This window comes from Patagioenas fasciata, chromosome 2 (assembly GCF_037038585.1).
Source record: "Patagioenas fasciata isolate bPatFas1 chromosome 2, bPatFas1.hap1, whole genome shotgun sequence".
NCBI classification, from domain to species: Eukaryota; Metazoa; Chordata; class Aves; order Columbiformes; family Columbidae; genus Patagioenas; species Patagioenas fasciata.
In genome coordinates, this window is record NC_092521.1 from 108,158,893 (window position 1) to 108,230,981 (window position 72,089).

Genomic DNA, 72,089 nt, shown 5'->3' on the forward strand with positions numbered 1-72,089 from the left:
AATTAACAAAAATGAGACTTGTGGTGAGGACAGTAGCATTTTGCTTTGTAGCATGTGGAAAACATACACACTGCACATGTATATACCAAACACAACCTTGTGAGACAAACGGGAGTAAGCCTGGCCAATGAATAGATGTGTAATAACACTCAGAAATAGTAATTCCCATCACAGATTGCACTTCATGGGAATTAATCTTTAGGAACACACACAATTTTCTGTTCCAGTCAAAGAAATGGGCAGCCTAAACCTTGTTTATTTAGGGTAGCATTAAGGCAAGTATGATGCATTTTATAGCATACTGAACACTATTAAAAATAGCTCCAATTTCAAGTGGCCAAGTATTGCCACATATATTCTAAGTATTTTCTGTTCTGTATATATCTATGAAATCATCACAACTTTCTTTTCAAAACACAGACATTTCCTCTTAAAAAGGAAATAACATGCACTTTGAATGATGGTTGACAATTTCTTCAGAAAACAAAACGTGCTTTAAATCACTAGAAAACAGGGAAAAGGAGGAAAAGCAAAACCAATTTCTATAGCTTTCATAACCATTATACCTTTTATTTACATTTAGAAAGATAAGTCATGAAACTTAAAACAATAAAACCAAATGCAACTTGTACAGAAATCTTTTAATTTTTTTTATTTATCACACATTAAAAAATGAAACACACTATACAAATGGTTTTTCATAGCAGATTACACATGGGTCCATTCAGACTTGCTCTCAAAGTGCTGCCAACATTTATAAGTGCTGCCTGTGATGGCAGCTGTTTATCATATAGCCAATGTATTGATTTAAATGCAGTAGCATGCAACCCTTTAAGGAGAAGGGTTTGATTCCTTTCTGTTATTAAATTAGGTTAAATGGCATTGGTGTCCATATTTACATACTTGAAATGTATCAATCCTGAGCAGTTCTGATGTAAATCTGAGACTGGCTGATGGGAGTCCTGGTCTCAGTTATTAAAAAGGGAGGTCCAAATGGCAGCAGGGTGGCTGCTATGAAGTTCTGTTGCTTTCATTCATTCCATCACATACCTATTTGCTGAGTGTCACACAGTCAAGTAATTGCTAATAAAAACGTTAAGCCAAGTAACTGTAGGTGTCCTTCTCGCCATCTACACGTTCCAAGTACTCCTTCTCAATCAGGATGTCGATGCATTTCTGTGGGAAAAACAAGCATAAGTGGTAGGACACCGGCAGAAAAAAGCCCTCTGTGCTTGCTACAAAGTTTGAACAATTTTGGCCACTGAGTTTCATGCCAAGTAGAGGATGGGAGTAGGCAAAGGGCACAAACCATGGCAATCCAATCTCCCATTTCTGATCACATCCAAATAGAAGACTTCGCTAATCAACTAAACTGAATTACACTTACTTGATGCCATTCCAGGGTAGTGACTGGGAGACATCAGTAGGCTGAGCAACTTCATAGTAAGACAGCAAATAAAGAGTTAAACCAAGATGCAGAGCACTTATTGTACTGTTACTAAAAGCAGGAGTTGCAGTAAGGAGCTGTTTCACAGCTTGACTGGCTGCAGCTTTCAGCATTGGTGCCAGTTAATTATGCAGTTGCTCTCCACTGCCTGTTTTCTGCCCCATCCATCCCCTTTGCTGTGGATATAATAATCATTGGTCGGACCTCTAAACAAATGGATGACAACGAACAAATATAATGACCCTCATTCCCCAGCATTTTTATTCTAGAATACATCAGGAAACTCTTCTCTTGGGCCAGCCCACAAGCATTGGTTCTCTCACAACTGGGAGAGCAGGAACAAGAGGTAAGGCTGGAGCAGAGGCTGCTGTAAGCTGGCAGTGATATGAAAAGATGCAATCAAGCTACTGTTTTACCACAGCCAACAATACAAAACACGCATGTCACCGTAAGAGACCTACAGTATTTTTGGTTAAAATATTTCCTACTTATTTACAACCCCAAAAATCTCTCCTTATGCATCCCATCTCCTTGGTTTCCCTTTTTAATTCAGAAGCATGCATTTTATTGACATACACCCTCCTCACCTCCTGGAATGCAGGTTCAGAGATGCAGTTCTTACATACCTTAATTACTGGAACTCGTGGCTTGAACCTTGAGGACAGCTGTGTTAGCACTTCTCCGAGCAGCTGCTGGTGTTTCAAAACCTTCCTCATTTTCATGATTCTCACAATAGCAGCCTGCAAAGTCAGAAACGTGTGCTTAGGAGTAAACTACTTCTCTTTCTGGATCAAGTCATTTTACTTCCCTAGCAGATCACATCTGCTGGCACAGAAGCACTGTCACAGCAAACCTGAGCAGTAAGTGGGGAGACGCACACCTACAAACGTCGACTACTCACGCAGACTCACGCAGAAGTGGTTTTGACACATGACTTAAGAACTACTCAGCTTATTGTCGCTCACAACCATAGAACCAACTGGTACCAAGAGCAACCTGAACCTACTTACATAACAAAAAGCCTTACTTACATACCTAACCTTACTGTGATACTCTTTAAGTAGTATATTTGTATTTCCTTCCCCTGCCCCTTCACTTCTCAAGTAGATTCCAAAGAAAGTGATAAGAAAAACACAAGTTCATACTACCTAGGTATTACTAGTTTTCACCCAGGACAGAGGCCTGGTGAGTGTGTACAGCCTTGGAAACCAAACACTCAGCAACACGTTAGAAGAAATGTTAAGAACACCATCCTATCACACCCTTCTATGTTTTCTATTACAGACTCCAATCGCCTTTAGGAGTATGGTAAATATATTTTTCGCTCCAACAGAGTGCACTGCAATGGCATGTTGTCTTATCATAAAAATTAAGAAAATGCCACAGTAAGCTTCATTAAAGGATTACAAAGTTGTAATTCACAGCAAGGCAGCATTTCTGTAATACAAGTCACCTGAATCAGCAGTTTCCTATCTTCCTCTATATTTTTGTGTGTAGTTTCTTGCTCCTGCTTCTGTTCAGTCTTCATTGGCACATTGATGTTTACCCTTAACTTTTTACTGTAAAGAAAACCAGGAATAAAACAACTGGCCTGTTTAAAAGACAATCAAACAAACAGAAAACAAACAAAAAAAATTGCAAACAAAACCCAGCTCCAAAATAAAAAACACACCACCACAATTACTTTACAACAAAAGGGGACTTTGGCACTTCTGAAAATTTTAGACAACCCCAAATCCCACAACCAAGTGACCCCAACCAATTTGTTCATGTACTTCATGACTTATTGAATAAAACTTAGCGATCTGTTAAGTCAAATCAGTGCTGTATAATTACACTATATTTGAAAGATTTCTATGTTTAGTAAGAAACTTCCAGTCAGCAAATGGAACAAAGTCAGTCAGTGGAAAGACAATCACCCTTCTGATGTACAGACTGGATTCTGACCATAATGTGGAAAAATCCATTTGTTCTGTAAAACAGAATTCTGCCTTTCATTTCACAGGCTCCCCACTATCACACGTGGCCACTGTCAAGACAAGCTGACATGTCACGAGTGGGGCAGGAGCTCCAGATGCTTCCCTAGAGAGGGGATCTGTTATTTATTTAGCATAGTCTTGTGTAGCATAAATTGGGAACTACTGAGCCACACAGTGCAGCAATGCCGAGCTGTTTCCATCACCGCATTAATGTAACTGACCATGAATTCTCAAACCTTTAATTACTGGTCAAGGAGGGAAGGAAGCAGATAAAGCATGAAGCACAAGGAAAGGTTTCAACACGCTGCTTTCACTTTATGTCTTATTTTCAGGCAGTACTAAACTCTTCACTGAGTTTATGTGTGTTTACTTCTATACTCTGGTAAGTGTGATAAACACTCACTACAGTACTATGAACAGCTTCAAATATACAAACATTAAAAGCAACACTAGTTAAAGTAGATAATAAAAACTACTGAAAATCATGTTTATTAAGTTTTCAAATCACTGTACGCTCTGAGGTTCTAAAATGAGCCTGCTAATCTTCTCACGCTATCTCCAGTGGATGAGACTTTGACCTTTGCTGGTCACCACACACTACTGTAACCTTGTAAAATATAATGTACTTGCTGACTGCAAGCATAAAAACAGCACAATTTCTTACCAGAAATAAATGTTACAAGAATTAGACAAGAAACAAGGAACAAAAAAGATATGAAAATATGTTCAGGCCTTGACAGACTTTACAATAAAAGTTTAAGTCAGAGAGCTGGCATCTTCCCTTATCCTCCCTACTAGCCAACTCTCTCCTTTAAAGTTGCTATGTTGGATCTGTATTTGAATTGGCACTTCAACCCTGGAGCTTTCATCCCAGGAGTATTAGGTTTTACCCAAATTTTGAAAGCGGAGAAGGAGCATTATACACAAGTGATGTATGCTGCTGTAGTTTTCTCTTACTTTTTATAACCCAGATACAGTTTTATTAAGGTGTCTGGTTTTAACTCCACCTCATCAACATTTGCATTTTCATCTTCCAAAACCTGCAAGAAATGAATAAAATAAATACATAAATATTCACTAATACATTTTGTTGAATGATGAGCAGGCCATAAAAAAAGAATACTTACAAGCAATTTTGATTTTAACAGTATCTGTAGAACTTGTGCCAAGATATCCTACAAAATTACAGAAAATGTTATCAGCACAGAGACACAGCATCTTTCTCTAACTTAAAGAATACACAGGTTTATACTGAGAACTAGCAAGTGCAAACCACTGCAAAATGAGTGAAAACAAAACGTAGTAAAAATACAGTTCACAGAAATAAAACGTAATACAGCCCTTTTTGGGTGTTAAGCCATATACCCTTTGCAGTCAGCCAAATAACATCAAATTCTTTACAAAGACTAATTCCAAACAAGAGATCTTTGTGGTTGCTGGGCTTTTTTCAAGCCGATTTTTAATTTATTTTTTTTTTCCACTCCACTGAACCATAGATACCATGGCAGACTTAACCCTCAGAAAGCAAGCACCCTCTGCCTTCTGATTAACATATGTTTGTTTCCTTGCTTACACCAAGGATCTGTTCTGATTACTATCACTGGCCAGTCACCCAGAAGGCTACACTACTGGCAGCATTCTGTGCAGGCTTTCAAAGCTGCTATTTTCCCACAGTAGAAGTCTTCTGGGTTCCATGCAGTTAGTTTTCAGCTGTATAAAGAGTTTTATCCTGGTCTGATCATAGATTGGGTCAAATATTTATTTTACATGAATAAATATATATATATATGTCTGCAAACAAGCATCTATAATAAGTGGCAACCTCATAAGGCTTCTAAGGTTACTGTAAAACATCATCAGCAGTAACTTTCTAGATATGCATTTCTAAAAGTAAAGGTCTCACTGACCAGGCATTGCTTAACTTTCCAGAAGTCACAGATGACTTGTTTCAAACCTACTAGTAAAGGATACAAATACCAAATAAACTGGGCCATTAAATCTACTTGGAAAGAAAAGGAGGGAACCTTTTCCACAAGAGAGAGACAACAAAACTGCAAATTTTACTATGTTCATGTATATGAACCCTGAGATGTAAAGAATGGAGGCACATATCAACCAATTAAGGAAAAAACAATACTGGTTTTCCTAGAATGTTGTCTTTTAATATTAAAATGTAAGTAGCAAAACACTGAAAACTTACTACCAGAGCTCAGCAGGAAGCAAGGCAATTCACTCTAGTCATGAACAGGAGAATATACACACTAAAATTCATCAGAAGACTAGGCAGTTTTAACTACCAGGAAGTAAACCAGGAAAGTAACTTGACCAAAAATAGAGCACATCTGCCTAATTTCAGGACAGAAACCAACTCTGTCTTCAAGCACATCTAATTCCAATTTCTTACGATAGCAGGAAGAACCCTGAAGACCAAAATACTTGTTCACAAGAGCGTAGTAAAATGTGCAAAGTCACTACCATTTTTATTTGAGTACTGTCTGTCAGCTGCTGCACGGTATAGGCATCTTCTGTGTTGTATTGCAGTAAAATCGCCATCTGGAATGTGGATGCCTAACAGATCCAAAAAAGAGAATGAAGGGAAAGGGGGGGAAAATTAGAAAATGAGAATGAATAAACACACTTTCTGAATTTGAACAGCCTGAAATTCACTAGTTTAATGCATATACTGGAATATTTGGACAACAGAGAATACCAAACTAGTGCTTATCATTACACAACACAGGAAAATTTGATGTTACTTATACAACCAGAACTCTACCTTCTAGTGTTATCTGAACAGAAACTCAGAGATTATGATCATTTAACCAGCTGCAGACACTTCATTGGATCTTCTATTATGGTGTCAAAGCCTTATCTTTCTACATGCTAATGTAACTTTTAGTTCCTTTCCTCTGTAACTGAGATGGTTACTCATTTGATCTTCATTAAAACCCACAGACTACTGAAGTCATACTCACAACCCTTCCAGCTCCAGTAGAATAATGAAGCCAAATTTATAAACAAGGCAGCTATCAGTGGCTTATTCAAGTCTATCGCTACAGGGTTAACATGTTGGTGACAAGTTCACAGTCTGAGATTATCTTGTTTCTTTTCACTCTTGTGAACTCCTCCCCTCTGCCTACTTTTTGAGGAAAAGCAGACATGGAAGTATAAGCACCATGAGATCTTACACAAAGAGGTTGCAGTTGTCTCACACAACTCAGTTCAACACCTGTTTAAAACCACAAGTCCGATATTCTCTTCCCTAATTAATTTTCTTTTAAACATAGATCCTAAGTATCATTAAAGTAAATAAACGTATAATGAAGGTTCTGTTAATCATAACACCAGCAGACATCTGGAGAGGGCTAGTATTTATGTTCACTTCAGTAATACACAGATCTGCAGCCATCAGGTCTTACATCTGTGCTTTGCTTTATTTCAAGACAGCACCATTATTCGCAGGAGTTAATGAAAGCATTTGAGCATCATAAATAGTGGCTAAGCACATATATGTATATGTATATGTATGAACATGTACAGACCCCCAAATTAAGGAACTGAATGATTTAAAATACTTGCCATAGATCATTACATCCTGTTAACGAGTATTTTGACATAAAAATAAAATACAGCTCAGTTCACAGGGAACTGGGGCTGTTCAGCCTGGCAAAGAGGAGGCTGAGGGGAGACCTTATCACTGTCTACAACTATGTGAAAGGAGGCTGTAGCTCGGAGGGTGTTGGTCTCTTCTCCCAAGTAGCAAGGGATAGGACAGGAGGAAATGGCCTCAAGTTGCATCAGGGGAGGCTCAGATTGGATATTGGGAAAGGTTTCTTCACTGAAAGGGTTGCCAGGCATTGGAACAGGCTGCCCAGGGAAGTGGTTGAGTCACCATTCCTGGAGGTCTTTAAAAGACACATAGATAAGGTTCTCAGGGACATGGTTTAGTGTCAGTGTTAGGTGAACAGTTGGAGTCAAAGATCTTGAAGGTCTCTTCCAACCAAAATGATTCTATGATTACCTATTAAAATTATTCTAGATGCAGGCACAGGTATTCACATGAACTCCACTACTTCATCATCTACACAGTTCACCATTTTAAACGTGTTCACCTGCACCGTGGTCCTTTAAAGTAAGGAAAAGCAATTATCTCCAAATGATGAAAGAAGATGCTGAGCAGCTCATTCAGATAGCATAAGAGCAGCAAAACAGAGAGTGTGAACACATGTCTGTTAAATGATCAGCTGCATCCAGATCTCTGAATGCAACCATTGCCAAGTACTTCTGTTGGCATGGCGTTATCCTTACCTGTAAGGTGTATCTATTTTTGAAACAATTGGTAACCAGTTCCCCTTTGGACAGCTGATACAACCATGTTAATTTTCTTCCACTATGACGACTGGCATAAAATGCAGTAAATCTCTGATAGCTCCTTTCTAACTGTTAAAAAAAAAAAAAAAACACCACACAACAATAATAAATAAGTAAAAAAAAAAGTATATTTTTTACCTTCATTTACCCTCACTAGATCATACTCTTGAACCAGCAAAGGAGAAACAAATCAGATCACTCTCAACTGCCATGTTGTCTGATTAAGACAAACAGAAATCCAGAACATTCAAATTCTTCAGACTGGTTGAAAATTTCCCCTTGTTATGAGTTTCTCCTTTAAGTGTCATTAACAACACAAACCCAAACAAGCATTTAAGTTCAATTCTTCCATTTATTATAGATTAAGCTAGGCTAGAAAGGCAGTCTCTTTTATCCACCTTCATCCTTCAAGTAACAGCAGTTACTTATTTCTTATGTTAAGTATTTGTGTCTTGTCTATTCTAGTTAAGGACTCAACAGAAAACTAATAATACCTAAATTTTTTACTGTACAGAACCAAAGCAATGGCAAGAAAAAGATTCTTAAATAAAAGTATACAAAGAAAAATATGCCAAAGATTTGCTTCAGTTACTGTTAGATGTTTTGAAGTAAGATTCATTAACCAGGGTCTTTCCACAGGAAAAAACATTTATATATTTCACACAACTCTCTCCTACTACCTTGCTCACTTATCTTTGTTCCAAATATCCTCCAGCCAAATAAGGATAAGTTAAAAGCTCAGAGACCTGGGTCATCTTAGCATGAAGAAAAGACTGAGACGGGATCTTATCAATGCTTATAAAATGTCTTAAGGGTGGGTGTCAAGAGGATGGGACCAGACTCTTTCCAGTGGTGCCAAATGATAGAATGAGGGGCAACAGCACAGGTTGAAGCATGGGAGGTTCCACCTGAGTATGAGGAGAAACTTCCTCACTTTGAGGGTGCCAGAACACTGGAACAGGCTGTTCAGGGAGGTTGTGGAGTCTCCTTCTCTGGAGACATTCAAAACCCACCTGGACACATTCCTGTGTGATCTGCTCTAGGTGAACCTGCTTTAGCAGATGGGTTGGACCAGATGATCTCCAGAGGTCCCATCCAACCCCAACCATTCTGTGATTCTGTGAAACAGGCAACCACCACAGAGACACCTCCAGTCCTCTCTGACACACAGCAAAACCAGGAGACATCAGCCATGTAAAACAAATTTCTCACATGAGCATTCCACACTCCAATGACCCAAGTGCAAGAACCTCACCTCAGAGGGCAGAGCAAACGTGCAGGACTGCTGGAATGGCCACGATCCAGAACTCAGCACCTGGATGCTGAAATCCACTGGAAGAGAGGTAAAGAGGCTGAGCTGCATTATTCCCCTTGCTCCCACTGCCTCTTCAAACATACAGTGCCAGTTTTAACACAAACAAGACATAGTTCTGCCTTGCTCAGACTAACATGGTAAAAAAAATCATTAAGCAACATATTTCTTTTTATTCTGACCATAAACCAAAGGAATTCACATAAGATGTCGCTGCAGTTGCACAGGTTTAGATTTACTGTGACAGTCCCTCAATTTTCTCTCATTCGTAGAAGTTATTACCCCAATTCTATCCCTACAACAGATTTGAATGCAAGTGTAAAAATAGTAAGCGTTCACTTTTATGCCTACCTAAAACTCATCACTTCACAGTACACAACTGCAAGAATAAACATTTCACATTTATACTTGCAAGGCATTTTGGGCAAGTCAGTGAGAACATCTAAACTAAGTAAAACTTAAGCTTGACAATACACAGCTCCAAATGTAATCCAACAAATCATTATCAGTTCTTTAAAGCACTTGTTTCAATGTGCTTCAATGAAAATAATATTTCTTTATAAAAAAAGTGACAAGGCTGTCTAACAGCCTAAACCAGAACATTCTTTTTTCCTTAATACTTTAACATAAGTATGAACTTAAGCCAACTTGTGCTCAAAATCAAAACTACTTAAAGAAAACCAGACAGGATTCAACTTAAATTAATTACATATTAGGTTGGTGCAAAAGGCATTACAGTTTTTGCATTGCTGAAATTTGCCATTTGATACTGGAATACATTTGTAAATAAATGTGGTTATGTTATACATAATTTTCTCACTTTGTTTTTTTGCTACTGACTTACTACTTGCTGTTTATTTTAGACTATGGAAATGCTGTTAGACAAAGAGCAAATTCGAGCTATTTTCTTATTTGAGTTCAAGCAGAGGGGACAACTTGCAACATCAGCAATGCATTTACGGCCCAAGAACTGCCAATGAACATACAGCACAGTGGTGGTTCAAGAAGTTTTCCAAAGGAGATGAGAGCCTTGAAGTTGACAAGTGTAGTGGCCGGCCATCAGAAGTTGACAACGATCAATTCAGAATAATCATCAAAGCTGATCCTCTTACAACTACATGAGAAGTTGCTGAAGAACTCAACGTCGACCATGCCATGGTTGTTCGGCATTTGAAGCAAGTTGGAAAGGTGAAAAGGCACGATGAATGAGTGCCTCAGGAGATGAACGAAAATAATAATTATTTTAAAAAATGTCTTTTTAAAGTATCGCCTTCACTTATGCCAGGCAAGGAAGATGAACCATTTCTTGATCAGATTGTGACGTGCGACAAAAAGTGAATTTCATATGACAACCAGCGATGACCAGCTCAGTGGCTGAACCAAGAACAACCTCCAAGGCATTTCCCAAAGCCAAACTTGCACCAAAAAAGGCCACTGTCTGGTGCTGTGCTGCCGGTCTGATCCACTGCGGCTTTCTGAATCCCAGCAAAACCATTACATCTGAGAAGTCTGCCCAGCACATCAATGAGATGCACCAAAAACTGCAGCACTTGCAATCAGCACTGGTCAACAAAAAGGGCCCGATTCCTCTCCACAACAAACGCCTGACTGCACGTTGCACGACCCACTCTTCAAAAGTTGAAGAAATTGGGCTACAAAGTTTTGCTTCACCCACAACATTCACCTGACGTCTCGCCAACCAACTACCACTTCTTCAAGCATCTTGACAACCTTTTGCAGGGAAAATGCTTCCACAACTCACAGAATGCAGAAAACGCTTTCCAAGAGTTCGCTGAATCCTGAGGCACAGATTTTTATGTTACAGTAATAAACAAACTTGCTTCTCATTGGCAAAAGTGTGTTGACTGTAATGGTTCCTATTTTGATTAATAAAGATGTGTTTGAGCCTAGTTATAATGATTTAAAATTCGAGTTCCAAAACCGCAATTACTTTTGCGCCAACCTAATACCTAAACACGAGCTGCAAAATTAGGAAGAGGCTACCCATAACAGAAGATATGAAGTGCTATTAGACAACAAAGTACAGACCTATAAGACTAGTTTAAAAATCCTAATTAGCTTGGTCAAAATAATATTAATTCTAATTTCTAGGGGTATAATGTCTACATCAAATATTTCCCTCATATTTAGCTGTTTGGAAGTAAGAGGAAGCTAAACTACTGAACAGTAACTTAGGTAAATGTATTACTTACAATCTAACGGTTCTGAATTGGTCAGGTGCTTTTTAAATTGCTCATTCAAGTCCTTGCTTACACCAATATCTTGGAACATCCGCTGCAGCTTGGAGGTATACTCAAAACCACAAGCTTGCTGTATTTTAAAAACACAGATATGTCAGCAAGACACATTTTTGACACGTGAGAATAAGAACAAAGTATCTGACCTTGTTTTCTTAAACAAAGATGTACAAAGGTTCAGTATTTCCCTTAATCAAAGTACTAATCCCAGCTAGACATGACCTCTAACTATCAAAAACAATGAAGAAAATTTTGTTCAAAAATAAAAAACAGACAATGAAACGTTACTAAAGAGTATATGATCATATTTTGCTTGACCTTGAATGAACAAGCACTAATGAAATTAAGCAACAGTAATTCCCCTGGATAATTGTATCTATGTCATTCATATGGATAAGAATAATCAAGCTTAACTCCCTCACACAGACATGCACTGGAAGTTCCCAGGAAGTTGAAGAAAAACAAACTAACAAAAAATGGAGACCTCTGTTGTGTATTTTTCTATTGTACATAAAATAATGAGATGAAATTATATACATCAACGCTTTGTAGCAGCCTGAAGACCTGCAATATGGTAGAACACAGGACAGTCATGGAATACTCACTTTTAGTTTAGAGATCATGCTCGCCTCAGCATCATCACTGGCACTGTTCTGATGTACAAGTCTTTTTGCCAGCATTTTAGCATAGAATTTTTGAAACACATCTTTATCCTCAATGTACTTGAAAACAACCATCTGGAAAAGCCAAGAAAATTTTTAAGAAAAAAAACATTTAAGTGTTTGTCTTGAAAAAAGCTGTAGCAGCAGCTATTTGTAGCATCTGCACTTACATTTTTCAGGGCAGGGATTATTTTGGGGGGGCAGTGGGAGTGGTGGTGTTTGTTTTAAATGTGGCTACTATTTTAAACATATTGACTGTACATTCCACATGTACAGCCTTATATACAAATAAATACATATCACATATAGGCAATTATAAAAAATACATTGTAGAAATTATATATATTATAGGCATATATAAAAATGAAGTAAAAGCATAAGTTCCATCTGGCCACTTTAAATCTGCCGTAAAGGGTTTTTTTTAATTAAAAAAACCACAACCAATAAGCTACACAGAGATAAAGACTATTACTGAAAAGCTGAAATATTAAGTAATGAAATCAAACATTCAAAATAAACGGTCTTCTCTCATTTGACTTGTGTGACAGTTGCATATTACTAACTTGTCAAAGCTTACACATACAAGAACTGTATTTATAGATATCTTACCACTTGATTGAGTGTATCTTCCAATTCTGCTTCTTCTGGATTCTTTGAGCTGTAATTAAACAAGTGCATTTTTAATGAGGCCCAAACTGCCAAATTTAAACAACATACGGATGTATACGGAAATTTCATAAATAAAGGAACACAGAGTAGTTTTGGAATCAAAGACTCTTTAAAGAGGAAACAGTGTAGTCGAAATGAACACTTCACTATGCCACATGTCAGCAATTCTGAAGTACAGGATTTTTAAGCAACAGGTTGAAGTCCTGGACCATGAATTGCTTGAGACTTCGTGGTATCAGGACTTATGGGCTCAAACATGGATTCTCTCTCCCTGCCTTTTTTCTGCCGCTAAATGCTATTTCTTATTTTAGATTCTTTTAAATTATTTTTTACAGTGGAAAGAAAACAGCTCAGAGAGCTGGGTCTTGCCTGGATAAGTGCTCAGGCTCACACTGTTATCCTCCATATCATGCTTGTCTATCAGGCATACCCCCAAATCTGCCCCACAGAAAGTTAGTATTTATACAGGGGAAAATAAACCCTTTGCTGAAGGAAGGAGGGCAGGGGAAGGGAAAAGTGAGCAAGCTCTTCTGGTTTTGCATTGTTTGGTGGTGTTTTTTTTCCTTCCCCAAAAAAGCTAGAAAAGTTGACAGTGACAAATCTGACACCAATCCAGTATGAAACGAACTGATACCAATTCAATGTATGAGCTGCTGAATCGTCTGAAGCAAAATACCTTGATTAAATTACAAACAATGAGAGGTTAGAAAGCAGTTTTTATCCTCCTCAGTTTCTGCCCAGATGGAAGATGACAGAGAAAGCAACAGGAGGAGAACAAGAATTTTAGTGGAAAAAGCAAATGTACATCTACTCTTTGCAATATGCAACATAACTCAAATTTTGGGGAAAAAAAAAAGCACATAAAAAACATTCTGTTTTACTAAAAAAATAGAATTTAGTTTCCTACTAAGAAAGAAAGGTCTTAGATCTTTTACTATTTCCCCTCTCCTCTTTAAAAAAGAAAAGTGAACTCCATAGAATCTTTAGGAACAGACCTGTTGAAATATTTGTATTCAGAATTTGGTAAAATTAATTCCTCTTGAAACATTAAGTTCCATTTCTGAAGACACAATATAAAACTTCAGGTGCTAAAACCTTTTAAAACAAAACCCAACTTGAAATAATAATTTGTCTTTGAAGACGTACCTTTTCTTTAGTAAAGAGTCACAGTATCGCGCCAGTAGCTCTGGGGATTTACTGGATGATTGAGCCATTTTTGTCACTGCATTGTTATTTATAAATCGACCACAAGCCTATAAATCACAAAATACAGTGAAATTCTGGGAGACAAAACAATGAAAAAAAAGTAGTACACCGTATGCCATTACATATACTTACTTTGTCTAGTGCAGCCACAAAGCCAGCATCATTGTTGAATGCAGACATGACTAAAGCGTTATATTTCTTATGGACATCCAACACTGTCTGTACATACATTTTTGGATCCTGAAATAAAGAGATATTGTTTTTTGCAACCCACTGACTTTCTGCTTTCTACTTACGCCAAAGTGGAGCTACACACTAGCCCAAGCAAATCATTACAGAGATACTATATAAATGTTAGAAATATTTTTAAGGTCAAATACTATCCGGACTAGTTTACGTCCTGTGTCTGGGACTGATGTACATTAGTGCAAGCTTTGATTTACAGGAAACCAGAGTGCAGCATGTACCACATTCTAAGAAAAGAAGATAAAACCACTTTCTCAACCATTGCAAACATTTCCAAAAAGGACCTTTTCCAAGACATAAGCTTAAGTTGTATCAGACCTGAGAGAGCTGGACAATCATAAAATGCCATTTGCTAGAGAAGAAACTGTTAAAATAAATCTTCGTAGTAAGAATATAACAAGTGTATCCCCAATAAGTACAATTTAGCAATGAGACCTTAGTAACTGATGACAGTTCTTAAACTGTCCGCTCAAATCCCAGTGGCAGCCAAAGGTCAATAAACATCAAGTTTATGGCACTCACATATTGAGTTCTATGTGCCATTGATCTCTGCATCTCAATAAAGATGGAGTGGAGTTAGAGTAGGAACAGCGAGGGGCCACTAAAACACCAGGCAGTCTGGGCAGCTACTATGCAATAGACCAAAAAGGCTAGAAGTCTTCAATTTGGAGATGGTAAGTTTGAAAGAACATATGACTAAGGTTTACAAAATCATGAGGATAACTGAAAAGGTGAACAATCACTAAAAGCCACATTTTATAACCATGGGACACTTAATGAAAGTGATAGGAAACAAGTTTAAGACAGAAAAAGAACACCTTTACATATAACAAAGATGATTAAGGGAGTGGAGCATCTCCCTTATGAAGAAAGGCTGAGAGAGCTGGGGCTCTTTAGTTTGGAGAAGAGGAGACTGAGGGGTGACCTTATTAATGTTTATAAATATATAAAGGGTGAGTGCCACGAGGATGGAGTCAGGCTCTTCTCAGTGGCAAACAATGATAGGACAAGGGGCAATGGGATCAAGCTGGAACACAAGAGGTTCCACTTAAATTTGAGAAAGAACTTCTTCTCAGTGAGGGTAACAGAGCACTGGAATAGGCTACCCAGGGAGGTTGTGGAGTCTCCTTCCCTGGAGACATTCAAAGCCCGCCTGGACATGTTCCTGTGCGACCTCACCTAGGCGTTCCTGCTCCAGCAGGGGGATTGGACTAGATGATCTTTTGAGGTCCCTTCCAATCCCAAACATACTGTGATACTGTGATAAGGCAGTAGACTTCTGGAGCTTGCTGCCACAGGAGGTTGTTGGAAGCAGATAATATCAGCGTGTTCAAGAATGGATTTAGACAAACTCAAGTACATCAGGTCCGTAAGTAAAAACTAAAAGAACTGGGCATAGATGTACTCCTGTAACATTCCTATTGTAAGAGTTCTGGATGCTGGCAACAAATGGCAAAAGATGGGTAGGGTTGTATCAGCATCCTGGAGACAGACAGAGACGATGTGGACCACCATGCTGTGCTTGAGATAAAGAACTGAGATTACTGAGAACCTCCCAGACAAGACTGGAGAACATTCAGAAAGGCATCTACTAATTACAAGGACTCCAAAAAACGATAACCAAAGGTACTGAAAGCAGTAATCTTCTGACTGAAGAGCAGTCTTATCAGTATAGTTAATGGAGCTGAGAGCACAACTCGTTCTGCAGTAAAAATCTAAAATAGGTCAGATGAGTCAAGCTGGTATGACTATTTCTCTTCACTGGCTACAGAGAAACTGAGAAGTGTTTGCCCTGCTGACTATCTGTTTAGACATAGTACAGAAAAAAGAAGTTAGGACTGATTCTGCCTATCTGTGACAGAGGGCTAACAAAGCAATGATTAATAGCATCAGAGTGGAGGGAAGGATATTGGAGAAAGAGGCAAGGTAGTTCCCAGGGAAGACAGCCAGAGATATTGTTACGAAAATAAGGAACAAACACGTGGAAAAAGAAACAAAAGATGAAGAAACGAGAAAAAGCGTTGTGATCAGGAAGATCATTTTGTAGATGGCTGGAAGTCAAAAGAACTAATACATAGAAATTTCAGGCTTCCCTCTCTCAAAGATGAACTACTTCTTGAAGAAAGAGCTTTTGTTTTTCTGGGAAATTCTTCAAGGCCTAAGTACAAAGAAACTCAAGAGTGATGACCACTAGGGGGGTCTGTCAACCATGGAGCAAAACTGATTTCAGAATTGAAGGTGAACAAATTAAGCTGAAGATTCCTGAAGTTACTTCATGACTCATAAAAGATGAACACTGCTAAAAAGCTATGCACTTTAAACTATAGAAGTGAACAGACACTACATGTAGTCATTACAGATTAGTGCTTTAATGAAGCAATTTCAAGAATATCTAAGGCAAAAAACTGGTTAAAATGAACTGTCAAAAATCTAAGTGGAACCCCATTTTGAATAAAATTTACCAGAATCCATATTCTATCCTAATTTGGTTTGTGTATGTTTTATTCTATTTTTCTCCACCTAGAAAATGTCATTTTGTCTAAAGACAAAAAGGTTAGCGAAGGGTTTAAACAACTTCATGTTGCTGAGATTCAACCCTAATTGACGCAAATTAAGTCTGAAATTACAATTATGGGATAAAAATCAAGAAAGCCAATTATATGGCTGAACAACCACAGTGTTGCAGACACCTGACTTGCTCCTTATATTATGGCCTCTTCAAGCATTTCAGTTGTCTCTTCCTCTTATGTTTCTTGTGCTTTTCCAAACAGAATAAAACTATTCACCAAAAAACAGACACAGACTTTCTCCACACAGTCCCATCCAAGTCAGAAGTCTATAAGAAGATGAAATAAGACACAGTCCACTGGAGATGATAATTCTTGAAACAGTGGACTTCCAGGTGTATTTGTAAGTGTAGGATGTTGTATTTGCACACCCAGATTTCCAAGCAGCATGCCATCCTGACAGAGAGAAAAAACTCAGAAGGAAAGTGCAGAACAAAAACAAACCAACCCCCCCAAAAGCTCAGAAAGTAGTAACACAGTGATATGACTCCTGTTTTAAGCCTAATATCAACATTTAAGAATTGCCTAGTCGTCACAGATTAAATCAGTCAGAAGAAAAACACAAGTAAACTGGAAATTTTATCAGGAAGTGTTCACCCTCCTCTAATGTAAAACAGGCAGCAACCAAACACAGACTTATGTTGATGCAATACTTACATTTAGAGCAGCTTCTCCACATTTCTCAATTGCAGCCAGACCCTGGTTATGAATGTGGGTTTCCAAAAGTTTTTTCAGCTCTCCAAGGCCATCCTGGATTCGAGATACAAGGTTATACATGCGTCCCAAGTCTGAAAAGAGAAAAAAAAGGAAAGCCAACAACTCCCATTTGTATTAGCTATGACTCCAATTTCTCATTTACAAGTTGTCAATAGGAGTTAAACAGCCACCATCAACAAAAACATACGTTTAAATACTTTTGTATAAAGATATCAAAAAACACAGCAGAAAAATTATACACTATAGCAATCTTAGCACTATTCTGGAAAGCTAAGACTAATCAAAGAGAAAACAACATGTTAAAGAACTGTTTTACCTTCACAATGTTACATAAATCTCAAGAACAGAAAAAAAAGACTTAAATTTTGGAAATGTTCTTGTTTGTGCTATCACTGTTTCTATTGTCAGAAGATCTTTACAAAGTCATTTTTTTAGTCATCACCAAACTACACACAAATCTCTTCCAATTACAGAATACATACATTTATTTACAAACATAACAGACACCTGACTCTTAAATAGTAGTACAGGATAAAAATCTTCTATTTATATTTGAAACAGGTAGCTTCTAACCCACTAATAATGCTGAATTGCCCTTTTCTATTTTGAAGCATCTCTTACTTACCAAAATGATTATAGTAATTATTCATAGTTCTTTTAAGGTTGATACATAAAGAGACAGTCATAGTTGCAATTGACAACTCTCAAATGGTGTCATCAATGTCAACTTAATCATAGCATCTCCTCAATTCTGTCTCTTTCTTAAAAGCAGTGTTTCAGCTGTAGAGCCTTAGCTTGACTTACTATATAGATTGAATTAATTCCCCAACTGAAAAAGTCAGAAGCACCATTCATTCTTATCTTCAATCCACAGGAATTATTTGGCCCTAGTTTTTTCTGTTATTAACTCCTGAAGAAACTCACAGGAATCAATACAACTGACAATTCCTTAAAGATATCTCAACTCTTTGATAGCCTCTACTTATTTTAGAGGAACCACTGAAGAAATCTTTATTCTGTATGTTCTCTGTGAAGGTATAAACTTAATCCACTACTGGCACTTAAGACTCATTTTCACAGCCAAAATTATCTCATCAGTTAATTTCCACCCTTTCCTTGTATCCTATACACAGTTTTACCTATTTTACATACTGTATTTTAGATGTTCCTTATCTGCTTCTATTTCTCTTTTAACATTTCCTATACATACTTTTAGACAACTTGAATTTTAAAATTCTCATTGCTGACTGAAAGATCCATGGATTAAACTGAAGCAGCTGCTAAGACTACGGGTCTGTTTTTCATCTCACATCTCTTACACAAGCTTCAGCTCCTGCTGGAAGGATGGCTCAAATGCTCCTGAAGGTCTTCCAGCCATGTTAAAAGATCAAAATTAGTGCTGTTTTGCCTTAATATTTAGGATTGTAATAGGCCTCTTGAGGCAATATCCGCAGCCATCCCAATTTAATCAAAAACTTCTTGTCAATCAATTTAGCACCTTCTCTCCTGAACACTTAGCTATCACCAGAATCTACATTATTCACAAGTCATCAGGGAGGATTTCTAAGTCTAAAACTAACAGTTGAATCTCCTTACCTTCATTTTTGTCAGCATCCAACAAATTCTGAAACTCTGTATGAAATATCTCCAGGTGTTTTTCAATAAGTACTTGCTCACATTTTCGTGCTAACTCATCTTGCGTGCTCTCATGGAGATACACCTGAACTCTACGCTGTTCCTCAAGAAGGCGTGCTTCAGCCTAGAGAGAGATAAACATGAAACCTGTTCAGAAGGCAGAACAAAAATCCAACAGCACAAAACAGATGACTATTTAGTACTCTAGAAAACAACAACAAACCTCTCACTATTGCAATATTTTGGTCCAGCAATAACTTAAGCAGGTATTTTTCTAGGAATCATAATGTGACCCTCCCCTCCATACACACACGCAAACGATGATTATATTAATGATAATATTATGCACTCTTTAAATGGGGAGGAGAATCACAGCAAGATTGTTTTCCCATTGCTTCTGAATAAGAAGCTTACAGATGGAAATTTGCTGTCTGAAAAAAAGAAAGCTGCTGACAAGAAACGCTGGCAGTTTCAGCATCAGCAAGCTCTCCAGCTATAGAAGCAGTTCTGTTTAAGACAAATACATTTCATGCCTCCACAAAATTACAACACAGAAATCATCAGTTTACCAATATGCCCATGACGATTTTATTTGAATGTTTTCATCTACGTTCTTACACTGAAAAGCTTCCCGGTAATCCACAACCATTTAAATTATACTAGCATTTAATTTGGCATATGAAATGCTACATATACGTATCTTCCTAGCAAACCAAATTTCTGAATGTCACTCGAGGAACAGTACTTATGCCAAAATGTTAAAACTGAAGTTGTTTATATAGCAATTACCTCTATTTTATTTGCAAAAATGTTAGATTCACTTTACAAGCCATTTGTGATTGCAGCCCATCATTAGGGATGAAGTGCATATGTCCCCTTATCAGTCCAAATAATTTAAATTAATAATAGCATCAAGAGAAGGAAATTAAATTAATGCATTTTCCTAGTATTTTAGAATAATGATTAAGCATAAAATATCATATTATGGACAACAACGAAACAACTATTTCACTGCTAGTCTACTGCATCACACACAGATGACTTAACAGTGGCAGATATTACTTAGCTTCACTCATTTTTGTAATAATTTTGCATTTAGCTCTTGTGAAATGGTCCTGGATTACTGATTCCTAGAGTTAAACCAGTACAGGTTAAAATAAGGGAAACAAAATGAACAGTCTGCATAGGGATACAAGTACATGCTTCGGGTTACTTGCCAGTTTCCTACCAGTAGAAAATAACAAGTGACTTCCTTAATGACAGCAAATAGCAGCAAATCTTTCTGATGAACACTGGAAACTGAAGTCAGACTACTAGGGCTACTTATGTTTAATAAGTTCTTTATTGCTGTAGTTCAGGAAATTCTGCCACTTGTAATGCTGCTTCTTAAAATAGCCTTAGACTTCCACGTGAAATGTTAACAGTCAACTCTCACTTTGAGCTCCTTTATGAAAATAAACATTCACTCTGACTTAAAATTTGCTTACACTCTTTCACTTTGTGTGTTCTTATAATTCAACTTTCCTTTTAACATCATATTTCAGAAACAAGGGAAAAATAATTAGTTCACACAATATCTTTGGCTATTTTAACTATGAAAATCAAAAGTTCAGTTTGAGACTCTATTTCAAGGGACAGTCTTAAGAAATACTGACCTTTTTCCCCTACAGCATATCAGGCCATGCCAGCTTTACTCATGAGTTCTGGCCTGAGAAGAAAAATTCACAATCTTTCTAAACTCAGTAAAGTCTGTCTGTATAACTACATACACATATCCTACTTCTAATTGAGCTTTCATTGAGTACTCTACAAGAAACAACCAGAATTCCACTACAGCATGGTAACACTGATGGTGTACACTAAGGTACTCCGAGTTTCTTTTTATTTTCATTTTGCAATGCTACTTATCTTCAATTAGAACTCAATGCACAGTGCTTCAGTGAGAAAGTCAAGTAAGCCTACTAATTGCAGATTACTTAGTTCACAGCTCATACTTACAACAGATGACTTTTAATACCTTCTTACTGCTAGTATGCTGTGGGACTGCTGGAAAACTTGCAGCTTTTCACATCAGTCTCATTTAAGGTGTTTCGTAACAGAAAATAACCCAATTCTAGCAATATCCAAGTAATAATTCGGGGGAGTACTACTCTGTTCCAGGCATTTAAGTGACATGCAAGACTACAACACCCAAACAGGGAAAAAAAAAAGTTTACAAAACTGCCTGTTATTTTTAAGTTAAAAATGTTAAGAATTCCTTATGCATAATAAAGTAAGATTAAACTGAAGGACAAACCTATCCGAATTTTAATTTAAGCTCTGCAAACTTGCACAACCTCACTTGATTTCTCCAGCAGAGCATGCAAACTAGAGAAATCAGACAATTTGTTCAGTAAACTAGCTTTTAGTTTCAATTCTTAAGTTTCCCCTTTCCGTTAGGTCACATCCTTTAGTTTGTATCATTTTGCAAGCTCTGATAATATTTAATGTAGAGTCTAACACACATCTTTTTCAGTTTCTTCAGTTAAATTTCAGGAAATGAGTAATGAAAACAGAGTTTCTTGTTCAGTTTGATTTCAATGTATGCACATTATCTGCAAGGAGATGCCAAAACAGCCCAAATACCTTGAATACATCTCTAGTATATGAATTCAAACAGAGAATAAAGGCTTTCTTGCTAAAGATTTCCCCAGCCTTCTGCTAGGTTTATGTGTGTCTTCAATATCAGCTTCAAGTAAAGCGAGTTGCTGTTTTGTGGATGCTTTAAGTCTTGATAGTTTGAGTTACTAGTAAGTTCTTTCTACCTGCCACTAACCTCTAGTTCTTGATATAGCAATGACCTCCAAACAGCTTTTTACTGCCCTGTACCAAGGTGAGCCAGTCATTCAGGTTATTCCCTTGATCTGTTTTTTATATATTTTAGAATTAAAGTATTAATAAAGACAAGAAATTGAAAAAGGAAGTAACAAAAATAATGAATTCAACAACAGAAAAGCAAATCTGTGGGACTGCTGGAAAACTTGCAGCTCCACCTCCCCTCTTTTTGGGATAAATAATTGACTTGTATTCCAAGACTCAGACAGGATGTGTTCTATGGCAAAGGAAACATAAAAGATAATAGAAAGAGATACATGCTTCTGCATATTACATACTCAAAAGGCTCTTATTTTTTAATTAAACGAAAGAGAAAAAAAGCACAGCAATTTAGAAAGTGAGGAAACGTGCTGAGAAAAATATAGAAAGCAGCACTTGTCCAGGATGGAAGACAATTTATCTATTTCACACCCAGTAAGACTGACCCAATAACCAGGCTAGACATAGTCAATGTTTATCCAGCTTGCTCTAAATTGCCCTGTCTGAGATCCCCCAAACCAGAGACTAAGAATTTAAATCTGGTCTCCATTGATCAGAAGTATTGTGCAAAGTTTATTACATTAACATATTCTAAGAGAATTAAAGCTATTTAAATGATCTACCTTCCTGGCCAGCTTGCTCAGTAGGAGATTTCAATAAAGGTGCCAACACAGTTCCTTGTATAGGAACTGTAAATTTGTAGGTCTGAAGCAGAATGACTATTTTGGTGTCTGTAAGTCTAACAAAATCTGAATTTATTTTAACATTCTCTTCTGTTTTGCCCATTAAGAAAGTTTCAAGCCTTCATTGTACTTACTGAAATACACTAAGTAAACAAACTTCAGACCAGATAAACACAGAAGCAAATCACCACAGGGAAAAGGAGCTAATTGTTTCTCTAAGATAATCCGCATTTTAAGAAACTGATAGTAAAAGCCAAGAGTTCATATTACTTTACCTCCAAAAAAATATCTGTATCCAGAAAATAACCATGAAGCTTATTTAATAACTTACCTTCTTCATGTACTCTGTGACCGGGTTCTGTTGCAAGAACTCAGTACTTTCTCGTGTATAAAATCTCTCTGTGTCAGCAAGAAACTGAGATTCAAAGGATTCTTTATAGACAGTTAGTGTAGGCCCTTTTGCAAATGCATCATCTTCATTCAGCCCCAGCTCAACTACAAGGAAAAAAAAAAGAGCAGGCAATGACAAAATTGTATTTGCAAGAGACTGCCTTATAAAATAAACAGGTACCCTCATTCCAACTTACACAAAGGTAATCAGCTGGGACAGTATCAGCATCTCTTTTTAAAACTTTTTAAAGTATACAATTATTTTGCACTTGAAAAATAAGCAGGATAAGACATCACTCATGTAAACTGCACTTCTTGATACAACGCTAAATGGATGACAGTGAAGTTTTTCAAATCCTATCTCAAGAGCTAGTTCTGTTCTCCCTCAGTTTTTTCCTTCAGTTTCCAGATTATATGGATATATGGGTTTTATTCACGAAACTCTCAGTTTCATGAAAATGGTAACACACAGTCCCACTCTGCTTTGTAAACTACTATATTTCCCCGCTTGCAGATTTATCTCCTAGGTAACTGATTTGTAAACAATGAACACTCTTGTCTATCAGTTGTGCTTTCAAGCTTTACAAATATGGTATAATCAACTGAAATTGTGTGAGGTGTCTTTAAAAACGTGAAGTTAAGCAATATATAACTGCATTCATTTTACTGTAAAAATCTTTCTTGGACATCCAAGGAGATGGGATGCTACTCCCGGGCTCTGATAGGGGATATTTATTTATTTTTAAGAGAATAATAAAACCATAAAGAAATCTCATTTACCGTAAGATTGTACAACTCCACTGATCAGCCTTGTATTGATAGTTTCACCATTTCTTTCCTTTTCAATCAATTTCAACACAGCATTTGTTACCTTCGAAAACAGGAATTAAAAGCAAGTCAAGCACAGAAAAAGTAGCTGGTAGGTCAAACAGTATCTATTCAGGAGTTTATTCCTATATTCAAGGCAAATCAAGGTCCTTGAGAACAAAATTTAAGGACACCTGAACATATAAAATTCCTAGGGACATCACAGAGTGTAAAACTTGAAGGTGTAGCATAATGTAATTACAGTCCAACTAGTTGAGCTGTAAAAGTGTATGGAAGTGCCTTTTTTTAATTTCAAAAAGCACCTTCTAAACCAAATTTTTGTTTGATTCATACCTGAAATGCAAGAAAACTTTGCAGTAAGAGCTGGACTAACCACCTGTACTTATGTTGATAAATACTATGTTGCAACTACTGTTCCTCTAAACTGAAATCTAGCAAATATTTTAATACAATACAGTCTTTTCATCATGAAGTACTGGTAAGAGGGAAATATACACACATAAATATAATACTTTGTTGTGATGGAATGCCTTATTTTATATTGTGCTGATTCACTAATTAAAAATATTTGGTTGATGTGAATCTCCCAAGCATCAGTATAAAAACCCCAGGCCTGTCACTATCTGTTCTCACACAATCTTGACTCTTAAACCTCAAGACATGACTATCAATCTGTACTCCTGTCTGGCTTGGAAACAGCTGAAGTTGTTACGTCAAGAGTCTACTCAGCAAAGAGATAACAGAACAGCCTTGGTATTGAGCTTCAATCACACATTCAGAGAAATGTCTATTTCCCTTAAATATTTATCTTTTTAGGATCAAAGGTGAAGCAGAAAGCTTCCTTTTATTTCCTGGGTCTGACCCCCACCCCTTTTCCATCCTCCAAATTCTCCTTTGAACAGTTACTACTGAGATATAAACTTAAGCCTATAAAACAACACTGTACTTATATTTATATACCTGCTTATTTAATGGCCTGAATAAGCAGTCTCTCCAGGTCACCAAGGCAAGCTAGAAGTAAAGGAAAGGAGATGAAAGATAGAATAAAGAAAATATCCGGCATGTATATGTGTATACATATAACTCCTTAAGGAAAGCTGATACATTATGTTAAATAATCATAACTTTTTTAATGATTATATTTTGGCACACACATTTCTCATGCAGTAAGACTGTTTCACAATAAAATTCCCATTTGCCTTATTACTAACTCCACCTAAGACATCTCGTTTTCTGACAGTGATTCACTGCCAACTCTGAAAACTAACAAACCCTACCAATTACTTTGAGAACATACAGCTTTTTTTGCTGGTGATTTTCAGGCTGACACAGTCCCTTAGCACTATGCCAAGTCAAGTTAAGACAGAGGGAAGTAAGGATATCACCTGTTTTTCTACCATATCTAAAGTTATTTTAGTGAAACAGTAATATAACACATCACTTTCCTGCTTCACCAGTAAGGACAATAATTATCTTTTATTTAAAAAAAAAAAGTATTTTTAGTTATCTGAGATACAGAACTTCTATGTTCTTCCTTTGTTTGTATTATTTTACATTACAAAAAAATTAGCAAGATCACATATCAATCTTTCAGGACTGCACCAAAATAACTTATACTACAAACCAAATGTTGACTGAATCTTAGCAGCTTCGGTGCTAAAAAAAACTGTAGAGATGTATTGAAATAAACAGAAAGAAATGCAATTTACTTCTACATTTATATTTGAAAAACTTGACTGAACTATATGTGGAATGACAAGGCCATTATGATGCACACAAATAACAGTATAAGCACCAAATATTCAGGGACAACCCTCAACAGTCTAATACTGGTAATCCCAATACATATAAGGCAGATTGAATATCTCAGGTTTAGACCCATGGAATTTTAACAAATATACTGGGGTAGGAGTATGGAAAGAGGGTAAGATTTCTGCTTTGCCCTCTTCTTCAAAACTTCTGTGAACTTCATACAAGTTTCAAGGAGCAATCTACAGGATAATAATACAAACATGAAAGAAGGAATGGATAAACACTCACTTCGAAAGGTACTTACTGAATAAATTTCATATATTCCTTTACGACCCTCATCACACTCACGACGAACCCAATGTCGATTGAGGTAGGCACATATCCCGTTCAATACTTTGCTTGAAAATCTATAATCTTCCCATTGCTGAGTGTAGAATTTCAGCACACTCTCATCCATCAAATCTTCACCATCCTAAAATAAAAGAAGTTTGCCAGTACTATTGGGTAATTTTAAGGTACAATTATGATATATAAGGGTATACAAATTGACTGCGTAGTAAATATACACCATGCAATCTGTCTGTAGGAAATATAGTGCTAATACATTTACTTCTGCATTAATAAAGCACAAGGCCAGAACGAGATTCAGAAATCAGAACACTGGTAAAAAAATGCACAGCGTGGATAAAGCTCCTGAAGACACTTCTGTCCCTCCCATGTGAGAGGGAAAGAGTGCACCACATTAGAAACAGAAAGCAACACTGGTGAGGACATTGCATAAAACGTGTCAGTGCAATGGCAATGCATTCAACATGACAGCCTCCAGAAAATATACCACCCACTCCCACTGCTGCCACTTGGAAATGGGTATGGCATCATATTTGTTCTTGTTACAGAAAAAAAAAAAAAAAAAAAAACTATAGAGTTGTAACACATTGAAGTTCATGTTTTCTTTCCAAACAGGACCACTACAGCTTGAATTTACAAGGGAATAAAACCAGGAGGGCATTCTGGATCTCAGACACCTTTATATAGCTTCATAAATTAATTACACAGTAGACTTGAAAGGACACCAACTATTCTTTTATTATTGCTCAAAACTAAAATCCCAAAAGTTAAAAGCATAGTTCCTTTCCAAAAATAACTAGGAACCATTCTCTTACAATGCAGATGAACATACTGCTCTATTGGTAGTTTATTTATTACACTACATTAACAGTTACCATCAGGCATTTTCAACATTACAGGCAACCATTTTTTCAGCATTATTAATATGCTGGTTAATTGGTTATGAAGTCTGGCTATTCTTGTTCAAGACACAGGACAGGTTAAAACAGCATGTAACATTACTTCTATAAAACAGAGAAACACCATTTTGGCTTGAAGAGGAAAAACAGCTCACAGGTACACCTAGCGATTGATCTGTGCCCAAGGTTACCTATAAAAGTTTCTAATGGCTAATGAAGAGGAAAGCAAATTTCAAGACCATTCAATTTACTTTCAGTGCCTGCACACACCTCTAGCTTTGTTGACAGAAGCTTCTCTCAATACAGCCCACATTACTATGACAAAATGTCAATCGACCTAATGCCCCATCTTACCTTAAGGAGATTTGTCAAGTAGTTCTTCAGAAATTCTTTTAGCCGTTTGTACAATTCCAAGCCAACAAACTGAGCACCTCCAGGTGTCTGGCCCTTTTTCGATTTAGAAGGAGGTACTCCAGCTCCTCGTGCTTGATTAGACTGGTGTACACTAGTACAGTAGTTATAGACATGACTGACAGGAAAGTTAAGGAATATGTATGTGCCAGCGTAAGACAAAAAATACAATGAAAAACAGTATGTTAATTTCAATAAGCTATTTTTATAATACCATAAATGACCTAACCATAATACATTACAAAATGTATTAACCTAAAATCATAAAATCAAACCAAAGCTAAGAAAATGAAGTGATTTTCAGCAGAATTATCTGCAGTATCAATGTGTCAGACAGCAAAATGCACTGTAAGTACTGCTGCCAACATTGAATTTAATTAACACTTACTTAACAAGAAAATCAAGAAAATAAAGCAGTGGAATTTGCTGATAAGGTTATTTTCAAGGTTTAAACGTAAATTTTTTGATGTATGAGGTTGGTGCAAAAGTAATTGCAGTTTTGGACTGTGAATTTTACATCATTATAACTAGGCTCAAACACATCTTTGTTAAACAAAATAGGAATTATTACAATCAACACACTTTTGCCTACAAGAAATAAGTTTGTTTATTCCTGTAGCATAAAAATCTGTGCCTCGGGATTCGGCAAACTCTTGGAAAGCACTTTCTGCATTCTGCTGGTTGTGGAAGGATTTTCCCTGCAAAACGTTGTCAAGATGCTTGATAGGTGGTTGGCAAGAGGTCAGGTGAATGTGGCACATGAGGCAAAAATTTGTAGCCCAATTCGTTCAACTTTTGAAGTGCTGATTCAGACTCTTACTGTTGACCGGCGCTGGTTGCAGGTGCTGCAGTTTTCGGTGCATCTCATCAATTTGCTGAGCAGACTTCTCAGATGTAATGGTTTTCCTGGGCTCAGAAAGCTGCAATGGATAAGACTGGCAGCACAGTACCAAACAGTGACCATGACCTTTTTTTGGTGCAGTTTGGCTTTGGGAAAAGATTTGATGTTGTTCTTGGTTCAGCCACTGAGCTGGTCATTGCCATTTGTCATATAAAATCCACTTGTTGCACGTCACAATCTGATCGAGAAACGGTTCATTGTTGTTGCATGGAATAAGAGAAGACAACACTTCAAAATGACAGGGTTTTTTAATGATTATTTTCGGTCAGCTCCTGAGGCACACACTCATCATGCCTTTTTACCTTCCCAATTTGCTTCAAATGTCAAACAACCATAGCATGGTCAACATCAAGTTCTTAGGCAACTTCTTGTGTAGTTCTAAATGGATCAGTTTCAATGATTCCTCTCAATTGGTTGTTGTCAACTTCCAAAGGTCAACCACCCTGCTTCTCATCTTCAAGGCTCTTATCTCCTTCGCAAAACTTCAGAAAAGGTTCCTCCCCCAGAGGGTGGTGGAGCACTGGAACAGGCTCCCCAGTGAGGTGTCACAGCTCCAAGCCTGACAGTGTTCAAGAAGAGACCGGACAACACCCTCAGACACATGGTGTGAACTGTGGGGTTCTCATATGCAGAGACAGGAGCTGTGGGTCCCTTCCAACTCGGGACATACTATGACTCTATGAAAACTTCTTGAACCACCACTGCACTGTATGTTCGTTAGCAGTTCCTGGGCCAAACGCATTGTTGCTGTTGCAAATTGTTTCCACTACTTTACAACTAACTTTGAACTCAAATAAAAAAACGGCTCAAATCTGCTTTTTGTCCAACATCATTTCTATAGTCTAAAATAAGTATAAAATAAACAGCAAACAAGAATTCAGTAGCAAAAAAAAAAGATAAAAGCACACTGAAATTATGTATAACATAGCCACATTTAAGAATGTATTCCAATATCAAACAGCAAATTCAACAATGTAAAAACTGCAATTACTTTTGCATCAACCTAATATTATACTGGCCTTCTACAAATACATAGCTTTCATTCGAACAGAAAAATTCCAACACCAGCCTCAAGGAACATTCAGTAGTTGAAAACACAAAGGAGAGCATTTTTGCATTCTTTCAAACACAATCTTTTATGAAAGTTTTGGCCATTTAACATAGGCAGACAGCAGACAAAGCTAGAAAGCAGTAATGGTGAGACACGCACTCCCAAATGCACACCATGAGATCCACCAAAACCCAATTTTAGGCTACAAGTACAATCCCAGCATTTAAGTATGTAGTAGCATTAATTTTTCCTCACATACTAATACAATCTAGAAGACTTGCTGTATCTGTTAACATAACATTTAAAAAAACCATTCTGTTTTCTGATCTAAAACACTGAAATATTGAGAATTCTTCCAAAGTAATAGGTAGAAGTTACATTGCTCAAAACACTCTGAATAAGAAAGCATCCTGAAAGAAAACGCACTCCACAAACAAGGAAAATAAACTAGCTTGGTAGCACTTCACTTCAACTTCATGAGAACTCAGATCTGACAACAATTACCCTAATGACTCACCAGGCCAACAATTAGCCAACAGAAACAAAACTACTGAGCACTCACACTTCTACTGACAGTCCGAGGGCAGGGTTTTGAGTCACATCCCTTGTTAGAGAACATAATATTAAGCAATCCAGAAGGTCTAATTTGGTTTTAACTTGTGTTTTAACTAATGGACAAAGCTTTAACCACTAGATAGGTTTTCTCCACACTATGCCACATATTAGGAAATTAATATCTTTCTTTTCAGAAAGCCTAGCACAATATAATGGAAGACATCAGCACAATTAAATACCAAGGGCATTAGAAACCCCAAATATACAATGCATTACAGTCATTATGAACTGACTTGCTCTAGTACTTAAACAGTAAAGCTCAAGTAGAAAAATCTCCTAAAATATCCAGTTAACTCTCTTGCAATTTCTTAAAAAAAAAAAAAGCTTCACAGACAAATCATATCCTTAAACTGTGGTTAAGGATCAGAGTATCCTGCATGCCACCAGGAATACGGCTTTGTGTCAAACTGAAAGCAAAGCCTTCCAATGCTCTATACTCATGTACTTGTTCAGAAAGTCATCACATTCTGTCCAAAAGAGTAATGTTCTTTGCCCAAGATTAACTCTTTTTGAAAACATACAGCACAAATTTATTTCTTACCTGTTACCTCATCCAGGTGTCAAATAATTAGATTTTCCATTATATCAACCAGTAATATAAACCCTTCATTTGTGCTTAGCAACTGAACTTTTATCAGCCTCTTATCTCTATCAAGCCACTTATTTCCTGGACATTAGTGATTTCTTCCAGCTCCCAGCTAGTTGTTCAACTTTCCTGGCACTGTCACTACTTTAACATCTACTCTTTCATTTCAGAATCTTCTGTTCAAGTGAGTAACTTCACACAGCATAACAATTCTTAAAAATTCTTCTCTAAACAAAAAACTCCCCCTCTTTTTGCAAATAAGAAAAGTGGGGCTTACCTCACAGTTCAACTTTAAAATATTTAATATAAGGTCCTCTGAATTGTGTATGGAAAGTCTCTCCACCATGACACAACAGATTTAGGGTTGATTCATAGTTGGCAGTCTTGCAACCTTCTTTACCTAACTCCCCCATCTCAAGTGGCTTTGAGCAAGCCTGAAAATATGAGGACTGTCCAGATGATGGGCGATTCTTACAGCTTTTGTAAATACTACCTGATCAAAATATTCTTTCTGTTCTTCAAAAAGATAAGAGACCATGATTGGAAAACATAGGCCTTTTTCTAACTCTATACATTTTACTGTTAAAACCAGGATTCCTTATAAAGTAAACACAGACCTTTTGTCTATGTCTGACAACAATCAATTCAGAGCTGGAATAAATATATACCAGTAATGTCCATCTTTATTTGTTATTGTGGCTTGAGTCTTCCTAGCCAAAGTATCCAAGACAGCACTTTCGAAATGTTCTAGTTTAGTTGTTCTATGCAAGACAAACTGAAGTTAGTTTGCCTGTGCAGAAGGCAGTTTGTAAGTGCAAACAACTCTGACATATTACATAAAAAAAAAAATGCTCTCCCACGATTTTTTATACAATCTGCGTCCCCATCTGCTAAAACCAACCATGGACATAAAGGCTGACGTATTCAAAACAAAATCAGACTTCTGCTGCTTACAATGAAGTACATGACAGTCCATCTGAGAATTACAAGGAGAATACTATGAAAAGAATTCTTGGTTGCAGAAAGCAAACTAATTCCCTCAACTGCTTTGTATATTGGAAGCCACATGCATATCCAAACAGCTATTAGAAAACATTTCTGTAGGTGTCTGCATAATTCTGCATAGCAATTTGCATAGTACAACAAGCAGAGAAGTCACCAACAGAATAGTTTGCACCACAGCAAAGCTGCATTGGTCCCCAAGCTTCTGGCTGCTGAAGTTCAGATTTGGCCCAGCAAACAGAAAAACCATCTATGGAAGGAACAGATATCCTCTAACTTCTATACCTTCCTTACGGTGAAGAAAAAATTACATTTACCTATCCAAATTAAAATTCGAGGTAGAAGAGCAAAAGGAAGTTCATATTTTTTTTTTCAGCATTGTGTTGTTTAAAATGAAAGAATCTTTTTCAGAACTTTATTCTTCTCTGAAACTCTTCAAAATGGGATACAAGAAGCAGCAAAAGACAAATTAACTGCCACCTTCGCCTTCAATATAATTTACACTGCTTTTGACAACTCCAACTCGGTTTCTAAAGCTGGTCCATGAAACAGGAAAAAAAACCCAACATTCCCATGCTGTCATACCATAATGAATTTATGGGCGTATAGGAGATTATTACCACTGAAGGAAATGATCCTGACACACAATCCACCTGGAGGCCCTACTTGCCACTCGCTTTTCCAGTAGCATAGGAGTTCTTGCAGGTAACCAGTGACTTTAACTGGGGAAGTGACTGCCACTACAACTAACTGTTGGCCCTTCTCCTAGATCCTTTGCTGAACAGATCCGAACTTCTGTGTCTGTACAGGGGAAGTGAAACAGGCTCTTGCAGTAGTAATGCATATACTTTTTGAGCAAGTACACCACCAAAACACAGGGCTGAGTGTGCCACAATCACCTCTAATCTACCATCCACCCCAGAGAAGTACCAAAATACTCCATACAGCTTTTTTTTCCTCCAGGTGGAAGTGCAAACAAAAATTATGTCAGACAAGTACCAGTTTTGTAATTCAGCACACAACAGGAAAACACTCTGATTTTACACTAATTGGTGCAAATTACTCAGGTTATTCATGAGCCCCTAATATTGCAGTTTTTTACGAAGAAAACCATTCTGCTGAGGTAATAACTTATTACCCTTTCAGCAGGACATCTGGGTCCTCGTGCTTTTTTTTTTTCATTTTGCCAAGAAAAAATAACACAAGCGGAATAAGTCTGCTTGAGGAACAAATATGTAAAATTAAAAGGAACTGAAAGGGAAGCAGAGTTAACACAACGTACCACAAAACTACAGCACAAAGAGAAATCACACCAAAGCTTTTGAAAAGGAGGAAATACACAGGAACAACAAGACCTGAAAAAAACCTCTCTAAGCAGAATTTCTCTCTCATTACTTCCAGTTTCTTTATAATAAGGATCAATTTCAGACATAAATTCACTGTTTCACAGATCTAAAGCAGTAATTATGCTGAGTGCTCTGTCACTTCAACAGCTCTCCTAAAGGAACAAGTTGAGGTTAGTTCCACTTTTGCCAAAAATCTCTATTTTCCTAGATTACACCAAAGGCATGCAAGAACAACACATAATACTAAAAATACTGTTAGGAAAATTCCTAGGAAAGATTACGAAAATGGTAAAACCACTTCTAATACAAGCAATACAGCTTATTATATCTACTAGAGAACCACTTCACAGATCTTCTTCAAGCCATTTCAACTCCTGTGTGTCTAGAAGATAAGCTGTGAGTGCCTCACAAAACCACCTCATCCATAAGTAAAGTTGCAAAGAGAAGTGGGCATGCATACATGACTTTAAGAGTAAAACAGACAAAGGAATTTTGCACAAATGATAAGGTTGCCAAAAATCAGTATCTTTTCAGAACAAGTGCTTTAAACACCTACTTCAGCTTTGTGAGGAGCAGCAATACAACCAAAAAACCCAGAAACCTTCATTCTTTTCAAGTAGGTATCAGCAAGAGCCTATTTTAAATATATTCAGTTTGTCATCCAGTAAGGAAAGGTTACAGATACCCCACAAAGCAGTTCAAAGAAAATCAACAAACAAACAAAAAAATCAAGACCTTGCCCCCAGCCTCACACATTCTCCATTTGTGTTTCAATATACTTTATCTTAAGATCAGTTACAAATTTAAGTCCTTAGATTAGATACCATTGCACTATTAAACCATCCCAATTTTAGTCAGGGAAGGACAAAGATCAAAGGAGTTATTACAGCATGAGCCATGCAGCTACTATGAAAATCCAGGCATAACTGAGCTCAGACAAGTTTCTACAAGTCTGAGATCTGAGAAACTTCCAGCAAAAGCCATTTGAAGACTAACAGATAATTTCTTGTTTCCCTTTTCACAGGATAAACTGAAAAGAATCACAGGGAAGCACTGAGTTACAAGAAAAACACAAATTTTCAAAGCCAAATTCATAGTGTACAGTCTTCATGCCAGGAAGTGTAAGAACCACCCTGAGGTTGCTTTTAAGTTTATAGTTCTTTGCACTGACAGAAGCTGGTTTTGTAGAGAATTTTCTTGGTTGCTACGAAAAGCAAGTAGAACAGCAAATGATCTTTGAAGAACAACATTAAAAAAAAGCTGATTGCACTATTATAAACATATTCTGCACTTCTTTCAAACTGAAGCAGCAATTTTTATAAATTACAAAAACCATAATTACACAAAAACATAATCATATGTACCTTCCCACACAAGGAAAAGTATACTCTGTACCCTTCAAACATACAGATACTTCTGCCTTCACATTCCACATAAGCATTAACTGATACACGAAAAACGCTACAAAATATCATATCGAACATAAGCAGGATTAATGCTAGTAGGAGAGCAGAGACTGCTTTGGTGTATCCAGAGTGACCTTAAACAATTCGGCATTAAAGTGAAAGGATGATTGAGAGTGAGAGAATCTCAAGAGAAAGTGGAACAGTTTCTGATGTTTAAGAAGTGCATACCCTAACACCCCTGTCTCTTTTCTGTACTGAAAGAGCATACTAATCTGTCCAGAAGAAAACAACACCACCACCACCACACACACACAAAACCACAACCACAAAAAAACCACCAAAAATCAAACAGACCAAGATACCAGCTGCCTCAAAACAGATGAATGACAATAAGCAAATTTAGAAATAAGGAAAAGATTTTTCATAAAATAATTAAATGTTACAGAACAACCTAACTTTTACCCAAACTTACTTTAAAATACTTAAAGCAATTACTTTTGAAAATAATGATGATGGTTAATACGGAACAATAACAGAAATAACCGTAGAATACAATTTAGGGATGTAAGACTTGAACAAGTTTTAAGTTACAGTTAATTCAGCCACTTCAAAGTTTCAAATAAGAGCTATATGATAATTATGCCAAACATAACTACCCTGATGTATTATAGAACAGTTGATTTCAACAGTATGATCAGGACACTGAGAGCTAATTTGGACATTGCTGATGCACTTTTTAGTAAAACCACCACACCTTCCATAGTACTGTATACTCCTCTTCTTACCAATGAAAATTTTTTAAGATCTCAATGTAGATTAAAAGTATATTTGTTATAAATTAATGGTACTTGGAGTCTTATTTTTCCCAACTGTATTTTCTTTAAATATTGTAACTGAACAAAATGTTCCTCTGTTCCATATAGGCATAAATTAACTACACTGTCTAAAAAGTTTCCTTAAAAATGCTTCTCAGACTATGTTTTGTAAATCAAGACAGTGAAAGCATGAGTTTATGCCCAAAAAGAGTCATTTTGACAAATAAAAAGTACACACAAAAAGCCTACCACTTTCCATTCACCAATCAAATCTGGAAATTGAGAAGCTGATGGGTGCTTGGAAATAACTTTCTGAAATTCTTATTTTCTTCAGCTCTTCGTGTAAGCCACTGTGAAAAATTATACTAGCTAAATATAGTGCAGGAAAATTTCTCGATACTTGGTTTTGACGAAACAATTCCTTAAAGCAGTAACTAAGATGAAATGAGTAGTTACTAGACGACATATCCCTTTTAGAGCTTCATCCCAAGAATATATGAGAACAAGAGAAGGAGAAGAAAAAAAACAAAGTGTTTTAACATTACAACTGTAAGAAGTATTTAGTCTTCAGCTGCCCTGCTTGATAGAACCCACAAACAGGAATGTATTAAAGGCACTCAGAAAAAAAGAGTTCTCAGAGGTTCTACTACATGTCAGATTTCCATCAGACATTCAGCTCTGCAGACTTGCTTCATTCAGCCAAGAACAATACTGAACCTAGCACTGCAAGAAATCAGTAATTTTAAGTCTTAGGAGAAGTTCTGACCCTAAATCAAATGCTGTTTCACCTTCCCATTACTACTAAAGAAGTAATCCAGAAACACTCAGCAGACTGCTCAGGGTTTTTCCCACACCCTCAAACAGAATGGATTCTGCAGCCACAGGTAAGATTACACATTGCTTTCTGTACACGTAATCACAGAGTCAAACTCTTCTATTTCCTTAAACAGTTCAGAGAACTACAAAATTAATTGCTTTATAGCCTTCAAGTTCCTCTTTTATAAAACCTATGTCCTTTCAAAAAAATTCACACAAACTAAAATTTCATATCCAATTCCAAATCAGTGCCGACAACAGTTTTAGATGTTAATTTATGTATCAGAACAATATTTTTTAATAAAAAACCCTCAGAACTACTTGAAGTTAGATAGGAAATGCATTCATTCATTTCTTTTACAGTATGTCTACAGGGCTTGCTCTGCTGCACAACACAAGGTTCCAAGAGTGAACACAGAACTATCGATGCAAAACAGAGGTGGCTCCTCATCATATCTGTTTACATGCCACTTTATAGGTGGAAGATAAAAGAAGGGCTTCTCAAAGCCCTGAAGTCAAACACTGAAGTTATAACACAGCAAGAAGCACATCTCTCTCTCAAATCCTTACGCACTACCTGACAGAAACAGGTTTCCTACAATATTCCAAACAGTACTTCAGCACACATGTACAAGGATGAATACAACCCCCTTTTAGCATTTTATAACAACTCTCAGAATGGGGAGATGCTAGAAAATTCCAATAACTCTCTAATGTAAGCTAGGAATTGAAGAGAAATCTACCAGGTACATTCTTACTTTAGCTGGAAAATCATAAAACCAACTCAAGAGTAAAGTACTGCTGCTCTGAGGCTGATAAGATAAAAATTTTCCAGGTAACCAGACATTATTACCAATAAGATATACAGCATAATGCCAGAGACTAACATATAAAGGAAAAAGAATTTCCATTTTCTTTTGGTGTATTGTGGACTCATAATTAGACCTATCAATAAAATCACTTTAAACATCTGCTCTGCCAAAGACAATAGTAATCAAACCTGAAATTCACAAGTAGCCGTAATTATGATGACAGTTTCCCAGACAACAGGTTGCTCCTGCTTATTTGCCAGTTAAGATTCAACAGAAAAGGCTAATCTTCAAAATAAAAACATATTCTTAAAAGTCAGTAAGTCAAACAGTTACGAAGCAATTCTGAGTTTAGAAAAGTAAAAAAGCTATCTCTAATCTACTAACTGTTAAAGTACTATCTGGCTTTGGCTTAGACATTAGGATACGTGTAGAGTTCCATGTATCTGGATTTTGCCATACTTTGTCTGGTGTAAACTTGTTGAATTCCAGCTCTTAGGTCATCCCATATCTGGTCAAGACCAATCTGTTTAAGTCCGTGCGGGTTCTGACTCCTATTTGATGACATGTTGTATTTCCTGTAAAGTTTTCCAGTGCAGCAGCCCAAGATCTGGTTATTCCTCCATCAGAATCACAAGTCAAGTAGCATTCTAAACTCAGCTGCAGCAACTCAGTGAGATGTTCTTTACATACAAAGAGTGATGCTTCCCAGGAAGATAATCTGCAAAATAAAAAGAAAATATACACATTATTAAAGTCCAAACTTATTCATACTAGAAAAAAATACAAAAGTAATTTTCATTGAAGTATTTTCATTTGCACAGATGACAAATCCAATATGAGAACCAAATAACATAATTTTGCAATTCAGCAATCCACTACAAAATGTGACTATTAGTGCCCAGATCTGTCCAAAGCCTGTAGGTCAGTGCTGAGGACAATAAATTTTCTTATTAGCATTGATGTTTTAACAGTAGAAGTCTTTCCAAGCAGCAGACACTATCCTACTAAGAAGAGTTTCCTCCCTATCCTACAGTAAAACTCCAGTATCACCAAAAAACTCAGGGTTCTGTAGTAACTCCTTATTTAACAAGTATCTGGATGGATATCCAAGATGAATCAGAAGATATTAAAAATAACAAATTTTATTTGGTTATCAGTAACTCTTCCAGACTTGAGAGTCTATTACAGGTAACCTGAAAGTCCAAGGTGTTTTAGGAGCTGAGAATTTTTCTACCTAAGTAAATGCATGCTTACATTAATTTCTCTGCTAATTAAATGAACACCACTTCCATCAGTGTTATCATATCAGCACGAGAATATGCACACAATAACGGTGGGAAGAAAGAACAACTAATAGCATGCACGAAGTAAAGATTGTGTGATCATTCATCAGCCTCATGATTTGATAGAGTAGGAAAACAGTCACCTGGAAAGGACTACAGAGAATTATCAAGCAGAGAAGATACATTTTTTTACATGAGTCCCTAAAATATCTTGCAATTTTAACATGTCACATCAACTGTGGTAACAAAACTAAGAAGGTATCAAAAAAATGACAAAGGAGGTAACATGATTTAAAAAAAAATTAACCCATAAATAATAGAGCTGTAATAAGTCAGGACCAGCTTTTATTGCAGTTGTTCAATATATAAAGAGGGCTTATAAGAAAGATGGAGAAAGGGACTGTAGTGACAGGACATGGGTCAATGGTTTTAAATTGGAAGAGGGTAGATTTAGACTAAATATAATATTTTTTAACTTTTTTTTTTTTTTTTCACAATGAGCATGATAAGACACTGAAACAGGCTGCCCAGAGAACTTGTTGATGCCCCATCATTGCAAGTGTTCAAGGCCAGGTTGGATGAGGCTTTGACCAACCCAATCTAGTGAAAGATGTTGCCGCCCATGGACTACACGATCTTTAAAGGTCCCTTCCAGCCTAAACCATTCTGTGCCCTAGAGCCCATTCACTGAAATACTCAAAACACAATGAAACACATAATGACTTTTTGACATGCTTCTATAGGTAAGAAGAATACAGCTTTGAGATAAACCTGTCACGTAATGGAGACTGTTGGCCAAGGATTATATAAACCCTTCCATAATTTCAAGGATAGTATACGCTAACACCTGAAAAATCCTAATTTTTTTTGTTTTGGCCTTTGAGTAGCAGAAAATAAAGCTATTCCTTCAGGATCTACAGTATGTCATAGGTTCTTTGTCACAGCTACTTCCAGGTTGCTAGATATTCCCCTCCAGATCTCACCCTGTTTTAAAAGATTAAGTATTTTGTTATACCCTTCCTGACCCTCCCCTGCCCAAGTTATTTGTAGGACTTCTCTCCTGCCTGATTTCCTTGACCCTAAAAGAACTAAGATCGAGACACTTCTTCAGTTTCAGTTAGTGAACCTGTCCTACCACAGTAACAGAGAAGCTACCACTCCTCATAGCCCTTTACTATCCATCACCGGTAAGCGTTTAAATCTCAAGCTCTAAGTAGAAAACATTATGTCAGTCTAAGCAACAAGTACTGTCTCATTTCAATCAGACAAACTGCTTCTCTAGTTAATTTTTCTGTTTACATGAGCAACAATTATTTTGAAGATTAGGTGGAAAAACAAGAACTAAATCAATATGTGTCTTACAAAACATGCACTTAAAATTTATCCTTGCCATTCTGTTTCTGTATTTACAGCAAACTGGTTATTAAAGACACATGGTAACAACGCATCATCATGCTGAAGTCTAATACAGACTATACCTTGTTTTTATTTAACCTCTTTAATTTCTGGAAATTGAACCTCCTGTAGTACTAACAATAATGGACTTCCACAACTGAGCAATGAAAGCCCAAAAGAACTAAAGTTCACATGCAGTCAATTGCCTCTACAGAAGGAAACACTGTGCATGTTACACACCCACAATCTTGGACTATGATCTTAAGTTGGAATTGCAATACAAAGCAAGAAAATAAACTTGATGTCTACAATCCAGGAAAGAAGAAACTTTCTGGTTCCTTAAATTGGATACTATTTGAACTTTCCACATAAGCAAGAGAAGACACGGTTGGGAACTTACAACTCTACTACAACTGCAGTATCTGTAAGAAGTAACTGACCATTACTCTTACTAATCTGCAAAAAGCAAGCAGCCTAGAATTAGAGCACATTCTAGTAAAAATATTTCAGTCTAACTAATACAAAATACTGCAGTGCTGCATAACAAAAGGCCAACCCCCCCAGCTAGCTAGCAGAAAACATAATAAACTTTACAATAATTCACAACAGGGAACCAAGGTCCCTTCCCAGGCAGCCCACAGAGAGGGGTGACAGCCAGGGCTCTTACTCAGACATCTCTCCAGGTGCCAGTAAGATGTAGCCACCCTTCCATTGCAAGCTTGAGGTCACCAGCTACCCAGTGGATATGGAACTTATCCCTCTATGAAAATGAAAATGTTTAACTTATTTCTCCAGTTAAGCATCTCCTAGCTTTTATGTACCTTGGTGCATCTACAAATATTACCTTTACCCAGAATCTTTTAAACTCAAGCTCTTCCTTCTTCACATTGCACTAATTTTGCCACCCTTCCCCCCAATAAAAACAATGCAATGAGAAAGAACTTAAATTTGATTTTTATTTTCTCATGAAATCCACTACATAGAAATAACTTTGCTTTATAAGTAATAAATTCCACTGTGTTTGACAACACTACCTCACTATCCCTGGACTGGTTTCCAATTTGAATTTTGCAATTAAAGACGTGAATACAGAATTATAGCATGCCGTTACTAACACCATAGACTCAAATAATTTCCTTTGCCCAGATAGTTATTAGTTAACATAGTTGGGAAATAAAACAATAGATGAATAATGCTATAAACTACTATTTTTTTTTCAGATGTATGTGCAGAAGAACAGAAATGCAATTATTAACATATTACCTCAACAGGAGTAAAGTTTCACTACATAAGAATACTTTAACTACAAAAGCATATTTATGAAAGCAATCATTTTTACTCGGTGGTTAAACTAAGCTATGTTGTTACATGTACAGAGAGAGAAGGGGTAAAACAAGGTTTTGCTACTCAGCACAGTTGGTATTATACACAAACATCCAGTGAAAATATTAAATATTATTTCATGTGAAAAGTGCAATTTTCAACTCTACTTTTGTCATTCATGCATAGAAAAGCTCTTCTGGGCAAACAATTCTGGAAGGTCAAATCCAGTCCACAGTAGTTACACTGCATCTCTCTACCCAGGGTCACACTTGCTAAACTTATACAGAGGGAGAAAAGCGAGTTTAGAAGTTTACTGTCTCTCAGTGCTGGGGCTTGCCAAGAGCAAGGTGGCTTCCCATGAACTGTGAATTGCTACAGGTGAATTAAAACCTCAGCATCAAGTGATAACCTTCACATCAGTTAAATCTCTCACCTTCCCAAGTGCTGTCAGCAGGACTATCCACAAGTCAGCTTCAAACTGACCATCACTGTGGTTTCTTGGCCAAACAGATCAAACTTACTGGTGACCTGCTTCACAGACAGGACCACCTGCCCCAGTTGCAACACCTGCTCTGTAGCTGTGGACCAGAGAACCCAGATTTCATTATATCTTCAGAACTAGGTATATTAACAAGAAAAAAGTTACCCCTGCAGTTTCCAGCTGATAGATACACAATTTGATGCAACAGCATGCCAATGTTCAATGTCATTTTGTCTTTCAACCCTGCATTCAAGTACTGAAATTAAAAAAGCCTGTCAAGCAAAATTGTCGTTTCTGCCCATGCCAATTGTCAAAAGGAGGTTTCTGCCAAAACTTTAGAACAACATCCTTGAAGGACAGAGGGAAATGCTAGTTCCCCCCCCTTTTCTTCACTGGGGAAGACAGAACAAGACATGCCTCATATGCAAGGAAACATATCACATTGAAAAACACTGGATTTGTTTTTACTTATCATCTAATAATCAATAGTATTTCTTTTACATATCCCCTTTGAGGAAAACGATGTGTATGCTGAATGATGCCTACAAGAAAATCTTAAAGTTAACCCCACTTTTATCTAAAAACATCAGAAAGCCCACCAGATTTGCAGCATCTCAAGCCATCCGCTGGAAAGACTACCTCATTCTTATGTTCTAATACAACATAACTTTCATCCTTACAGCTCAAGGCCTTGGAATCACCTGTATTTCTTCCACAACCACTTATTTCTGAACCACAGATTTCAAGATAGCTTAGAATTCGAAGCTGTCAGCTTCTTGGCCCAGTAAGAACTTATAGCTCCAGAGCCAGGTTTTCCAGCTGACTCAAGAGCCCAGATAGCATGTTTTTTTTTTAAAGACAGAGTAGGGAGGCACAGGACCTAGACTGAGTCATCTCCAAGTATTTTACCCCTTGTCTAGTTTAAAACATAAGGAGAACATTCTTGTCACACCTAATAGCATAAGCCAAGACGACCACATTTAATCATACTGAAACCAAATACATTTTACTAATAAGCTATGGTGGAATTAATGCCATTAAAAGTAAGTTCAAAGACCTTTGGTGTTACAAGGTTTCCAAGGTCTACAAGTCAGAATTTCACTTCTGTACACCGCCTCAAAACCCTTTTCTAAAACTGAATGCAAGTTTCCTAGTAACAAAAAACACAGTACAAGTTCATTTGGACGCTGCTGCAGTTTGACATCTTTGTGTAAAAACTGGTGCAGTGACCATTTTCAGTTATATGGTCACTAAAAGCAAATTATCAGCCCTCTGTGCTAAAAGGATAAAACATAAACATTCAGTTTTTGGCTTCAAAAGATAACAAAAAGGAATAAGTCTAATACAGCCACACACTTAAAAATTCCTCTTGCCCAACTCTTTCTTCCTTCTTGATTGCTCTAACTTACTTTATTTTGCTCTCCTGTTGCTGTATTTCAGCAAGCCTGATCCAGAAATTCAACAGATGCTCTTGTATTCAAAGAACAACACTCAAAGGTTCCCAGTCAGATTTACTTCCTCAAAGTCTCTGCTGCCTCCACACCAAGACAAAGCAACTATTAAGGTTATTTACCCAAGATATTCAATAATTATTGAACCAATGCCCTACAACACAAGCACGCAAGAAGTATTTTCAGAAATTCAAACAGAAGCACATGAAACACTACCTCTCTTCTAACACAAGCTGTTTGCTTGTTCTTATACTACTTTAAAAACAATTTAAGGTATTGGATGCTGGTTTATACTCTAGATCACATAAATTTCAAGATTGCTATAGTTGAAGTGATCCTAAAGTATCGCCATATCAAAGTATTTGGCAAGTTTCTGCCTTACAATAAGCCTTGAAAGGCACATCTATTGATTTCAGTGCTAGGTTTGATACAAAACACACCAAAAAAATAACCAAACCCCTCTCATAACCAGAGGGGTCAATTTATAACTCACATATCCTCTCTTACCAAACATGGACAGTTTCACAGCCAGGACACTGCAAACAATCCATTCTACAAATCAGGTTTAAGATTTCTCTTGAAGTCACGCGCACACACACACACCTTTTGAAAAGGCATGTAAATGAAAAGTACAGAGCTGAGAACAATATACCTGCCTCCTCTGCTAGTTAGCCTGTGAAACATAACCTACAGAACTAACCCAATAAAAACACTGGGCCAGGGTGGGGAGACAATTATCTTGGTTTTTGCCTTTTACCTCTTTGCCCTTACAATTTACAAGCTATTTCTTGGAAAGTTTTTTCCATGTTAAAAAACATCTCTTGAATCCTGAAGGACACAGCCTCCACTCCAGCACACAAATATTTGATGGAGCAGAAGGAAACAAGAGAAGTAATTCTATTTTGTCTCTATGATCACATGCACTCACAAATTATGATTTCAAAGACCCTTTTTAATATCCATGTACGTAGAAATTCATAATATTGTGTTTGACTACAGCTGTGGCTACCATTATGAGCTCGAAACTATAACTGTTACATAGCTTAGTTGAGCCATGGTCCTGTATGCAACATTTTGTAGCACTGACATTTCTGTCCAGAAGTATTTTAGGTCACTAAATATACAGACTATAAACTAGGCAGACAGTTTATGCATATAAAGGGACCCAATCCTTAAAGCAAGACTAGGAGAACGCATAATGTCCTTAGCACTTTACACGCTAAAAATGTATAACTAATGAAAAATCTGAAGAATCCGTCTACAGCAGAGATTTCCACTGTGCCCCAGAAAAATCAAACCACAACTACTATAAGAAATGGTTATTCCAGAAATCATATCAGTACGAGAAAAGAAATATTAGAATATTATCTCCCTTTTCAATATCGAAGATATCTAAGAAACAAATCATGCAAATTACAATGTTCAGTTCCTCTGCATTACTACAAAATACTGAGTTACATGTAGTGTACAAAGCTTTAGTTCATCTTATTTTCAAGAGAGTTAGATCTTGTTTGTCTCATGAGAAAAAGGCAGATGCATATATGCATACACTCCTCCCTCTCAAAAGTGGTCTTTGGGTGATAAAAGTATTCAGTGCAGCATTTTTTAAAGTAGTTTAGAGTAGAAGCAAGCAGGCTCAATTTGCCAGTGGTTTAATAACAAGCTGTGGGATTTTGGTGTTTTGAGCAGTTGCTATTTTACCTCCCTGACAATGTCTTCATTCAGGGCTTCACTTTTCTTCCCACATCCCCTCCTCCATGTTTTACAGCTCTGATCAATGATATCTGAAGTGCTATAGGGAATACATCCCTATGTTACTTCATGTGCAAGTGACACAGTTGCCCACTAAAAAAAATAAAAGCCTGGATGCATTCTTCAGAGCTAAAAGACACATTTACCTTTATTTTCAAATTTAAACAATATATGGAAGTAACTTGGAATTATACCTTTCTCATTTACTTAAATTATGCATTAACATGTTTACTAAAAGCCTTTTTAAGTGACATGGTTTCAATTTGGATGTGCCATTACAAGAATTTTTCCAAAACATCAGTGACTATCCCTCAGAAAAACACCGAGCCAGTTTGAGTGTGCCACTTTTTCACTTCCCTTTGCTTATACTTTTTAGTTCTTTCGCATTTTTCATTTACTTCTTGATTTCACACGTACCTTTGTCATTCCTGAGCAAACAGTTTCTGCAACTTCTGACCAAGATCTCACTACAGGAATGCAATAGCTAATATAAAACAAACAAACAAACAAAAAATATATCTGCTGCCTAATAAGCAGAGGCTAGTTCTAGACTAGACAAGGTTTGCTGATGTATCTATACAAGCAAATTCTCACTTCTGTACTAGCAGCTGAAGTTAACTTTGGTCAGTATTAAGAATCCTGTCACCAAGAAAAGTTTCATGGTAGTCTTACTGCATCATCAACTGCACAAATAATTTAAGGGACTATATCCTTAACACTAATACACTGGGGTTTCTTTGGCCATCTTTAAGAGAGTTCACTTTTTCACTGTTCAAGTAATCCTTGTGTACAAAGTTTTTAGACTACTCCTAAACTGAACGTGTCCTTTCTAACTTGAGGTCTCAGATTTTCCTGTGCTACAAACAGGATGCAGACCCTACAGTGTTTTTAACTGAGCGTGTGGTGATAAGTTTCATAGCTTCTTAAAACACTGATTATGTTCAGCTCTTACATCTTGGAAAAAGGAAGTCAGCAGACTAGGAAAAGAGCAATACTATGTGCAGAGAGAATCAAGTCAAGATAACAAGAGCACTAAAGAGGAGGGAGAAAGGTTTACACAAAACAAACGGTCTTGAGTATTCCCGCTCTCCCTGACTTAATTCATACATACAACCTGCATTTAAAATAAATAAATAATCCACCACCAAACAAACACAACACCAGATACACATACGCCTTGAAGGACAGCAGACATGAAGATGGATTTCTTGAATCAGCCAGGAAGATGCAGAAAAGGAAAATGAGGGACGACAAGTGCAAGAACAAACACAGAAGATTCTGGAAACTCTGAAATACCAGTTTAGAGATCTTAATGACCCTGCAAGGATAATTCTTACACAAAACTGCTTTCCTAAAAACTCTTAGCAGCCATCAAAACTTTAACTAAAACCAATTTAATAAGCTAAAACACTGTGATCCTACTGATCTCCATGAAGAAAATCTTAGTAGGGTCTTACAATCCAGACACAGCATGATCTCTGCCAGAACCTGCAGGGCGAGCCTTTGAACTCCAACACAAATTTCCCTCCATTACAACAGCATTTAGTACACCAGAACATACACTTTCATACTGACCTATTAGACACAAACAGGAATTTTCATCTGTAATAATGTTCCCATACAAAGTTTTCCCAGGCTTTCGGAAGGTGGTCATTCTTATCAGTAACTTTAAAAAGCACTAACATTAACAACTGTAAAACAATGCTGGCTGGAATCTCTTCCCAACAGCTTGCTAATTTTACAGCATCTTCCATCTTGTTACTTTTACAAGAGCTCAACTGATCAAGGCAATGCAGTTTGCAACTTCAATTTATAAATAAAGATAATGGTCACACTGATTCATCTTGCAAACAGTCTGACATTTTCAGATGTTCAAATACACCACAATAGCATGGCTTAAATACTGAAGAGCTTCCTCCTATATTTACTTTCATGCTAATGTTTCATTCAGAAGCTATGAGGATCACGACTATCAAACAGTAAAATGCCTACATATCAAGGACTGTTGCAGTTGCACTCATTTCCTGTGTGTGGCAAAACCGCTATCCTGCAGAGGCTGCCCCTCCATCTTTTTTATTTTTTTTAATCAGGTCTACATTAAGTGCACAGATCCATCTGCTAGAGATCTAGATTGCTAGTACCATATAGTGCTGCAAACACTGTCAGCAATGAACAGTAGAGCTCTTATACATTACATTCCAGATCCCTAAATATTGAAAAGGCGCACTTCCTCACTTCCACAGTCAGCAAGGAAAAAAAATGAAAACTTTTTCACTGAAGTCTAGAAAGGGATTCATACATTATTTTTCTGATTCAACTATGAAATTTAAACTGTAACAGCCCTAATTCAAAGCAAAGAATTTCCACCTCACAAAGGTTAGTTCCACATAAATTCAGTATCAATTTCAGAAAATTTTTCATCAGTTTTGACCTCTAATGACTGCAACTGGCAAGCTGCGTAGGAAAGTGAAATAGTTAAAAGTAATTTTATAACAGTTAAAATTGATACAAACCCCTAACAGCCACACTTAAATCTCCGTTCTAATTGAATTAGCTTACACCTCTATTTTTTAAAGCTAATCCTACATTAGAACCTAACAAAATCAATTTAATTTACTTAAGCATATACATTTTATTTCATAATACTCCTAGCAGTGATGGCACTCTAGCAAAGACAGATTTTCAGAGATACAAAACCTTTCCAAAGGTATGTCTGAAAAAAGCACAGTAAGAGAACAGTCTGTTTTCTTAAGAAAATGCAAAAACTTTGTGAAAAGTTTCTCCTGTGGTTACCCAGAGGCAAGCAGAATGTTGGCCCATGACATTATTACCACAAAAAGCAAGACAGCAAGTCTAGTAGCTAACAAAACAAGAACTGTTTCCTATAACCTTCTTTTTACCTCTCAATTCAGTCCTCCAAACTTTAGATAAAACGTCCAAATGACAGTCTCCACTACTGCAAGATTAGAGGAGCTTCCAAATTTACATACGAAATTAAGTTTAAATTACAAAGCAAAACAGAGTAAACTAAGGTCACATCAGCAGCCTTACTTCTGAACTCTAATCCATATTAAAATAAATTAAAACCTTTAACACAGAGCAACAAAAAGCCAAGTTACATCAGATGTAAATTAAAAATACAAACAATTATTTTCTGAGTTCAGCTATGGCTGAAAGTGCATTCCTAATAACACAAATTCTTGGAGGTGCCTGCTTTGAATTTTAAAAATTAACTTCTGTCTACCTTCTATATTAATGAATCAAATACATCTGGGTCCCAGCAGCAAAACCACCAGTATTGCCATGAAAATACGAGATATGAAGCATATCTGTGTCTTCAAAAGATCAGTGCATAACCAGCAGCCCACACTATAAAAACTTTCAATCATGAACCTCACCATCCTACGTGTGAGTAAAAAGTCTCCACTTCTCCGTCACAGTAACACCAAGTTTGAAACACACAGTAACACTAACTAGAGCAAATCTAATAAAAGCCAAAGACAATGATCACTTTATATCACCTTTAGGTACTTCTAATTTAAAGAAAAACAGAAATCAACCCTATTGAACTGATATCCAAATCTAGTACATAACTACAAAGACCACAGAGAAAATGAGTCTTTATTCTTTGTACTGTTGTCAAACATTGCTTCATACCAGCTAGGCCAAGCTACAGCAGTGAAACCTGCTGACTCCAAAACCAGAATAATCAAAAAGGGAAGAAAGGGAGATGACATTTTTTTATTAGTTTTTGGAAGAACATCACATCTTAGTTACACTGTTTATTCAACAATCAAAGAATCATAGAATGGTTTGGGTTGGAACAGCCCTTTAGAGATCACCTGGTTCCAACCTCCCCTGTCATGGGTAGGGACATCTTCAACTAGATCAGGCTGCTTAAAGCTCCATTCAACCTGGCCTTGAACACTTCCAGGGATGGGGCATCCACAACTTCTCTGGGTAGCCTGTTCCAGTGCCTCACTACCCTCCTAGGGAAGAATTCCTTCCTTGTATCTAATCTAAATCTACCCTCTTCCAGTTTAAAACCATTACCCCTTGTTACCACAGGCCCTGGTACAAAGTCTCTCCCCACCTTTCTTATAAGCCCCATTTATATATTTGAAGGGTCTCAATAAGGTCTCTCTGGAGCCTTCTCATCTCCAGGCTGAACAACCCCAACTCTCTCAGCCTTTCCTCTTAGGAAAGGCATTTCAGCTCCCTGACCATTTTCATGACCCTCCTCTGGACCCTCTCCAACAGGTCCATGTCTTATCTTGTGCTGGGGGCCTCAGAGCTCACCAGAGCAGAGTAGAGGGAAAGAATCATCTCCCTCAACCTGCTGGTCGTGCTTCTTTTTCAAGTTCAGGATACAGCCGGCAAAGAAAGTAGGGCAATCTTGAGGATAAAGTACAGAGACCCTAACTCTGGCAAAAATTTATACATGACTCTATACCAGTGTCCTGCAATGCAAAACAGAATTGATATTTTCCTATTTTCACAGTGGCCTTCATTCTTTTTTTCAAGGTTCACAGATCAAGAGTGATTTGAAAAATCTTACATTAAATAAAGTGGAATGTAACCAATGTTTGGTTTATTTTAAAAAAATATTTGATTTTGCCCTGTATCTTTTGTAAGAAGTGAGGCAGCAACATGACGCAGTTCACTGCTGTGGCATCAGAGGTGCTGTGAGCAAAAAGAAAATTGTGGTAAAATTACCCACTGGAGCATACATTAATTCCTCAACAGTGCTGTTTCCAGTAGCTGTACTCCAACCATTCCCTGATTAAACCTCATGTAACTATTCATGCTGGATAATGCAACGAGTGTTTAAGTCTGACAACATTCCATCTCTGCAGTTATGTTAAAGTCTACAAGTGAAAGCATTACAGAAGGGCACATCTGCTCAGGACACTTTCACTACCAAGACATTTAGCCATGTTGATAACAGATCCGAACTGCATTGTTGTAGAACCATCAATAATCAATCTGTAGTCGTTCTCCCCTGATAAACTTAAAACTGTCATAATAAAAAAGCAAGATACTTTCTCAGACAAGCTCAACAGCTTTCTATAATTTTCCAAACTTTTTCTTTCTTTTCCTTACTGAAATTCTCCTTTAACAAGTCAGGGAAACTCAATGGTCTCTGTAACAGATAATACTGGGAAAAAAATAGTACTTTAAGTTTGCACCCTATATAGGTTACAAGTTTTACCAAGGCTTCTAATTGTTGGTTCCAACAACCATTTTTGTACATGAAGAAAAATACAGTAATTTAAAGGTTTTTATGAGTTTACTCTTGCCAAAAAACAATGCTGGCACATACATAGTCAGTTTAAAGCAAGTTCATGCATCCCTAAAACACATGAAGAGGTTTCCACGCCCTCCTTTCCTCCAGGCTTTGTGCAGCAGGAAGATGCACCAACCAGCAGGCTGCTGGAACTGCCTGTACACATCCTCCCAGCATGTCCATTCAAGTGGGACACCTATCCTGTTTTTCTCCTGACACAGACAGACCATGTTGCACAGTACAGGAGGTACAATAGCATGGCCAGGACAAAACAACATCAGCACTGATCCAGACACCTTACACTTTAACATGATTCTGCCTTTGCCAAGTTAGAAAATTCTGGCTGAAAGGTGTAGTACACATGCCACGGGTATCCATCTGTAACAACCTCTTGCTAGCACAACCCCTTCACTTCACATTCATGATACAAATTTTTTATCTTAAGAGTGGGACATCTTTAAAGCTGTTTCATTCACGAGGAATTAAAAAGAAAGAAAGAAAAAAAAACAACACACACAACACCACACAACAAAGAAACAACCACCACAACATCAAACAAAACCAAACCAAACAACCAACCACAACTTCAATGCCAACAGAGAAGACTCCAGGTGTACTCAATTCACGCAACCACTGACACCCAGGATGTGACTCATCAAGTTGGGTCCTACTGAAATAATCCTGATGACATAAATTAGGCACTACTTGAGAAATGCAACAGATGAAAAGCAATACTCAGAGATCTTAACACATAAACTGTAAGAGAACACTTTTTAAGCTGAGTATCTGATATAACTTTCTCAAAGTACTCAGTATTGTTTTCATAACAATACAGCTAGAATGTAAGACTTGAAGCCAACATTAAGAATAAGCTAAATTCAAAAAAGCCACCCCCAAAATCAGTATCCAAATAAAGCTGTGCATCAATGTGGCATAGATTAATTTCCATTATTTAAAGCAATACAATTTTCTCATGCCATCAAAGTGACAGGCCCAAGTTATACAGAAAGTTCAAACCAGTGTAAAAAGGACGAAGGTACAAGAAAAATTTTTCCGTTAAACCAGTACAACTGTTTTGTCAGCCAAAGAGTGGGATGCATATGCGTAATTTGGGTGCCTAAGCTAAGAAACTGTTCTCTACACGGTCCCTGGAAAGTCTCCTCCATATGAATAATTCAGATCAAAAGCCTAGTTCAGATGCTCTGTGTCATTGTCGAGTTACTAGGATCTGTGTGTACTCGGCTGAGAAAATAAAAAAACTGTCAGTGCTAGCTACAGGAGCTGGATTCTATAGTCAGGTATATAAATACTCCCAAGATTGAGCGTGTTCCCCACATCTCCATGTGACAACTACGTCCAGTATTTCAATCGCACCTCAAATGCATGGTGATGATACCATTGTGACATGTAACCAATCTTAAGAACCAAAGCAACAAAAGATGTAAAATAAGAAGTTGGGTGACAAATATTGAGAAACAAGAGAAGTCACAAAGCAGACGGAAGAGTTCTTTATAGTGGAGTCCCCAGTAGAGACATAAAGCATCAATGCAACACAGACATCTAACCATCAATACACAATACTGGAACAGCATCGCTGGAGTAAAAACCATGGTACCTATCTTACCACTTCCTCGAAGAGGATGTATGCCAAAGTCACTGAGAAACAAATGGGGCAATTATCTGCAATGACAAAAACACTGCAGGACTAATCAAGTGGATGGAGGCAATAAATGCACAAACAGATAAAAGATTACAGGGGGCACCTTCTCTGGTAAGGGCACAACAGCAGGGGGCAACACGGGGAAGTCTGGTGCACAAGTCCTTGACAGTGAAAGAAACCTGGAGAAGGTGACAAGGAGGAGCTGTGGGAAATATCTCCCAGCAACCACAATGGTACTGGAGACATGGGGGAATTCCTATGGGTACAACCCAAGAGCTCCTAGACAGACCTGAGTGTCACTAGGGCTCTGGGGTGGCACACAAGAGGACGAAAGGAGGCGACACAGAGGACAGAAGGCAAGTGAACACTCAAAAAACCGTGTTCAGTGAGGTTATGGGCAAAAGCTCATGGGGAGAAGAAAGCAGAGGCCTGGGACGAGCAGGGCCTGGGATGGCTGGGGTGTTAAGTCCTGGGGCCGAAGGGGCAGAGCAGAGGTGCGGGAGGACGGGCCCGGGGTCTAAAAGCCCGCGGTGGGGAGGGACGGGCAGGGGCAGCCACCGAGGCGGCCCCAGCCATACAGGGACCGCGGTCACGGGGGAAGGGCAGAGAGACGGAAGGGAGGGCCGGGCCGGCACGGGGAAGGAGGAAAGGAGCAGGCAGGCCGGCCGGCCAGCGGGCAGGTTTCGCGGGTCTGGGGCAGCCGGCGGGTTGGGCCAGCGGGGGTAATACATTTTGAGTGCGCAGTTAGCGGCCTCCCCGCCTCCAACTCGGCCTACGGCTCCTCGGCCCGCATCTGCGAGTGAACCGGACAACACCCGCCGCCTCCCTCGCTCCGGAGCCAGGTGCGCGCCCGGGAGAAGAAAGGCGAGCAGCAGGCCGGGCGGGCCGGGCCCGGCCTCTCCTTCTCCCCGCGGCGTGACTCAGTACCGGGCCCCTTTCCGCCAGGCCCGCGCGGCCTCGGCCCGGCCAAGCCGCCTCGGCCCGGGCCCAGCCCGGCCTCGCTGCGACACAACGCCGCGGCCTCTCCGCACTCACCAGCATCGCGCGTCCCGCAGAGTCAGGCCGCATCCGCCCGCCCCTTCCGTCTCCGCCAGGCCCGGATCTGCCACCACCTCCCCCCAGCGCGGCCCGGAGAACAAGGAGGCACCGCCCCTCGCCGCCCGCCCCGCCCCGCCCCGCTCCGGCCTACGGGGCTGGGAGGCCCCATGGCCCACGGGGAGGTGCGTGGGACTGGGGCCGGGGGCCGGCTGCCCGCGCCCTCCTCTCCCCTGGAGCCGGGCGACGGCCGCTGCCCAGAGACGGGGCTGGGGCGACAGTGCAGTGGCCACTCTCACTGCCCGCACCGCCGGCGGGGCCGGGAGAGATGCGGGGTGACCCGATCCCGGGCGCCTACCCGGATCTGCCCCTCAGTTCAGGAAGGACAGGGAAATGCTGGAGAGAGTCCAGCGCAGGGCAACAAAGATGATTGAAGTAGTGGAGCATCTCCCTTATGAGGAAAGGCTGAGGGAGCTGGGTCTCTTTAGCTTGGAGAAGAGGAGACTGAGGGGGCACCTTATTAATGTTTATAAATATGTAAAGGGTGAGTGTCACGAGGATGGAGCCAGGCTCTTCTCTGTGACAACCGATGATAGGACAAGGCGTAATGGGTACAAACTGGAACACAAAAGGTTCCACTTAAATTTGAGAACAAACTTCTTCTCAGTGAGGGTGACAGAACACTGGAACAGGCTGCCCAGGGAGGTTGTGGAGTCTCCTATTCTGGAGGCATTCAAGACCTGCCTGGACGCCTTCCTGTTTAACTTCACCTAGGTGTTCCTGCTCTAGCAGGGAGGTTGGACTAGATGATCTTTTGAGGTCCCTTCCAACCCCTAACATTCTGTGATTCTGTGTTTACTCCCTTCCTTTCCTCTCTCCCTCGCCATCAAGAGAAGAGCTCGGGCAGGTTGGGGCCTGGTGCAGCCACTGGGCGGCCAGCAGCAGCGCTGGGCCGACTGAGGGGCCCAGCCACCGGCTCCTGGCCCAGGGCAGTGGGGCTGAGGGGCTCAGCCCAAGCATGGGGCCTGCCCAGCAGGGCCAGGAGGTCAGTGGCGTGGGCAGTGTCCGCCCAACAGCCATCACCTTTGCCACCGCGCCCCTGCCCTGGCCCCTGGGGTCATCACTCTGACCCCCCTAAAGTTAGTCTAGTGCTAGAAGAGCTGGTGGATATGTTTCAGGGTGGCACCATCAGACGTGATAAGACTTTCCTCTATAACTATGCAACCACTTTTGTATTTATGACAAACACGAATTCCTGGCATGTCCTGGATATACTGAGCTGCACCATGCCCAGTCTCGGAGCCTGAGTGGCTGGTACAGCTGTGCGTCAACAGCTTGTCTTTGTCAAGCAAGTGTTAAATCAAGCTGCGAGGCTCTCTGAATTATTCACATCAAGAGTCATTACCTCGAGGTGAACATTCCATTGAAAACTGTGATGGAGATTAAAGTGCAGCTGTCATAACAACATAGTTGGAAATCTTTCTTTAATTTTGACTTTCAGATTGATAAGAAAACAAGTTGGAAAACAACATTGCAGAGAGAACAGGATAGAAATTGAAAGAAAGGAAGTTTTATTGTTCAACAGTGACCTGTTTGGAAGATGTGTGAAGGTATTAGTTCTGACTGACTTAGGAATATGTAGTTACATTAACCTTTTTGCAATCTATGAACAAATTTGAGCAAAAAACCCTAGTGTCAGTAGTATTAATTTATTATGATAGAATATAAACTTCTTAGCATATTTGCGTTGCTTTTCTGTGGGTTGCAAGTGGGGCAGTTAATTTTTCTTTTTAATGGTATGAAATAGGTGATGCAAAATCATACCAAAATTTTGACAGGCTTCAGAAAGTAATGTTTTGGAGTCAGTCCTGTCTTATTTATTCCTCAGGACCACGGAATTACATTCCTGGAGCTGCGCTGCAAAGAAAAAGAATGGGGTTTGTGTATCCTTGGTATTGTGCAGTGCCACAGTTCTCTGCACTGTACTTTCACAAGATATGCAGATTTTCCCTGCCAAGACAAAGTTGGATTCTGAACTGAATTATACCAGGAAGCATTTAAAGCAATTCAAACAAAGTTATAAAAGGTTGTCATCGTTTATATCACAGTATCACAGTATCACAGTATGTTTGGGATTGGAAGGGACCTCAAAAGATAATCTAGTCCAATCCCCCTGCTGGAGCAGGAACGCCTAGGTGAGGTCGCACAGGAATGTGTCCAGGCGGGCTTTGAATGTCTCCAGGGAAGGAGACTCCACAACCTCCCTGGGTAGCCTGTTCCAGTGCTCTGTTACCCTCACTGAGAAGAAGTTTTTTCTCAAATGTAAGTGGAACCTCTTGTGTTCCAGCTTGATCCCATTGCCCCTTGTCCTATCATTGTTTGCCACTGAGAAGAGCCTGACTCCATCCTCGTGGCACTCACCCTTTATATATCTGTAAACATTAATAAGGTCACCCCTCAGTCTCCTCCAAACTAAAGAGCCCCAGCTCTCTCAGCCTTTCTTCATAAGGGAGATGCTCCACTCCCTTAATCATCTTTGTTGCCCTATGCTGGACCCTCTCCAGCAGTTCCCTGTCCTTCTTGAACTGAGGGGCTCAGAACTGGACACAATATTCCAGATGGGGTCTCACCAGGGCGGAGTAGAGGGGAAGGAGGACCTCTCTCGATCTACTGACCACCCCCCTTGTAATACACCCAAGGATGCCATTAGCCATCCTGGCCACAAGGCCACAGTGCTGGCTCATGGTCATCCTGTTGTCCACCAGGACCCCCAGGTCCCTTTCCCCTACACTGCTCTCTAATATGTCATTCCCCAACCTATACTGGAACCTGGGGTTGTTCCTGCCCAGATGCAGGACTCTACACTTTCCCTTGTTAAATTCCATCAGGTTATCCCCCGCCCAACTCTCCAGCCTGTCCAGGTCCCGCTGGATGGCAGCACAGCCTTCTGGCGTGTCAGCCACTCCTCCCAGCTTAGTGTCATCAGCAAACTTGCTGATGGTACACTCAATTCCCTCGTCTAAATCATTAATGAATATATTGAATAATATTGGCCCCAGTACTGACCCCTGAGGCACTCCACTAGATACTGGCCTTCAACTGGACTCCGCACCATTGACCACCACTCTCTGGCTTCTCTCTTTAAGCCAGTTTGCAACCCACCTCACTACTCTATTGTCTAGACCACACCTCCTCAATTTAGCTGTGAGGATGCTGTGAGGGACTGTGTCAAAGGCTTTACTGAAGTCAAGGTAGACCACATCCACCGCTCTGCCATCATCCATCCACCTTGTTACATTCTCATAAAAGGCTATGAGGTTGGTCAAGCATGACTTACCCTTGGTAAAGCCATGCTGACTGCCCCTAATGACCCTCTTATCCCTGATGTGCCTTGAGATGACACCAAGGATAAGCTGTTCCATTACTTTCCCAGGGACAGAGGTGAGGCTGACCGGTCTATAATTACCCAGGTCCTCCTTCTTGCCCTTTTTAAAGACTGGAGTGACATTTGCTTTCCTCCAATACTCGGGCACCTCTCCCGTTTCCCAAGACTTGGCAAAAATGATGGATAGCGGTCTAGCAATGACTTCAGCCAGCTCCCTCAGCACCCGCGGATGCATCCCATCTGGACCCATGGATTTATGGACGTCCAGACTATTTAATTGTTCCCTAACCCAGTCCTCATCGACTAAAGCAAACTCCTCCATTAACCTGGCTTCATCCGGGGTCTCAAGGGTACAGGGTTCCCCAGGACAGCCTCCAGCGGAGTAGACAGAGACAAAGAAGGCATTCAGTAATTCTGCCTTCTCTGTGTCTTCTGCCACCAGGGCACCCACCTCATTCATCAGTGGGCCTACATTGCCTCTGGTATTAGTTTTATCTGCTATGTATTTGAAAAAGTTCTTCTTGCTGTCCTTGACCCCTCTCGCCAGCTGTAATTCTAAGGAGGCCTTGGCTACCCTAGCTGCCTTCCTGCATCCTCTAACAGCAGCCTTATATTCCTCCCAAGTGGCCAGTCCCTGCTTCCATGACCTGTAAACTCGCCTCTTCTGCTTGAGCATACCCAGCAGATCCCTATTCAACCACGCAGGCCTTCTGGCTCCCTTCCTCGACTTCCTACGTGTGGGGATGCTCTGATCCTGAGCATGGAAGAAGCAATCTCTGAATGCAATCCAGCTCTCTTGGGCCCCTTTTCCTTCAAGCAGTCTTGCCCATGGGATTTCCCCCAGCAATTGCTTGAAAAGGCCGAAATTAGCCCTGCCAAAGTCCAGGGTTGCAATTCTACTTGCTATTCTGTTCCTGCCACACGAGATGCTGAACTCCACCATCTCGTGGTCACTGCAACCCAGGCAGCCCTCGACCTTTACTGCTTCGACCAGACCCTCTTTGTTAGTGAGGATGAGATCCAGCAGTGTACCTCTCCTGGTCGGCTCCTCCACCATCTGCATGAGGAAGTTATCATCAAGTTATATATCAAGTGTTCAACTCAGAAAATGCAGTAGCTTCATAGAAAGGAAAGAGAAACAGGGAGGCAATAGAAAGAAAGAGAAGATTTCTTTGCTTTGCAAAAAGCTTCATGTGCATCCTGGCTCTGCCAGCTGTAGACCATTTTTGAAAACTGGCCTTCTCAAAGCTAATGGTCCTCAGTCACCTAAATGCTTGCAAAATTATTTCCCTGTATAATAATGCCTTACTATGGCACAGCCTACTGAAGTGGACACCAGCAAAGTCATTGACACAGCTCTTCTAATGAAACAGTGCTGGCTGAGCACCTGAGCAGCACTGTCTGAGGAACTGGTTTAATGTCTCAGTCAGCTGGGTGGCATTGCAATGCTTGTATTCATTTTGCCCATGTGGACTTACTTTGCAAATACCATTCCTAGGCATGACTAAATTTCTAGCTTGCTAACATAAGTGAGTTGTACTAGAGGAGAGTTTGTGATAGTCATTCTGGATGCTGCATCAGCATGGCCAGTTATGCATGGTGTGTTAAAGACTGGGAAGAGTGAGGGCAAAAAAAATAGTCTGTGGGAGATGGGAACCAAATCCAAAGGAGGGTGGAGTGATTATAAAAAATAAGGACTGATTTTTCAGTTTTGGAAATTAAGTTTTAATGCTGTATTTTATAGCACTTGTATTTACATAGTGGTAAAGCCATCATTGTTTCAAAATCCTAAACCAAGGGAAAGATAGAGCCATGGATAAGCAAGGTAAGTGAAAGAGAAATGAGAGGAAGGGAAGAAAATCTGTGAAGAAGGAGGGTCTGAGTTACTACCATCCTGCACTTGACTGGGATTTTTTCATTTTTGTGATGAACTACAGTGCGAGTTTGAGATCTGACAGTTTAAAGTATTGAAGGTTTGTTTCTTTTTTTTTTTATTCCCCCCTAGGGTTGCATCATTATTTGCATATACTTTAAAGAGGCAACGCACAGTTCTCTGATTTTATTTGTGATGCTGCTAGCTTGATTGGCACTCTGAAAAGTTAGGCCATGAAAAAATCCTCACTAGACATTTTAGACATGGTGCATAACACAGCTCATTCATATATCCATTGAAAGAATTTCAGTATTGAGATAAGTGGTCTCAGAGAGAAAAGGAAATTTAATGCCAAAATAAATATTACCAGATTACTCATAGGAGGATGGCTAATGCATTTTAAATCATCCAATGGAGTTGATGTAATTCACATGAAAGGAGAGTACCTTCCCTAGAGACTGAGGCAGCCAAAATTTCGAGGGCAGACCTCATGAGAGAAATCCACTCTTTTTACTGAAATGAGTTAGCAGTGCTGCTGAGGGGGGCCTGTTTTGAAAGTAACTTGCAGTTTTCACACTTGTTGCATCAGCAATGAATCGGCACACATCAAGCAAGAAAGTTAAGACAACATTTGCTGTCATTTTGAATAGAAAGCTCCATTGGCAAAGAGAAAAAGGCACAGAGGTGCAGTGGTTGCTTGTTTATTACTACTGTCAGGAGACTGGATGGATGGAGAGGGATAATTTCCCTCCTAGTTATGTCTAGAGTGATTGTCTGAAACCAATAGTAGTATCACCACCTCAGTACAGCCAGGAGGACAATATAAGGGTAGATGATCCCCAGATTTTTTGCCACAGTCTTGTAAAATACAACTTCCATTATGCTGCTGGTACACCAGTGACTCAGGCTGGCAAAACAAAACCAAACTAAATTAAAAAAAAAAAAAAAACACGCAACAAACAAAAAAATCCCCAACCAAAAAACGGAGAGAGAGAGGCAATATTGCAGAAGTGTTTAACCAAACATGACAAATCTGCTTTTTGGAATTTATTGAATCTGTAAGATGTGATGAAGTAGTGAATGCGGTCAAAAAAACCCCGTGATGTATTGTATAAATTACAGCCAGCTTGAATATAAACAAGTGTTTATTTGATTATGATACTGACCCCAAAGAAAAAAAAAACAAAACAAAACAAAAAAACCACCACCATATTAGACTCCAGCTTGCAAATAATAGTTTTGAAGAACTAGAAAGAAAATTCCTGTGTGACAGTAGCTAGCCTGGATGCAAAGTTCTCCAAGACACTGAGATTGTTACTAGTGTTCGCAGAGAATAAATGATTAGAGGACAGATAATGGCAGAGAGGTGATTGCTAGACTTGTATCTGTCCTAAAAGTTAGTGTCAAGACTATGCTACAGAGATTCCCAAGTGCATTCTAACTATGTAACCAGTGGGAAGGTACTTAGTATTTTTAACTTCTTCGGTTATGCTCAGTGGGCTTACAAAATGAGAACGACTTCACAGAATCACAGAATGTCAGGGATTGGAAGGGACCTCAAAAGATCATCTAGTCCAATCCCCCTGCCGGAGCAGGAACACCTAGATGAGGTTACCCAGGAAGGCGTCCAGGCAGATCTTGACTGCCTCCAGAGTAGGAGACTCCACAACCACCCTGGGCAGCCTGTTCCAGTGTTCTGTTACCCTCACTGAGAAGAAGTTTCTTCTCAAATGTAAGTGGAACCTTTTGTGTTCCAGTTTGGACCCATTACGCCTTATCCTATCATCGGTTGTCACTAAGAGCCTGGGTCCATCCTCCTGACACTCACCCTTTATATATCTGTAAACATTAATAAGGTGCCCCCTCAGTCTCCTCTCCTCCAAGCTAAAGAGACCCAGCTCTCTCAGCCTTTCCTCATAAGGGAGATGCTCCACTCCCTTAATCATCTTCGTTGCCCTACGCTGGACTCTCTCAAGCAGTTCCCTGTCCTCCTTGAACTGAGGGGCCCAGAACTGGACACAATATTCCAGATGGGGTCTCACCAGGGCAGTGTAGAGGGGAAGGAGAATCTCTCTCGACCTACTAACCACCCCCCTTCTAATACACCCCAGGATGCCATTGGCCTTCCTGGCCACAAGGGCACAGTGCTGGCTCATGGTCATCTTGCTGTGCTCCAGGACCCCCAGGTCCCTTTCCACTACATTGCTCTCCAACAGGTCGTTCCCCAACTTCTACTGGACCCTGGGGTTGTTCCTGCCCAGATGCAAGACTCTACACTTTCCCTTGTTATATTTCATTAATTTTTTCCCTTCCCAATTCTCCAGCCTGTCCAGGTCTCGCTGGATGGCAGCACAGCCTTCTGGCGTGTCAGCCAATCCTCCCAGCTTCGTGTCATCAGCAGACTTGCCGATAGTACACTCTATTCCCTCGTCCAAATAATTGATGAATATATTTAATAATATAGGCCCCAGTACTGACCCTTGAGGCACTCCACTAGATACTGGCTTCCAACTGGACTCCGCCCCACTGACCATGACTCTCTGGCTTCTTCCCTTCAGCCAGTTCGCCGTCCACCTCACTACCCAATCATCCAGACCGTACTCCCTCAGTTTAGCTGTAAGGATGCTGTGGGAGACTGTGTCAAATGCCTTACTCAAGTCAAGGTAGACCACGTCCACTGCTCTGCCATCATCCATCCATCTTGTTATGTCCTCATAAAAGTCAATGAGGTTGGTCAAGCACGACTTCCCTTTGGTGAAGCCATGTTGACTGCCCCTAATGACCCTCTTGTCCCTGATATGCCTTGAGATGGCACCAAGGATAAGTCATTCCATCAGTTTCCCAGGGATGGAGGACTTCAGAAAGTCTCCCTCAAAGACCTCTTCCAAAACTACGCTAGATAACAAAATTTTGCACTACTACTTCTGTTAAAGTACAGAAGTTGTAGTTAGCTGATCGAAGTGCTTTTCAATAACCAATACATTTGTGTGATGAGTTACAGCTGAGTTTTAAAGTTATATTACAAAATGTATCTAAATGTAGCTACCAAATGTTTTGAGTCCTCAATGTGTTTAATGAATTTATACATGAAGGAGAACTTTTATCTCTGCATCTGACTTTTCTTAAAGGTATGAGAACATTAACTAGTGTTGTTTTCATCCAAGTTACTTATCTCAGTGCTTCTTATTTTTAAGTATGCAACCAGTCAGCAAAAGTGATGAAAGGAGACTGCTGTTTCCTTTCTGCCAGGAAAATTCTTTGGATGCTGTGTGGACTAAGAAAACGTTAATATGATTTGCTTGGAGCAATAATATAATAGAGCTGCAAAAATAAGTTATTAATTGATAATTTGGCCTTCAGAATACATCTAGATACAGAAAATCACCGGATATCTAGAGCTTTAACTAATACTCTTGTGCTTTGAAAGATCTAGGAAAATGGTACTCTGAGGAGCAGACTGGTGAAACTAAAAATAATTTGTTAAACAGGATCTGCTAAATTTGATTTTTTTTTTTTTGGATATGCAAGCTAGGTAGAGAAGGGAAGGAGGAGATTTAGCCAGCTACCAATCTGAAAAAATTACTTGAGAGCAGAATTAGTGCTAAGCTGATGGCACAGACTTCACTGTGCAAGTGAGATGGAGATGTGTGAGCAGAGCATTCCTATCACATTTGGCAATGCTAATGTATAGGGGACTGCAACTCTCCTCCCTAGCCTAATAGATCTGGTAAACAGGCAAAAAAGTTTGAGTTGTGTTTCCTAAATTCAGTTAGAGGGTTGGGTTGGTTTTGTTTTTCTGCAACGACATGCTGGATAGAAAATAATCGTTTTGGTTGGAAAAGACGCTCAGGATCACCAAGTCCAACCTTAACGTAACTCTAGCACTAAACTATGTCCCTAAGAACCTCACCTATGCACTTTCTAAACTCCTCCAGGGATGGTGACTCCACCACTTCCCCAGGCAGCCTGTTCCAATGCCTGACAACTCTTTTCATGGAGAATTTTTTCCTAATATCCAATCCAAACTTCCCCTGGTGCAACTTGAGGCCATTTCCTCTTGTCCTGTCACTTGCTACTTGGGAGAAGAGACCAACACCCTCCATGCTACACCCTCCTTTCAGGTAGTTGTAGACAGCAATAAGGTCTTCCCTCAGCCTTGTTTTCTCCAGGCTAAACAGCCCCAGTTTCTGCAGCCAATCCACAGAAGACTTGTGCTCCAGACGCCTCACCAGCTTCATCGCTCTCCTCTGTACTCTTTCTAGTACCTCAATGTCTTTCGTATGATGAGGGGCCCAAACCTGAATACAGGATTCAAGGTCGGGCCTCACCAGCGCCAAGTACAGTGACACAATCACTTCTCTAGTCCTGCTGACTACATTATTCCTAATACAAGCCAGGATACCATTGGTCTTTTTGGCCACTGCTGGCTCATGTTCAGCCAGCTTCAATCAACAACCCCAGATTGCTCTCTGACAGGCAGCTTTTCACCCACTCTTCCCTGAGCCTGTAGCACTGCCTGGGGTTGTTGTGACCCAAGTGCAGGACCCAGCACTTGGCCTTGTTAAAACCCCATACAGTTGGACTCAGCTCAACAATCCAGCCAGTCCAGATCCCTTTGTATGACCTTCCTACCCTCCAGCAGATCAACACTCTCACCCAATTTGGTGTTGTCTTCAAACTTACTGAGGGTGCACTTGATCCCCTTATCCAGATAATTGTTAAAGGTATTAAGCAGAACTGGCCCCAATACTGAGCCCTGGGGAACACCACTTGTGAGTGGCTGCCAACTGGATTTGACTCTGTTCACCACAATTATTTGGGCCTGGCCATCCAGCCAGTTCTTTATCCATTGAAGAGTACACCCATCCAGGCCATGAGCTGACAGCTTCTCCAGGAGAATGCTGTGGGATATGGTGTCAAAGGCCTTACCAAAGTCTAAGTACCCAACAACCTCAGCCTTTCCCTCATCTATTAGGTGGGTCACCTTGTCATAGAAGCAGATCAGGTTGGTCAAACAGGAATTGCCTTTTATAAACCCATGTTGACTGGTCCTGAACGCTTTTTTTTCTTGTATGTGCCATGTGATGTCACACAGTATGATCTGCTTCATGACCTTCCTTGCCACTGAGGTTAGACTGACAGGTCTGTAGCTCCCTGGATCCTCTTTCCAGCCCTTTGCAAACTTCCAGTCAACTGGGATCTCCCCAGTTAGCCAAGATTGCTTATAGGTAATGGAAAGTGGCTTAGTGAGCACCTCCACCAGCTCCCTCAGCACCCTTGGCTGTATCCTGTCTGGCCCCATAGACTTATGGGTGTTCAAGTGGTGTAGCAGGTCACTAACCATTTCTCCTTGGATTATTGGGGCTTCATTTTGCTCCCTGTCCCTGTCTTCTGCTAAGTCACTTGGTTTGTTTAGCCTGGAGAAGATGAGACTAAGAGGAGACCGCATGGCAGTCTATAGCTTCCTCACACAGGGAGGAGGATGGCTAGGCACCAATGACTTTAGTAACCAATGACAGAACCGAGGGAATGGCAGGAAGATGTGCCAGGGGAGGTTTAGGTTGGACATCAGGGAAAGGCTCTTCACCCAGAGGGTGGTGGAACACTGGAACAGGCTCCCCAGGGAGATGTCACAGCCCCAAGCCTGACAGTGTTCAAGAAGAGACTGGACAATTCCCTCAGACACATGGTGTGAACTGTGGAGTTGTCATATGTGAGGACATGAGTCGGACTCGATGATCCTTGTGGGTCCTTTCCAACTCAGGACATTCTATAATTCTGGCTCAGGAGGCTGAGTACCTGAAGCACAACTGATGTGACTATTAAAGACGGAGGTGAGGAAGGCATTTAGTACCTCAGCCTTTCTGTCATCTTCTGTCACTCTGTTTCCGTCTGCACCCATCAGGGATGGAGATTTTCCTGAGCCCTCCTTTTGTTGCTGATATATTTATAGAAACATTTCTTGGTGCCTTTTATAGCAGTAGCTAGGCTCAGCTCTAGTTGGGCTTTGGCCCTTTTAATTTTCTCCCTGCATAACCTCACAGAATTTTTGTATTCCTCTTGAGTAGCCTGCCCCTTCTTCCAAAGGTTATACATTCTCTTTTTATTCCTAAGTTCTAGCTGCACCTCTCTATTCAGACAGACCAGCCTTTGGGAAGAAGGCAAGTTCACCTTTTCAGAACATGGGGACAACCCGCTCCTGTTCCTCTAAGATTACCTTCTTGAAGAGAGACCAGCCTTCCTGCACTCCCTCCCAAGGGACTCTGCCAACCAGCCTCCTAAACAGATCAAAATCTGCTCTTTGGAAGTTAAAGTAGCAGTTCTGCTGACCTGATAAAGGTAGGAATTTGATGATGTGAAGGTGGGCCTGCTAGCATCTGTTTTTAAGCCTATGGGTTTTCATCAAATTTGATCCCAGTGTGTTACAATATTTTCTTTCTTTGTGAATAGGAACTCCCTGAGTGCCAGTGTAGAGGTTTTCACATGCCTGACTGGGAGACCCCATCACTGGTTTAACTGAAGTACTCAGACCCCTACATAAAGAATTCCCATAGTCCAAAAGGTATTTTAGTTCTACACGGGGGCAGGCAGAACCAACAAGTCTGACTCACACACCTGAATCTGCCATGAGGAAGGGCAGATGTCTGGAAGCCTGTTTTGCACTTGTTTCCAACCAGTCATGGCGAGCACAGTACTTTCTTCACTGTCCTTCTTCCTTGAGAACTGATGAAGGCTCCTCAGAAATTTAAGAGAGTCAAATGCTATTAGACTTACTCTCAAATCCTTTTTTTTGGAGCCTGAACCCAAAATTTCACAGGTAATATTTTTACAAGGTATGGCTATAGCTGGGAGGTGCTCTCAGCTCTATTTTCTGGATACTTTGCCTCTACACAGTAGATAAGGACCCCTTTAATGCCTAGTTTTTTTTCATATTCCTTTATAGCCAGAATACTGGTACTAAGTCATACATCCTAAAGTCTCAATGGCAGATACTGTTTCCAAATATCTGGGAGATTCAGTGGCCAAATTTCAGTCTTTTTGTGTATCAAGAGCACGTACCAGAAGAGATTTTCTATGTGTCTCATACGTTCTTGTAAACTGGATTATCACAATAATATTCTTCTACCTCCAGGAAGAAGCCTAAAATGTTTTCCTACTGTTTTTGTTCTTAAAAATATACTTGTAAGCTATCTTTTGTATCTAGTATCATCCAACTTACCACTAGAAGCCAATGAAAACTATTCTCTTTCCCCTGTGAATCAGGACAGTTTTGTCCATTACCTAACCAAACTGCTTTCTCAAAAGTCTTATTCTCTCTAGACCCTGTGGGAGTTTTGTATTTGAATCTGGCATTAAACAATTCAAGACAGAATGCTTTGAATTACCTTTTTTTTTGATCAAATTCTTACTAGTAATTTTCTTTTCCAGGAGAAGGTCTGTGTGGGTAATTATTTTCAGAAATGGTTACAGATCATGGCAGATGCAAATTTTCAGAGGTTTTTTTTTTCCATCTAGAAGAACCCTCTATGTCCTTCTTTCCTTCCCTTTTCTGTCCCACTTCCCCTCCTAAATCTTCAGTTTGTTTGACAGAAAGCATTTCAATTGATCTGAAAGAAAATTTTGTCTACAAGTACTGGAAACTGAGTTCTGTTTTCTTTCAGAGTGAGAGCATTGTCCTATGCTTGACAGGATTAACATTGACCTGTGGCTATAAAAGTAGCAGCAAATTAACCAAAGGTTACTGTATTTGTGCAACATTCTTAGACTGCCTTTTTATTCAACATATGGGTCTGGCACTGCCCGTCTTCCACATGCAGAGGTTGGTGGTCTTTGTAAAGAACAATGTGATCTCTGCAAACGTTTTTTTACTTTCCAGTAAATGTTCACAGCACAAGAAGCAGTAGAGCACTGGAGCATCACCTGCCACTGACAGATTGTTTCAGGCACCTTTGAATCTGGAAGCACAGGTGATCTCTCTTCTCAGTTAGTTCACATAAACAGTGAACCCGAGACTGATTTACTAGTGATGATGGACAATCCTGAAACTCAAATTTTCCACTCAACGGAACAGCTGTAGAAATTGGTAGCTGTTTCACAGTATGTTCAAATACTGTACACAACCATATATCCCTTTCCCAAAAACTTTGTTTTTTTTCCTGTATCTTAGCTTGCAACCTCCCCAAGAAGGAACAGTAAGGGCAAAAACATGGCTTCTGCCTCTCACTAGTTCAACCAACAGAGGTTCTCAGAGCTGGGGAGAAAATTGCTTGGCTCAAAGGCAGGAATAAAGCTTTAAAATGGGGAACCATCACTTGTAAGCCTAGCCAAACATTCCTGATTAAAACACTGAGGAAAATGGATCTGCCAGTAAAAGCAAGAGATGTTCAGTACAGCTATGCAACCTTTACCAGATACAAGTATTAGTACTGTAATGCAGTATCACACAGGAACAACTAAGTATTACCAGCAGTGATTGTATTGCTTCTTAACACTGGTGATACGACCAATAATCGGCAGATTTGATGTGCTTCATTAAGATCAACAAACCAGCACAAAAGTAGCTGACACCATCTAAGCATGTAATCTCAGTTCTGCTTTGTTTTGAGTCTCTGAGTTTAAGCATGGAAATTGAAAAGCACAAGAGGAGGATATTTTGTGGTTCTGGAGAGGTAATGCATATGAATATTAAAGATTACAGTCAGTGTGTATTCCTTATGTCAGCTTTCATAATACTGCTTTCTCTTAACACTCACAACAATCCCTGCTGTTTTTGGCAAATGTAATAGCTGGGAAAAAAGACAGCTGTAATTTGGTAATCTCAAACTATTAGCAAATTTGAACTATGGGCAGGAGGTCCCACCTCGCAGCTGAATGGCATAATTGCTCCCCACTCTTTTTCATTTTTGCAAAGCATGTTAAGGCTCATGCTAGTCCAACAAGCAGATTTTATCCTTCCTCCATGCTTGCTCAGGCTGAAACTTCTGACCTTCCAAGGCTTATGTTTCTTGCTGTGATCCCTTTTAGATGCTTCACAGGACATTCTCTTGTGGGGGAATTGGTATCTTTCTGATCAGTATCAGGTTTAGGCACCATAAACATAATTCTGTGAAGCAGAAGGTCTCTAATAAGTGTGGTCGGGAAAAGAGATGATATCTGAAAAGCTCTTTGAAATGTATGCTGCATACCATGTGTTTCTCTGACACAGAGATTTCGATCCATTGTCTCCTTTCCCCAACAGCCTGGCTACGGAGGTCAGTATTTCTTGATCCTTTACTTCTAGAGCCCACCTTTCTCTTTTGGCAGCAACTCAGGACATCATGTGGCTTGGTACTATGACTTCATGGCTTCTCCTGTCTCCTGCCTTTGCTTCTGTACAGCTCTTGCGAGAGCGCTGCTGCTGCATTTCCCTCCAGCTTGTCTCCCCCTTGCCTTGCCTGCTGTTTCTAACTGGTATGCTCAGCACATGCCCTCCCCTGGACTTACTAATACTGCTGTGATGTGAGGGTTTGCTTGCACTAACCCAGGAGATAGGTATAGAGATAGGTGTAGAGGTAGATATAGAGATAGATACAGGTATAGGTATGTGCGCGCTTGTGTGTGTATGTATTATTTGTTCCGTGTTGTTTCTAAGAGGTGAATAGGCTCGTTTTTGACCAGGAGTGGGCAGAAGAAGTAGCATTTTCTCCTGTTGTTTTCAATGTGAATAATGGTGTTTTGCCTAAAAGAACAGTTTGTTCAGACAGACGCAAACATTTCCTTATTTCAGACAGGAACTCAGCTGGGGCTCTCTTCTGCAGCCTACAGCAACATCTCCAATAACAAACGTGGTGGTTTTCCTTTTTCCCCAACAGACCACTCAAGAAATCAGCCTCATGGGAAAGAGACCAACAGTCCTGCATTTAAAGGATGCGAACAAACTTCCTGGCATGATTTGTTCTCAATGTCTCAGTCTTTTCCCTCTGCACAGTACCCTTTTCTTCAGTGGATATTTAGCTGAGGTTGTCTAAACTGATCTACAGAACTGAGCCAGTTACTTGTTTTTCCTGAGTGTTGCAGGGAAAACCTGCTCAGTCCACAGTGCTCAAACAAAATTGGGATGCAAGAGCATTTTTGATCTGTCAACAACATGAAATTAAGCAGGAATCAGTGAAGCGCTGCATTCAAGATCAGTACTAGTAACAGAACAGGTAAATCCCCACAGTAGACACTTGAGAAGGTTAAGAAACACCAGCAAATTTCTAAACACCCTCTGTACCAGATGCAAAAAAGATTTCTGAAGTGCTAGAAGTGTTTCCATAGGAAAGGCAAGCGTTGTGCAAAGCCCTGGGGAGAACTCGGCTGTATCTCTGGGGACTACTCTTATTCCTCAGGTTCAAGAAATACCAGTTCCATCCTGGATGAAGGCAAACAAAGGCTAAGCAGTTGATCAGGGGCATGGAGGACCTATAGAAGACAACTAGCAGGAGCAAGACAAAGGCTTAGTGGGGAACGAAGAGTAAGTTGAGTCCTTGTGATTAAAAACTGAGGCACAGGCTAACAAGGGTAACACTGTTGTGCGTGTTTACTACAGGTGACCTGACCAGGAAGAGGAAGTTGATGAGGCCTTCTGTAAAGAGCTGTAAGTAGCCTCACAGTCAGAAATCATAGGTATCATGGGGGACTTCAATCACCCTAACATCTGCTGGGAAGACAACACAGCTAAGCAGACTCAGTCCAGGAAGTTCCTACAGATCATTGTCGACAACTTGTTGACACAGGTGGTGGAGGAGCCTATGCTGGACCTTGTCCTAATAAACCAAGAAGAACTGTTTGGAGGTGTGAAGGCTGGGGGCAGCCTCAGCTGCAGCAACCGTGAGATGGTGGAGTTCAGGATTCTGCATGGAGGAAGCAGGGCAGTAAGTAGCATCACAACCATGAACTTTAGCAGGGTGAACTTCGGCCTCTTTGAGGTTCTACTTGGAAGAATCCCATGGGTTAGGGCTCTAAAAGGTAAAGGGGTCCAAGAGAGCTGGTTAATATTCAAGCATCACTTACTCCAAGCTTAAGATCGATGCATTCCTGTGAGAAAGAAATCAAGTAAAGGGAGTACGAGGCCAGCATAAGGAATGAGCTCCTCTTAAAACACTGATAGAAGAACAATGTTCATGAAATGTGGAAAAAGGGGTAGACCACTTGGGAGGAATGTTAGGTTGCTGTTAGACTATGCAGGGATGTGGTAAGGAAGGCCACGCTCCACTTGGAATTAAATCTGGCCAGGGATGTCAAGGACAACAAGAAGAGCTTGAAGTACTTCAAGTACATTAGCAGCAAAAGGAAGGTTAGGGAAAATATAGGTGTCGAGGGTTAAGATTGCGGGGTGACAATCAAACCCTGGCAGATGTATTGTTAACCTCCTCTCCCCCCCACTTCCCCCTTTTGCCCCTCCCTCTCCCCCCTTCCCACTCAGGACAGGCGATCGGGAGGGAAAGAAGGACAGAGAGAAGAGAGTTGGAAAAGTTAAAGATGTTTTACTAATGCTACTAATAAGAATAGAGAAAATAATACAAAATATACATAACCAATCTTGTAAGTCTCAGCAACTGCAGAGCCAGCACCCAAAGTCCTGGATTAGACTCTGCAGCCAACCGGAGCTGGATTCAGTCTCTCACTAGGCCTCAGTTCGCAGGGACGACCAGCAAGGTCCTCTCCTAATGTCAGCCATGAGGAAAAAAAAGGGAAAGAGGGCAAAAGGGCCGAGATCCTCGTGATCTCCCACTTTTATATGAAGTATTCACGTGAATGGAATGTTATACACCGTTGGTCAGTCTCTCGATCACCAGTTTCTCGTTGCCCCTCTCACGAGATGTCCATCCGTGCTTATCAATAAGTTTGCATTCCATTGCTAGGTTTAACCAAAACATGTGTCGGGTTCTCCAGGAAAATGCAGCTAATATGAAGGCTTTAGCTGACAGGCAAATTCACTAAAAGAGAACTTGTTTTTAACAAAACCAGGACAATAGGTCCACTGCTGAATGAAGTGGGTGCACTGGTGACCCATTATACAGAGAAAGCAAAGTTATTGAATGCCTTAGTCGCTTCTGTTTTTACTGCTAAGACCAGCCCTCAGGAATCCCAGACTATGGAGGTAAGAGAGAAAGTATGGAGAAAGGAAGACTTTCTCTTGGTCAAGGAGGATCAGGTTACAGATCATTTAGGCAAACTGGACACCCAGAAAACCATGGGCCCCAATGGGATGCACCCACGAGTGCAGAGAGATCTGGCAGACATTACTCCTAAGCCACTCTCCATCATCATTGAAAGGTCATGGAGAACAGGAGAGGTGCCTGAGTACTGGAAGAAAGTCAGTATCACCCCAGTCTTCAAAAAGGGCTAGAAGGATGACCCAGGAAACTATAGACCAGTTAGCCTCACCTCCATCCCTGGAAAGGTGATGGAACAACTCATTCTGGATGTCATCTCCAATCATGTGGAGGAAAATAAGGTTATCTGGAGTAGTCAACATGGATTCACCAATGGGAAATCACACCTGACCAAACTGATAGCTTTCTATGATGGCATGACTGGCTGGGTATTTGAGGGGAGAGCAGTGGATGTTGTCTACCTTGACTTCAGCAAGGTTTTTGACACTGTGTCCCACAACATCCTCACAGGTAAGATCAGGAAGTGTGGGTTGGATGAGTGGACAGTGAGATGGATTGAGAACTGTCTGGCTGGCAAAGCTCAGAAGATTGTGATCAACAATGCAGAGTCTAGTTGGAGGCCTATAGCTAGTGGTGTTCCCCAGGGGTCAGTACTGGGTCTAGTCTTGTCCAACCTGTTCATCAGTGACCTGGATGAAGAGACTGAGTGCACCCTCAGCAAGTTTGCTGATGGTACAAAACTGAGAGAAGTGATTGATACACCAGAAGGCTGTGTTGCCATTCAGCATGAATTGGACAAGCTGGAGGACAGGGCAGAGAAGAACCTAATGAAAGTAAACAAGGGCAAGTGTAGAGTCCTGCACCTGGGGAGGAATAACCCAGGCACCAGTACAGGTTAGGGTTTAACCTGCTGGAAAGCAGCATTGCAGAGAAGGACTTGAGAGTCCTGGTGGACAACAGGTTGACCATGAATTCAGCAATGTGCCCTTGTGGCAAGAAGGCCGATGGTATCCTGGGGTGTATTAGAAAGAGTGTGACCAGCAGGTCGAGGGAGGTTATCCTCCTCCTTTAGTTGGCTGTGGTGAGGCCACATCTGCAGTACTGTGTCCATTTCTGTGCTCCCCAGTGTAAGAATGACAAGGAATTACTGGAGGGACTTGAGCGGAGAGTCAGAGATGCTTCTGGATTTGGACCATCTTTCTTATGAGGAAAGACTGAGAGATCTGGCTCTGTTCAGCCTGGAGAAGAGAAGGCTGAGGAGGGACCATTTTTATGCTTATAAGTATCTCAAGGGTGGGTGTCAAGAGGATGGGACCAAACTCTTTTCAGTGATGCCCAACGACAGGATGAGGGACAACAGTCACAGGCTGAAGCATGGGAGGTTCCATCTGAGTACGAAGAGAAACTTCTTTACTTTGAGCGTGCCAGAGCACTGGAAAAGGCTGTCCAGAGAGGTTGTGGAATCTTCTTCTCTGGAGACATTCAAAACCCACCTGGACACATGAACCTGCATTAGCAGTTGGGTAAGACTAGACTATCTCCAGAGGTCCCCAACCATTCTGTGATTCTGTGAAAGGCTGAGAGAGTTGCCATTGCTTTCAAGGAAGACATCAAGGGTGAAGGCAAACAAGGAAAAGAACTACTGAAGTGCAAGGAAAAAGGTGGTTGAGAACACAAAAATGTTCAGGACTCACCATAAGCAGGCTAGTAGCAGGTCTCCCTTGGTGCGTTAGTAAGGAATGGTGAAGAAATCTTGCACGATGTCTGTGTCTCTGCAAAGTTCATGCAAAGGGAACCAAATGCCTTTCATTCACCTCTGGCATGCCCACAGCCAAAGGAATGTCTATGGTATAAGTGCCCTTCTTTGCACAGTCTGAATGTACAGATGAATGTACAGGGCTGCCCAGCAGTTGTGCCCAGTGCCTGGTCACCAAGGGCAGGGACAGCCCCCGGGGCCTCCTGGGCACAGAGGTTGCCTTGGGCCAGTGCCCCAAAGGCTTCCTCCATAGGATGCTGGGTGGAGGGGTGACGGGCAGGGCTGCACAGGGGAGGCCCTGTCACCCCCATGTCACAGTGCAACCACCCGGCAACGCAGCAGTCACAATGCCCCGGCACAGGATAAAAGAGACCATCCTCCTGTGTCTGCTGACAGAGCTGGCCTGGGGACAGCCTGAAAACAGGTGGAATTACTTGGAGTAGGCTGAGACAGGATGACTAGAGGAGGCTGGATGAAGCTGCTGGAGGTTACCCACTCCAAGACCAGATTCCAGGGGGGCCAACTTCAAAGCACGTCTGAGGGACAGAAATCTTTTTCAGCTGGAAAGCAGCAGCAAGAGCAAGGTAATGCCTTCTTGAGGAGCACTGCAGAGCTTGTTGTCATCGTCCCCTGCAGACCCATGGGCAGCAGCTATAAGAAATGGGATGCAGAGATGTGCCAAGGG

General features: G+C 39.9%; 1 protein-coding gene across 1 annotated transcript; it reads right to left on the reverse strand.

Moving 5' to 3' along the window:
* Positions 1-626: 626 nt before the first annotated feature.
* CUL1 (cullin 1) lies at positions 627-52,351 on the reverse strand. Its single transcript, XM_065832045.2, has 22 exons — positions 52,251-52,351; positions 37,009-37,301; positions 27,177-27,351; positions 25,880-26,047; positions 24,784-24,834; positions 23,776-23,866; positions 22,937-23,100; positions 19,031-19,193; positions 17,375-17,505; positions 14,037-14,144; positions 13,845-13,951; positions 12,639-12,687; positions 11,973-12,104; positions 11,323-11,440; positions 9,053-9,129; positions 7,735-7,866; positions 5,902-5,994; positions 4,554-4,601; positions 4,384-4,466; positions 2,901-3,006; positions 2,074-2,187; positions 627-1,176 (listed from the first exon to the last, which is right to left on the reverse strand). Exons 2-22 carry the CDS (start codon positions 37,146-37,148, stop codon positions 1,096-1,098), a joined length of 2,331 nt encoding a protein of 776 aa, XP_065688117.1. The 5' UTR covers positions 37,149-37,301; positions 52,251-52,351; the 3' UTR covers positions 627-1,095.
* Between the last annotated feature and the right edge of the window lie 19,738 nt (positions 52,352-72,089).

Coding starts and splice junctions, on each gene's coding strand:
- CUL1 (XM_065832045.2), bottom strand. CDS start 37,148: ATGTCATCAAATAGGAGTCAGAACCCGCACGGACTTAAACAGATTGGT. Junction 26,048..27,176: donor ACTTGACAAATCTCCTTAAG/GTAAGATGGGGC, acceptor CTTTTATTTTAG/GATGGTGAAGATTTGATGGA. Junction 5,995..7,734: donor AAAATAGATACACCTTACAG/GTAAGGATAACG, acceptor TGGATCTGTTAG/GCATCCACATTCCAGATGGC.